The sequence below is a fragment of the Vigna angularis genome, chromosome 1 (assembly GCF_016808095.1).
Source record: "Vigna angularis cultivar LongXiaoDou No.4 chromosome 1, ASM1680809v1, whole genome shotgun sequence".
Taxonomy (NCBI): Eukaryota; Viridiplantae; Streptophyta; class Magnoliopsida; order Fabales; family Fabaceae; genus Vigna; species Vigna angularis.
The window spans coordinates 28,264,452-28,318,391 of record NC_068970.1 but is presented as its reverse complement, the minus strand read 5'-3'; the positions used below and the strand labels follow the sequence as shown (position 1 = coordinate 28,318,391).

General features: G+C 31.6%; 3 protein-coding genes across 3 annotated transcripts; all 3 read right to left on the bottom strand.

Annotated features, from left to right (window-relative positions):
- Nucleotides 1-2,471: 2,471 nt before the first annotated feature.
- On the bottom strand, nucleotides 2,472-5,930 carry LOC108343471 (U-box domain-containing protein 11). The gene is made up of 4 exons (XM_017581787.2): nucleotides 5,429-5,930; nucleotides 4,547-4,663; nucleotides 4,029-4,463; nucleotides 2,472-3,930 (listed from the first exon to the last, which is right to left on the bottom strand). The coding sequence occupies exons 1-4, from the start codon at nucleotides 5,759-5,761 to the stop codon at nucleotides 2,860-2,862; spliced, it is 1,956 nt and encodes a 651-aa protein (XP_017437276.1). The 5' UTR covers nucleotides 5,762-5,930; the 3' UTR covers nucleotides 2,472-2,859.
- A 26,931-nt stretch (nucleotides 5,931-32,861) lies between these two features.
- Nucleotides 32,862-38,714, bottom strand: LOC128194215 (uncharacterized). Its single transcript, XM_052869205.1, has 8 exons — nucleotides 38,690-38,714; nucleotides 38,335-38,610; nucleotides 37,673-37,954; nucleotides 35,009-35,076; nucleotides 34,340-34,445; nucleotides 34,146-34,254; nucleotides 33,250-33,357; nucleotides 32,862-33,129 (listed from the first exon to the last, which is right to left on the bottom strand). Exons 1-7 carry the CDS (start codon nucleotides 38,712-38,714, stop codon nucleotides 33,324-33,326), a joined length of 900 nt encoding a protein of 299 aa, XP_052725165.1. The 3' UTR covers nucleotides 32,862-33,129; nucleotides 33,250-33,323.
- A 6,980-nt stretch (nucleotides 38,715-45,694) lies between these two features.
- On the bottom strand, nucleotides 45,695-47,067 carry LOC108342349 (MYB-like transcription factor 4). Its single transcript, XM_017580108.2, has 3 exons — nucleotides 46,815-47,067; nucleotides 46,600-46,729; nucleotides 45,695-46,351 (listed from the first exon to the last, which is right to left on the bottom strand). Exons 1-3 carry the CDS (start codon nucleotides 46,942-46,944, stop codon nucleotides 45,922-45,924), a joined length of 690 nt encoding a protein of 229 aa, XP_017435597.1. The 5' UTR covers nucleotides 46,945-47,067; the 3' UTR covers nucleotides 45,695-45,921.
- Between the last annotated feature and the right edge of the window lie 6,873 nt (nucleotides 47,068-53,940).

Genomic DNA, 53,940 nt, shown 5'->3' with positions numbered 1-53,940 from the left:
GTTGTACAAGAATAAGAAAGGGTTAATGAAAGTACTAAAGATAAAGTCACGATTAATGCGGAGAAAGATGTTAGTGGAAGTGTTAATGAGCATGAATTTCCTACAACAGACAACTTTTGTTGTGGTGATGCTATGTCAATTGAACATCAGCACGACAACACATTGGTTGAAGAGGAGGTTCATATAGAGCAAAACAATATGTATATGCAAATGAAGATTGAACTATGAATACGGTTCAAGAGTTGTGATATTAGAACCCCATTTCCCAATTATGGGAGTAAAAGGAAATGAAATATAGACAAAAAGTTGATATCGTTGTACACTTTAGTAGAAGAACATTAATTTGTTAAATTTTTTTTTTACCCAATGTTGTAAAGTTTAGTGATAACATTTGTAACTATAAGTGATTTTGTAAAATTTGACAATACATTAATTGTAATTTGTTGTGCGAATTTCTTTATTTATCAATTGTATGAGTTTTAAATGAAAATTGGTTTGAAGATGTGCAAATCTTGTTCATCTATTCAAATTCTGTCATGTTAATGTAAGTGTGAAAAACATCCAACATAGATAGTCAATTTTTTGTACAATGCTCCCTACTTATCTTTGTTGTATGATTTCACAATTTGTGTCAATAAAATGAGGCTGCTAAGGCACTTTCTATTCAAATAAGCCAAATGGTATGTGTAGGAATCATTTGTTTTTCATTGATTATTTTTCATGAACAACATCCAAATGTTTTATTGAATTCTTTTGAAGCGGTACATAATTATGTAGGTTGCTACCCACTTATTTTGCTTATGGTGTCCACTTAGGTTGTAGTGCTGTTTTTAGTTTTTTTTTTTTTCCTTTAACCACGAAATTTGACCTCTTTGTGTTGGGGTGAGTTAGACCATGTATGTGGTAGATTAGAAACACATAACCTTGGTTGTATTCAATTGTTCAAGCGTGTATAAAATTTTGTCGATATCCCAAAGGAATAGGCAATCTCGATATATGCTACAAGGGAAGCGAAAACTTCAAGCTGAAAGATTACTGCGATGCTGATTATACTGAAGATAAAGTTAGACGTAAGAGTACAAGTAGAGACACACACCTACACCTACACCCACACCTATACGCATGCACTCACCTACACACTTCCATACACAACCACACACACAACCACACGATCACACACACATACCCATACACACATCCATGATCACACAAACATTAAATGTGGCAAATAACATCTCACTTGGACACCTAATATTAAAGTTGTACCATAGCTCAGGAAATGTTAATGTAGATGTTTCTTAAAATAATTAGATTTAGGTGCTTCAAGTTTTGTTTTTATCATTTTTCTGGAAATTTTACTTTTGCATATTAGGGGTCTATTGTTTTAATTAAAGCTATGTAATTATCCTTCACTTTTTAGCATTCTATTAATTGAAAATATGTTTAAAAATATTGAAAGTCATTTTACACCAAACATCAACAAGTTAGATTATTTTAAAGTAAAATCTCGGAATACTAATAGCTAATGTGGAAAAAGAAAGAACAAAGGTCAATGAAAGTGAAACATGTGGTATGATTATGCATATCTGAAGTAGCTAATAAAAGATATGAAAATATCATGCATCTCTGAAGTAGCTAATAAAAGATATGAAAAGAACCTTTTACGAAGAGGGGGAAAACAAGAAGCAGATTAAAAGGACTGGGACACCATAGAAGAGGGAAGGGATCCGATCTTGCAGCTTAACCACTTGTCGGCAAAATCAAGACAAATTGCCAATGAAATAGTGTAACAATTATTTTTTTCATCAATAACTCAAATAATACATCTTATCAATCTAAAAAAAAATTAACTATAGCTTTTTTAGTTCTTATAATAAAAGGATAAATTTAGTTATCACTTTTACAATTTTTGTTTTTTAATTTTTTCATGTATTTTTCTTCAAAAGTAAAGTAATATTATTTAAAACATAGTTAGATGTCAAAATAGGAAATTAAATCGAGTGATCCGTATTCAGATGAAATTTTAGGGAGTAATTTAAAAATTGATTTGAATACACGCGGAGGTGTCTGCATATCTTGGGTGATTTGCTATTTTGTGGACTTTTCCTTATAAATTGGATCCAGTTGCTTCCTTTCTGTTTGATTCAAAGATGACTTCTACTTGAAGTAAATGAGCCAGATATTCTAGGCCAGATCTCTCACATTGACCTCATCCTGAATCTAGTGTCCATTTATTCAAGGAAGATTCCTTTTCAATTCCTCAGCTAATCTCAATGATCCTGAGGGAGTTAACTCTGATTGCACAGAAAGAAGCATACTACAAATGTTGGTTCAGACTGAGCTCATGCCCTTCAAGGAAGGAACATATCCAAAAACAAATATTAGTCACAGATTCTCTGAATGAATATATTCGTATAAACTTCTCTTTTTCTTTCCATCTTCTACTTTTATGATTTGATTAGGAAAAACTGAAGAAAAAAGAAAAGACATGATGACTTTTCTATCTGAAAAAATTTGATGTTAAATCTGAGTACATTTATTGAGATTCAAAGAGTGCCTTGATTCTGGCACGGTCTAATTTAAGTTTGTAGTCGGTAGAACAGGGGCTACAGTTGACTATTTCAACAGGGCAACAAGCTAGAAAAGACGAAAACAGGGACTTGTGTAAACAATATATCAATTGATTTCTTTACACGCTCATACAGGGGTTAAAAAAGAAGAAACCAAGAAAAGAATAACTGAACCAAGGAGGCTGTCTTTCTTACTTCACCTCGTATGACCAGTTTGCAAACCGCAGTGTGGAAAATTATGTCAAATAATGAGAGAACAAACTTGAAGTTCTATGCAGAACTACACCATTTAAAGTTGCTGCAACTTACGAAGATGCTCCAGTAATGAAGTAGCCTTCCGTTTGGCCCTCTCTGTACCAGTTCGAGCAAGTTCAGAGAGAGGTATGACGGCACCAAGTCTACTTATACAAGCAAGATTGTCGGCATCCCTCTTGCACAAGGCGAGAAGAATAGCAGCTGCATTCTCTTTATTGCGAGGCAATCCGGTCCTCAAAAGATCGATCAAAACTGGTATAGTGCTGGCTTTTACTATAGCAATTTTTGCCTCTTGGTGGCTGGCAAGAACTGACATTATTGTTAGGGCTTCATCAACCATTGATTTGCTTGAATCTGTAAGCATTTTCAACAATGCTGTGATGATCCCTGCCCGAATGGCCCTGCCCTTGTTTCCTTGGTAAATGCATAAATTGAATAATGCTGTTGCAGCATCCTTCTTTCCTCTAGGACTCCCGTTTTGGAGCAATTCTACCAAAGCGGGTATGGCTCCTGAAGCGCCAATTATAATTTTGTTCTCATCTGCAAGTGACAAGCTGAAGAGGGTTGCTGCTGCATTTTCTCTTGCTTCCATGGTTCCAGCACGGAGGACTTGGACAATGGATGGAATGGCACCAGCAAGCATTATAAGTCCTTTGTTATTTTCATAAATGGAAAGGTTTAAAATTGAAGTAACAGCATTGTCTTGCGTCAATACATCTTCTGATGTTAGAAGGTTGACTAGAACTGGAATGGCTCCAGCTTCAGCAATTAGTATCCTATTGTCAGTACTTCGTTTGGATAGCGATCGAATTTCAGTAACAGCCGCTCTACGCTCCTCAACAGACCGGCTGGAGAGCTTCCGCATCAGAGCTTCAATTGCTGCTATGTCACCCGTAACGTCTCTGAATGACCCGTCACTCTTCTTTATTTTCCCATTAGTTAGTCCTGTTGGCTGCTCGATGTTGTGCTCTATACACCACTGAGAAATAAGGCTCCTTAAAACATAATTTGGTGTGAGTGTCAAATGTTGGAGCTTCTGCTGAGTTTTCGGACACGTTGTATTTCCACAATCTATCCATCTCTGTATATAAGATCTCTCATACGTCTGCAGAATAAAGGAAGCAGGAAATTTAGAAGACCAGAAAAATTTGCAGGAATATTTCTTTTGTTGATGCAACATCTGATCTCATGAGATGAATTTACCTGACCCGTCGCCACAATAACAGGATCCCTCATTAGTTCCAAGGATATAGGGCAAAGAAAATCTTCAGGAATCACAATTGCTTCAGGCCTTTTAACCTCAGGTAGACTTTTTGTCTCAGAAACTTCTTGACTTTCAGGATCAGATTCATTCAAAAAGAGAACTTCAGAAGATGCAGGGATGCTCCTTGCTCTTTCCAAGAGAGATCCAAGCCGATTTGTGCTGCAATTATTCTCTCCATTGCTTTTAGAAATGCTGTCTAGTTCTGATAAATTTTCAGGACAGCTATGTTGTTTGTATAATCCACCCACAGATTTGGAAAGAACCTGACTAATTTCTTCAGTCAGAGGCTTGGATAATTCATGAGATGGCATCTTTGAAATCATAAACCCATATTTTTCTGAGGCTCGTTTCAATTGCGTTCTTACCAAATCCACCTAGAAAAGCAGATAATATCAGCGATTTAACTCAAACAAACAGTATATCAAATTAAAACCCAACCCATTCATCCAAAGTCTACCTGTTCTTTGACTTCCTCTGAGATGTCCAAATTGTCATACGGCAAATCACTCAACAGTTTCTCCAATTTCCACGTCACACACTGAAATTGGAAGACAATGGTCTTTGCAGCTCCATCCTTAAATCAAGATACATCAAATTTCAGAGAAGTACACAGACATCATTATATACATAGACATGCCCACAGAAATCCAACCCCCATAAGATTCCGACTTAAACAATTGAACAAGTGCAAAATTATCTCTCTATGTAAAGAACACATCGTAAGGACACACGAATTTACCAAAGACAAGAAGAACAACACCCAGAATGCCAAAAAGAGGAACACTATCATTTAATGAAAACAACACAGTGGACAATTGTTTTTTTCTACAAATATCCTGTTTTAGACACAGTTTATCCCCAAATGCGAGTCTCTCTCGTAAAAGATTCAAACCTTGATTCCCCAAGCTGTGGGAGAATGGTCTCTTCTACAAAACCGACCCTCTTCGTAAATAACACAAAGAACATAAAGCCCTGAGTAACATACAGGGGAGGTATTTTACTTTCTCCACTGAAACATAACAATAGCTAACAGTTTGATTGCACGCATTACACCCACTCAACAAAAAAAAGTTGAAGTAACAATTTTCTGAAATATCTACTCTCACAAGTAATAATTGAACTTTATAACCAACACAAAATTAAAGAGAAATCTCCCTAAAAAAACTTTGTCCGATGCCCGTTACGGTCACTGAAAGGAATGCAAAAAAGAACTAAAAGTTTGGGAATTTTAGCCAGAGAGCTACAGATCTAAATTACTGAAAAACCGAAGAATACGAAGTAGGAGCTTAAGTTTCGAAATCCCCAACGCGTTAGCGTTGAAATAGATCAAGAAACTCACAGAGGAGCAATTGGAACGGAAGTTTCTGGCCACGGAAAGCAAACTTCTTGCAGACTGAAGAGCGAAGACAAGATCAGAGGACCAAGATGCGGCGGAAGAGGAGGAAGAAGACGAGGAAGCGGAAGCGACAACATTGTTGTTGTTGAGTTCTCTAATCTCCTCGAACAAGTGGGTGAGGAGGGAGATCCGGCGAACTAGATCGGTACAGTCCTTGCGGAACATGGCGTCGGTGGCAATGGGTGCGGCAGAGGAGGAGCCGACGCACATTCCGGCGATGTCGTGGACCAGACAGAGGAGCTCTGGCGTGTGGTCTCCGGCGAGTTCGCCGGCCATTGTCGCTGCAAAGGTTAAGGTTAAGGTTGTCTTGTGTGTTGAGGAAAGTGAGTCAGAGATAGTCTAATAAGGTGTGTGAGGAGACTTATCAAGTATGGACACGTAGAAACGCTGCAAAACGCTGTAATAATGTGTTTCATCGGGTTTTCTAAATTAATTAAATCATATAATATAATATATTTTTATTGCAGTTGCTGAGGAAAATGAAAAATGAAATAGTTAATTTAGTTTTTTGGTAGTTAATAAGAATTAAAAATTAATTGGTTGATTCATTCTGGAGAGGGTTAACGTGACGCCTTAACTGGGCAAAGCGAGAATCTCGGAGGAATTGAAATTGAGAAGAATGATAATGAAAGAGAGAGAAATGAACAAGAGGATACAGTTGGGTTTGGAATATTATGAATTGTAATGCAACTAACCACTATTTTTCCTAAAATATATATTATATTTAGATGTCAAGGGATTTCTAACCGGATTTTATATATGTGCTGTAATCTTACACCCGGTCTAATTTTAATTTTTAGTCTTTCACTATTTTAGATTATATTTTATTTTAATTAAATTTGGCACTGCAGGTCTAATTTTACCATAATTCAATTAAAATTAATTAGATTGGATTTAATTTACCTTTTATCTCATTGTTTCATAAATAAATATTGTCCATGTTTCAAAAAGTAGAACAAAAATATTGCCAATACTTATAACATTAATAAGAACAATAATCATCAATAATATAAAATGTCATAATTATATCATATTTATTCATATGTGTAATATATTATATTTGTCCCGATAAAAGTATATTCAGGGTGATTACAAATTTGGTTTTTACGATATAATTATTAGATTAACAATATATTTATTATATAATTAGATTAAATTGAGTTTATATTTTAAAACCTTTTTCTAATTGATATATTACAGAAATTCAACTTAAATTAATAATTCAGGGAAGTATAAATATTATTAAGTAAAATAAATTTACAAATTGTACCCATGAAATGTTCACGTTTGGCTTTGATTTGTTTATTTTAGTTCAATTTTTTAATTTAATATAAATTTTGAATCCAACAAATACTTTCCATCATGATTTGAATTGTTTTTTCATTTAATTAAGTTTTTAGTATTGCATCGTTATTTGAAGTGTTTTTTCATTTAATTAAGTTTTCAGTATTGCATCATTATTTGAATTGTTTTTTCATTTAATTAAGTTTTTAGCATTTGATAAGTGTGAAGTTGAATTGAGTTCCAATATCTAATTATTCAATAAAATTATATTTTTCAATTATATATTTATATTTAATTTTTTCTTGTAAATGTCATATGATTATTAATTGGAACAGAATAACCTTCAAATTATTTAATTAAAAAAATAAATTTAAAAATACTGTTTTAATTGAAAAATATAATTTTATTAATTACTGAATATAGTATAAAAATTCATTAGAGACATAATTAAAAAGTTGCAAATAATTAAAAGTTGTAAATAGACTCAAAACTTAACTAACTTTTATTCTTTTTATGATATTATTATTATAAAATTGTCATTTAAAAAAAATAGTTAATACTTTATAATGAAAAATCTATCAAATAAAATATATATTTTAGATTCTTTTTAAAAGTTTAAAATGTTCTCATTTTCCTAAATAGATTATACAATATCGTAATTAAAAATACAATATAAAATTACTATCATATTTTACTAAATGTAAATATAACAAAATCAAACTGTAAAACAACCTTCTATAACCAGCCCTTATACAGCTTATTAATTCTAAATATAACATTATATCAAGATATAACTTCCTTTTCAATCAAAAATGTAAATCAAACCATTTCATTAAAATAAAGTAAATTCAAAATAGTTGAAAAATATTTATTATAATAACTAATTTTTAATTTCTTTTTCCATTGGTTAGTATTAACCAAAAACATGACACAATCCCATTTGTTTGTTGAAATATAATGAAGGATTTTATTTAAAGTTTCGATATAAACGATTTTATTACATTATACTCAACTATATATTATTTATGCAATAAAAAAATGTTTATAATTATTGATTTAAAAGTTGTATATATAAGTGTTTTTGCTATATAACTTTTAAATAGGATTAAATAATTGTTGAATATAAAGATTAACCAAAGTAGCAATAGTCATAAATTATGAACGTAGGCAGCGGCGGAGCCGCGTGAGAGCAACGTGGAGCACAGGTCTGTCTGAATTTTTCTTCAAAGAAAAAACAAAGAAACTAAACATTTATTAATTATTAAAAAATAAACATTTATTATTTTTTAATATTATCTCATCTTTTGCTTTAAACGTCATAAACTAACCGTTTTTTTATTATTTGCTGAACCATCTAGCTTCTCTCTCTTAAGTTCTTTTTCCTTTGCATATAAAAAATCCACTACCGTTTATTTCTTTCCATTTTCTATAATAGCTACTCATTACTTTTTCTACCCGCACTCACTGTTATTAGGCCATAAAATATCTATATTTAACAAACGTAACAAGAGAGCCTTGTGATTTGTACTGTGTAAGTGTTTATAATTTTCTTTATTTTTTTCTTTTGCAGTTGAGCTTGTAATTATCAAATACTTAGCAAACTAATGAAGCAATATGATGGTTATTAATATTAACTGTGAAGGTATTTAAGAGTTTAAAGGAAAAATGAATTATGTTTTAATTAATTTACAAAAGAAGGGGTTTTAACTGTTAGCTAAGTTATCTGTTATGTTTTTGTTGTGATATTTTGCTGTATTAAGATGATTTTGGTTGCTAGCTGGAACAGAAGCATTAGAAATAATGCAGGAAAGAAAAAGGGTGAGGATGCAAGGTCTTTTGCCAACCTGTAAAGCCATCATATTGTCGTCTTACTAAGACAACTATCAACCATTTAGACGTTTTTATAATCGAATAATCCAAAAAAAATCGTGGGGTTAATAACAATTATACAATACCACTAATGAAAATACTTTATATATATTATTCATTCATAACTACATGGCTTTAAGTAACTCTTCAAATTCTATATTTAAGTTATGAATACACTTACTCATATTTCATATCAATTCTTAGTGATAAACACTTTAAAAGAAATATAATTAACTTAGCCTTTTTTTTAAACAATCAAACGATTGAACAACGTGTTGATAAAAAAGAGTTTACATCAATTTTTATCATTCAAGCATACTACAACATTGTTTAAAAAAATTCTCATATTAAATCATAGATTCCAAAAATGGCCTTAAGTTTCTAACTCTTCATTTGCTAAAAGATAAGAGTTTCAAAAGAAAGATAATTTCTTTGATATATCTCTTATTCAAATATTAAGTTTTGATTTGAGAGTATATGATTATCATTTGAGCAACTACTCTCACATCTCTTATACCCACAGAAGCATCACACTTTATTTTAAAAGATTTTTCAAAATTTAGTAAAGCTAACATGGCTACATGTAAGTTTATATTTGAGATTATCAAAACCTTCTTATTTTTTTTTTCATTTAAACCTTACATCTTTTTTAGCAATTTCATTTAAAAGGATTCAATAGTGCTAAAATCTTTGACAAATCTTGTATAAAAATTAGTTAAACCATGAAAATTTCTTACCTCACTTACCTTCTTATGAGAAGTAGTGATAGAAATAGTTCTTTCATTAAATTTGTCATTCTCCTCCCATGAAGTGGGCGATTACTTGTAAAAGATTCTTCTTTTGAATTATTATTCCTTTAGACCTTATTAAACTCTTATCATCCTCTCCTACTTGGAGAGAATTTGGCCATCAATTCTAAAAGATCCTACACATAGACACAAGCACAAATAAAAGACACAAATATAAAATAATCCAAAATAGAAATTCTACTAAAATGAGATTTTGATCCAAGAAGAGGCAAATCTCTTATTATCAAAGGGTTGAATGTAACACCCTAATTTTTGGAATGTCACGGTTACGAGCAAAAATTTAAAAATTTAAAAACATATTATCATTGCGGAAATCCAAATTCAATAAGTCTTTAAAATTAACCAAAACTAAACCATAATTCCAATTGATAACAAAATAAAATTGCCAATAAAACATTTTATTTAAAATCAAACCATAAATTTCCTAATTCGTTCGTCGTGTTATACCGCATCCGAATTATATGCATGATCATCTGCTCACAACCACAACCATAGAAGTGAGCTAACTAAGGATCAATCATAATAAAATAGTTATATAACTAACAAATGTTAAACATTCATCACAATAACACATCAACAACACACCAACAACTTAAATACGGTCACCTATCATCATCACAACTTAGTGGTTTATTTCCCCTACACTACCACACCACCTAATCATCATAACCAATTCATTATGAGTCACACGACACCCTCTTCCAGTATGACACGACCAAAGAGAACCTTTTTCTTGCATCACATGGCCAAAAGAGAACTTTTTCAAGCATCACACGACCAAAAGAGTCATCAGTACATGAATCATCCTCTTCTCGCATCACACGGCCGAAGAGAACTCCTTTCCCACATCGCAGGGCTGAAAAGACTTTCTTTCCCACATCGCACGGTCGAAAGAGTTATCCATACTCAAATCATATTGTCCAACAACCTTACTCACACATTAATTCTCCCATGATACACGAACCCATGCCCTCTCCACAATGAGTAACATTATACTTCAAAATCTCCAACCCTGCATTCAAGGACCAAAATAGTGAGTAACGACACGACAACATTCATGAATCATTCAAACATAATACCAAAAACAAGAGGAAGAAACGAAAATCAACACAACACCCCGGTTCATGAAATACAACAGTTAACTCACATGCTAACATGTACATGACCACCAACATTCAAATGAATTAAACAGTGATCATACAAAGTCAAAACAACAACCATTCATTAGAAAGAAATCCAAGCTAACTCCCCCTACCTGGTCTCGTACGATCTTTGTTTTCAAGATCACCAAGAAATTAAAACGTCACCCATGGTCCTTCCCCTTTCGATGCCCCATTCTTGGTTCTATTTTCTCTTAGAAAACGTTTTTTCTCTCCCTTATCTTTCTAATTTTCATTTTTTTATTTTAGGGAAACAAAATGCAAACCCCTTTTTACTCTTCTCCTTTTTATCTTCTTCTATTCTATCTCTATCTTTTTAGTTTTAATAAAATATCTCAGTTTATCTCTAAAACCACTAAGATTTTCTCTCTTATTCTCTTATAACTACTTTTTAAAATATCATCAACCACCAAATCTTTTAAAATATCTAACCATATCTAATAATGATTTTCTCTAATAATAATATCTCTTTTAATCTTTAAACCCACCAAGATTACATCTCCTATTTTCATTTAACTAATTTTTAAAATAACAACAACTAAATCTTCTAAAAGATTTATGTAATATCCTTTTATTAAATATCCAGATTATTTAATTTGCATGTTTTTCCTTTCTACACCCCCTTAATTAATTTTTACACTAATTAAATAAAGGTAAAAGACTCTTTTGCCCCTACACAAAAATATAAAAAAAAAAGAAATAACATAACGATTATGTTCTAACAAAAATATACACTCAAGAACACTAATTTCCAAACCAAAAGCCAAAAATTTCAAAACTACTTTATTTTTAAAACCCCTATTTTCTCGGATCTTACATTGAAGGTCTCCTTCCAAGGTCAAATACCCATCTACAACAAACATCAAACAATTTTAAAGTAAGGATGTTATACTCACAAAAATTCAAAAGAATATTGTCCAGACAAACAACCAAACTACAAGTATAACTTTGACTGCCCATAAGTTTGTTGGGGATTGAAAAACAAACTAACTCCTGTGCGTATATTTATAAGCTTTTGTCCTTACCCATAAGTTTGTTCGGGATGGATAATCAAAATAACTCATGTGCATATGTTTTCAAGCTTACATTGTCCTTCTCGGTCATACTTTTTTCTTTTCATTGTTGGTGTCATTAGTCCTTGATGAGTAAGTCTTCCCTAAGTAATATCATCCTTTTTTCTTCCCATTTTTTACGCCATTGCTCTTTGATAAACAAATATTCCCTAGGCAAAAAAACAAAACAAGTTGAGTTAGTATATTTCTTTCTCTTTTCTTCTTCTTCTTTCGCTTTTTTCCCTCTCTATTTCTTTTCTTCCTCTTTTCGCTCTTTTTTCTTTTCCTTTCTTCTTCCACTTTTGCTCTATTTTCTTTCTTCTTTCTTATCTCTTTCTTTCTTCTTCCTTTTTTTTGTAACTGATCGAGATCATACCCAAATCAAATTAATGTGCAATTAGAAATGTAGTGACTAAGGAGTGACTTCTAAGTCGTCTCTCAAGGACCAACTTTTGGTTTTGTCATAAGATCAAACATGCAGTGCGTGGTATGAGGTTTAGCAGAATGTGTGAACTAAAATTAATTAAACAATTAACACAAATTAAAAACAAGTTGGCCACTAGTTCAATTGCAATGCTTCCAATCCCGGATTAACAACAATTACGCACTACTCTCGCCCCTAATCCAACATGAATTAACCATATAAGCAAAGATTAATTAGGTTTTCATAAAAAAACGAATTAAGCAAACATAATGCATATATTTAATTAACTCTACACCGCACATATTAATCAACTAAGAGGAAATTAAACACCAATTCTTCACAAAAATTTTCAAACGATTAATTTTGAAATTCCCCTCCATGATCACTACGAATAGATTTAATTTTCAAATCCTTTTCATTTTGAACTTGTTTCGCAAACTTTTTGAAAACTTTGAAAGTTTCACTTTTTAAAGTAATAAAGAATGTCCATGTATATCTTGAATAGACATCAACAATAACTAAAGCATAATAATTTCCCTCAAAACTTTTTATCCTTGAAGGACCAAAAAATCCATGTGCAAGAGTTCTAAGGGTTTTTCACTTGAAACAATATTTTTCGAATTGAAAGATTATTTAATTTGTTTACCTTTTTGACATGTACCACATAGTTTGTCTTTAACAAAATTCAGTTTTGATAGACCAATTACTAAGTCTTTAGATATGAGTCTATTCAATTGTTACATATGAATATGAGCAGCTCTCTTATTCCATAACCATGGATTTTTTTCTTTTACTACTAAATATGAAATATTTTTATTTGAAACATTTTCCAAATCAATTAAATAAATATTAGCATGTGTAATACCTTTCAAAGCAATTTCAGAATAATCTTTTTCATGGATAGTGAAATAATTGGGTTTGAATGCTACCTTGAAACCTTTATCACATAATTGACTAATATTAAGAAGATTGTGCTTCAAACCTTCTACAAGCAGTACATCCTTTATCATCAATGTATTCCTATGTCTTCTACTCCAAGGATCTTTCACTTGTTATTGTCACCATATATGACATAGCCTTGTTATTTCTTTCGAAAGTTTGAAAATTTCTTCTTATTCCCTGTCAACAACAATTATCAAGGTATCACATGGACTTCCTAGATTTAGAACTTATCTGCAGAAGAGAACAAGTTATTTTAGGTACCCAACCATTGGGTCCTTTGGATTAGTTAGACAAATATTTGAATTATTTTATAACTTAAGTAAACTCTTCACAAGGAACACCATGATGTTTCATTTTACATTTATTTGATGTATGACCCTTTTTCATGCAATAAAAATATGTAGCAACATTTGGTTTCCTATAATTACTTCTTTGCTCTACCTAAATTTTACGGGTTCTTTTATATTTATTTTTATTTTTAATTCTATAATAATAATCATAATAATAATTTTTATTATAATTAGGAACATACTTGATTTTATTTTTATAATCATAATCATGATAAATTATAATTATATTTAGGAACATTTTTAATTTTGCTTTTATCAATCTCAGATTTGAACGTCATAGTCTTTTTCTTTCCTTTCTCTTCATCCTCGTTCAATCTCCTGAGATCCAATTCATGTTCTCTCAACTTACCAAACAATGTAGTTATTGACATGATGTTGAGATTTTGTGACTCACTAATGGCAGTCACCTTTGGTTGCTAAGTTCTGTCCAAATATTTTAGAATTTTTATATCTAATTCATCATCATCAAAGGACTTACCTAACCCAATGAGATGATTCACTATATGTGTGAAACACTTCTAAACATCTACAATAGTTTCTCCCTGCTTCATGTGGAATATCTCATACTCTTAGATTAGAGTATTTCTTCTGACTCTCCTAACATCATCAGTTCCTTCATGGGTGACTCTCAACATCTCCCACATATCTTGAGTAATCTTACAAGTTGAGATCGTGTAAAATTCATCAACAATTAAAGTAGGTGATATTATGTTACGAGCCCTTACGTCCTGTTGGGATCTTCTTCTATCATCAACATTTCATTGTTCTCGTGATTTGGATTCTTGCAAATTGTTAATAAATATAATAGGAACAAAAGGACCATTTGTGATAGTTTTCCAAATCTCACTATCAATAGATTTCATAAAAATTTGTATTCTCACTTTCCAAAAAGCATACTTTACTCCAATAATCAATGAAGGTCTATTGATAAAGTCATCCTCAGCAAAGGTTTGATGTTGGCCCATCATTTTGAATTACTATCAAAGCAAGCTCTGATACCAATTATCAAAGCGGTGCAACGGAATGATTACCGTGTACAACAAACCAAGAAGGGAGTGAATTGGTTTCTTATCGCAAATAATACCTTTAATAATTTTCTCATAAAATATAAATTCCTTACTAACAATTTAAACAAATAAAAGAGTAAGGAAGAGAGAAAATTGCACAGGTGATTTTTATACTGTTTCGGATCACACAGATTCTACGTCCACTTGCTAATCTCAAACGAGAATTAATGTTTCACTATCACAAACCAATAAATTGTTACAATCACAAAGAAAATTACATAATTTAAGGTTATAACACCTCTCTTGTTACCTCAAGAGATAAAACTAACTTCGCTTGAAACTCACAAGGGATGAACACCTCCTCCGAATGTTTCACGAAGGATGAGCACCTCCTTTGAATCTTCACAAAGGATGATAGGCTTTAACTCAGCAACATCAACAACACTCAATCACAACTCCCATGAAAGTTCTCGCTCTATGCCAACACCAAGTTCTCAAAGCCATAAGAACAAGGGTTACACAAACCCTAGAAAACTTATCACAACACACAACAGATAATAATTTTGAATACAATGTATTTCGTATTTTAAAATGAGAGTCCTAATCCAATTTATAGAGATCTCACTCAAGGATACCCCCAAAAATCCGTTGCCAACTAATTAATGTGTGATAATCGATTATCCACTTATGGTAATCGATTATGCATTTAATGAATGCACAATGGTCAAAAACTTGCTTAAAAATTCTCATAATTGCTCGTGACAATCAATTATGGCAAGTCATAATTGATTATTGATAATTGATTATTGATAATTGATTATTACAAGTTTATAATTGATTATCTTGAGTATAAAATGAGGTTTTCTGATTCAAAACAAACTTTAACGCAACCTAAGGCAAACAATACATAAAATCAAAGATAAACCACATCCTATATATAAATATATTAAATTACAAAATCTTTAACACAAGACAAGTCTTCATGAAAATCTTCTTGCAACAAGAGAACTTGAGACTTTACTTTGAGACATCATTAAAACTTCTTCTCTTCAACTTTATGTTAACAAAGTAGAGTTGTGACTTGTAAGGCTTATGGAAATAGGCAGGGTGATTGTAGCTTACGAGAGAATGACAAATTGTTTGGTATTACTTGGTGGTTATATGACTTGGTGTTTTGCATGAATACGGTTTAATTCATGGATTGCATGAATATTGTGTATTATTATGTATTTTTATTAGTTCACCCTTGCTTGTTTGTGTTTGAGAGATGATTGTATAACTCATTTTGTTATATGAGAGCAGATGTTGTTATAGATGATGTTGGAGATGTCTAGAGCAAAGAGATATGGTGGAAAGTCATTTGAGTTTTTGAATGTATTTAGAATATGTTGTTTTAAATTTTATTTTCAAGCAACATTTTAAGTTTTGGAATTGCAATAAAGTATTATTTTTGGATGGTTGTAACTTAGTTTATGATGAAGTTTGTTTAAGTTCACTATTTAGTAATGGTATCAAAGATTGTTTTTCTTAAAGTTATGGATGTTTTGTGAAATATAAGTGGCATCCTAAAAGAGGTTTTACATGGAGTAGTATTCTTCAGTCGTGTGATTCATCTTGTAGTAAAAAGTTCATTGTTTTCCATAGTTTTGGCCTATTCCTCTTCCTTGTCGTGTTTCACCATAGCCTTGGTCTTTGATTTTTTGTTGTTTAAAATTATTAAGATAAATATTTCATCACTTAAGTCCATAATGAGTGCCCAATATTAGTTAATTTCAATGTTGAATTGACATTTATCTTGTTATAAATCTATGTAAAATCCATGTTAATCACCCAAATTTTACTTGGTTTGCAAGTATAGAAGAAATTAAAGAGACAAAGTTGAATTCAGAAGAAAAACAAAGAAATTCAAGCAATTTTCAAGAAATCTGACCCAACACAGCTACAACATAAATAAGGCTCTAGCCATGGAAAATCTTTCATCATGAAGTAATCTCAAGAAGGCTCCAACCTAGGAGCACATAGCTTAAGCCTTGGAGAAAACCCACTCAGGAAGGAATCCTCATGGTTTGAGCCATGACCACTGCTTTGAGCCATGTTGCTAGTGTCTATAAAAAGTAGACTTTAAGATCAATTTTAAGGAGAACTTTTTGTGACTTTTTTAAGACCTTTAAAGAGACTTAGAGAGAGACTCTAGAGAGTCTCCCCACTTACTTCCTCTATACTTAATAAAACATCTTTAGAGGATTAGAAGATGATGTTTCTTCCTTATTGTAACTTTTTTCTATCATTTATGAAGAGTTAAATCTCCTATGTGTTGGAGTGAGATGTAACTGCTTTGAACTCTTGTATTTGGTACTATCTTTCATTTATGAATGTTTACTTTTGATTTAAAGTTTGTTAATTGATTTATACTTAATGTTGGATGAACTAATTACTCTTCTTACTTTATTGGCTTAAGATTCAGTGGTATCTTAAGTTGTGGTCCAATCAGTTATCCTGTGGGCTTCTAGATGCTAGGAGATCTAGGGTTGTAGTGGGAGGTAGAGTCTTGATCTTAATGCATGTAATTTGTTCAAGCAGTCACTGAGGGATCATACTAAAGGGTGGAGATCCTAAGTTGTAGGTGCTAGGAATGAACCTAGAGTTATACCTAAGCATACTCCTAGGACTTGATCATTTGCATTTCTATATCTAATGATATATCTGATGCAAGAGAGGGAAAAATGGCGAAATTGAACTCCAACACAGTTCAATCATCTAAAAGTCACTCATCTAGTAATCCAAATTGTTTTCAACAAATTTTATGATGTTTTCATACATACAAATATGTTTTCAAGACATCACAAACACGATTTCTGTTTTATAAAGATCAAGATAGTTAAAACATTGTATTTTTTGCCAAATCCCTATGGATACAACCCTTGTTGTGCTACAACAACCCATTATACTTGCTAGTGTAATTTAGGTGTTGCATAGACATAAACAACAATTCCATCCATTCATATGTTGTTCTTGTTGTAGAACCAAAGAAAACATGCGATTAATGTTGGGTAGAGGTTCCATAAGAAGGAATTGTGTTTTAATGACTAAGAAAATGTCGTCCAACCCATTCAAGAAAGACATAACATTATTAGAATTTCGATTTTCTGTGAAGATAGGTATAAGATTGTAGCTACACCTGGATTTGCATGTGCAAGATGGGATATGTCTTAATGACTCTAATTCTTCCCACATAGAATCTTCATATTGTTGTAAAAAGTTGACACTGCCCTTTCACCTTGCTTGATGGAATAGGTCTCTTATTAAAGATCCAATACCTTGAAATGATCACCTTTAGAGAAGCATTCCTTTAGATCTTCCCATAGGTCTCTACCATTGTCAATGTAATTTGTGTTTTGCGTTATTAGTGGAGAGGGAACACAAGTGATCCAAGAATTAACCATGACATTACAACACTCCCAAGCATCAAAGACATTATCATTTCTTGCAAGTTGCACAATTCCTCCACCAACTAACTTCTACTTGTTTTTGGACAGAAAGGCACACTTCATCTCTCTGTACTAAGAATGATAGTTTCCTCCATAAAGAAGAGTTAGGACCAAAACCATTTTGGGTTTCTCTTCTAGTGTAGTAGAACGAGCTCGACGGGTTTTGTGAGACATTAATAATGCCGACAACATTTGATGCCATGACAAAAAAAGGAAAGAAAACATAATAAAACAATAAACGAGAAAAAAGATAAAAGAAAACAAAATTAAAGTGCAATTGACGTAATAGAGTGAGATTGACCTACTTTGATACCATATTAAATTTTATGATATCCCATAAGTGGAAGAAAATTACAATAACTAGTGTGAGTACACACTTTTATTTTGTTTGCACAAGAAAAGGAAAGAAAAAGAAAGAATGTAAAATATTTGCATGAAATAGTGTTTTCTTATTACTCTTGCACGAAAAGGAGCAACGAAAGAATATATACAAACCTAAACAAAATGCCAAGGCCTAAAATAGAAAAAAAAAAACAGAAAAGAGATTATATAATATTTAACACGATTCCAATATTTTAATATCTTAAACAAACCATGCAACACTTGATATTATTCCAACTTATCTAAATTAACTTTATTAAAATAAAGGTAAATCATTAACTCATCTTATCTATAGGGAACTTCATAGTTAAGAAAAACTTAGTTTAGGAACTTTTGGACCAACTTCTAAACTTTAACATTGTAAAAAAAAATCTAGAATCTAAGTTTTACACCAATTTAATATAAGTGAAGTTTCTGTTCTTGAGAGTTGATTCCACCCTTAAAGCATGAATCTAATCGCATTCAATAGAAAAAGAAAAGAAAAAAAAAAGAAACTGAGCTATGAAATTAGAAAACTTAATCTATTCAAAGTTCTAATTGTTGTAATATCTTTCTCATTTATTTCTTAAATATGAGATCTAATCATAAAAAGAATACACAATCAACGCATAAACTTAATAAACATAGAGAAAATGTATAGTTTAAAGATATAAGATTTTATAATAAATGATGAATAAAAGATTATACATCTATGTATGATTTTTTTTAAAAGACGTATTATTATTCATTTAATTTAATTTTTATTATATAAACTTAAAAGAATAATCATATCCTACAAAAACTTGTAACCATTTTAACATAACGTGAATTATACATCTAACGAGATCATTTTTAATCATAAATTCATCTATCAAAAGGATATTTAAATTTTAGAGGTACAATTATTTTGAAGATTTAATATATTTGAAAATTTACGAGAAGTACCATAGTATCTTCTTTATAAATAGCATAAAAATTGATTATATGATTTAGTTTTTAAAATCCTGTTATGTTTTTTTAAGTAGCTGAATGATTTCTTAGTTATTCTTTTTTTATTTCATTTATATTTTTACCTTTTTATGTCTTATATTGGTTATGATCAGACAAGCCTTAACTTTGCTATTTTCAATATTATTAAAATTAAATCATAGTTACCTGGTACAATTTAAAAGAAAAAAAAATATTTTATTAATTAAAATAAAAAGTATGGATACTCTTTAATATTCAAGATACCACATAATTTGTATTTATTTCATTTTATATTGACAAATGTAGGTGTTTGCTATGGTGCAGGCGATGGGATACACTCGAGGTGAGATACGAGGACTTTGTGTTAGTTGAAAGCCATCATTTATTTATTTATAATTAAATGAGTTTTGAAATGATACTGCTTTGATTTTTTAACATGTGTCACCCATGTATTTGTCCTAAATATTTGTTTTTTTCTTTGTAAATAGTCACAAGTAATAATGTTGGTCCCTCTTTGTTTAAATAATAATTCCTTCATGAGTACCTATAAAAGAAAAGTAAATAAAAAATTTTCTTTCTCAAGATAATTTTAGTTTAAGAGAAAAATATATACTATTTTATTTTTTACATTTCTTTTGAATATTTATAACACTAGTAAAAATAACCTTCTAATGGGTATATTACGTTTCAGTTTTCATAAAACTGAAGTATAAAAAGACACAGTGATATTTTTACAATTTTCACAAATATATAGGTTTTGATTAAAAAAAACTAAAACCATATTATACCTTTAGCTTCGGTTGATCTTAGACCCACTATCATAGAGTTATGCAAAACTAACAATTTAAAACTTTTTAACTGATAAGCTTTGGACAGGATTTATAGCCTTGGTTCTCTACAGAATAAATGTCATAGGGACCTGACATTCCCATTGCAGGATGACTTTTCAATTAACAAGCTTTTTAGACAAGACCAATGACCTCGGTTCTCTGCAAAATCGTGCCATATGTGTTTTATGACTTCGCTTGGCCTCAAAACTGATGCCATAATATTTTTTTAAAATGACCACTTTATTTTATTTATCATCTTAACAGAGCATACAACATTGGTTTTTCTTGAAGTCACTGCCATTGACCTTTTATGTTTCGGTTATATTGGGAACTGATGCCTAAAGTTTGAAGCAAATTTCAAAATTGCCAATGAAAATATTATTTTTTTATTTTTTATAGGTGACTTTAGACAATGGTTCTTAGTAGAACTGAGACCATAACCCATTATTGCTTCAGTTTTCGAAAGAACTGAGATAGTATGTGTTCCCAGGGTTAGAAAAATGAAATGCAGAGCATTAAACAATTTTCTTCTTCGTTCCATTCGGCATTTTCATGAACCAACGTTGTTGCTCCTCCACTTCTCTGTCCAACACCATGATTACTTTCTCCATCACTGTCGTGAGTGCTCTGAACCCATTCTCACCAGTCTGAATCCGTCCCGAACCTCTTCCTTCATTCATCAGTTTAATTATTCGTCATTAGTGGTGAGTTTTTGTTGCTTCATTCATGACTTTTTATTAGTTAGAGTTTGTTTTGGTTCTTGAAACTAATATGTTGTTTGTATTTGTGTCCAGGTATTGTTTTTATGTGGTGGGATTTTCTACCGTTCCAAATGCATGTTGTTGCACCGTTCTCCATTGTTGTGTGCCTTTTATAGTCCCAGATTCTTATGATGTTTAAAATTTACTTTTTAATAGGAACATATAATTTTGTAGTAGGTTGTCATTTTTTGTATATTGGATATGTGATTACTTAAATGCTTAATTATATTTTTTGTATTGAATTAGCATTAGTTTCTTGTTTGAGATTCAATACAAAAATTATTTACTGTCTACATGTTTTTTGAAGAAATGTATATTTTTACAAATGAATAGAGGGGAGATGGTAATAATAATTTAGAAATATTGAATCTTCAATGACCAGTTGGACATTTTAAAAAGAGTAATAACTTTTTCATAAATCATTAATACACATAATTTTTAATATATATGCCTTAAATTTCATGAATATTTACAACTGTATTTTGTTTTAATTTTCGGATGCATATTTGGTTGTGGTTTATAATTACTTTCATTTCGTGTAACTTAAATACCAATGCGAAATGTTGGCAAAATTTCATGAAAGTTAAGATATGTTGTTTAAAATTTATATGTTCAATAAACTAAAAAAAGTGAATCTTCTTGAATGGGATAGGGTCAAACCTTAAATATAAAAGCGATGAAAGTGATCATTCAGGATTACTAAAATTGTGTAAACAATTTTAGTATAAATACGTATGGATCGAGACGGGATTAATTCACCACACATCAGTGCTTGGTACGAGAGAGGGGTAGAAGAATTTATACAATTTGCACAACATAATAAGGGTAGAAGTGATGATGAAGTGAAGTTTAGATGTCCTTGTGTCAACTGTTTGAATGAGAGAAAGTTGAATGTAACTGAAATTAGGGAACATCTTATATGTGATGGTTTCCTTCGAAGTTATACAACATGGATATGACTTGGTGAATTAATAGACTTTTTGAATGTCTCTCGAACTGAAAATATATTCGATTCCACCAGGGAAGATCGACGGGAAGAACACAAATTAGAGGACATGATCCATGATGTTGGCGTAGAAGCTTTTGCCCAAGCGCATGTGTATGAGACGATGTCCACTGATGTAGAGACTCCTTTGTATGTCGGTTCAATTAAGTTCACATGGTTGTCAATGGTGTTCAGGGTCATGAATTTGAAGGCAACCAATGGATGGACTGATAAAAGTTTCACAAAATTGTTGTCGTTGTTGAATGAAATGTTACTAGATGGAAATACACTACCCGTTCGTAATTACGATGCGAATAAAATTCTTTTTTCTGATGGGTATGAAGTATAAAAGGATATATGTTTTTCTGAATGATTGCATATTATACAGGAAAGAGTTTGAAGTTTTGAAAAAAAGTCCAAAATGTGGGTTATCACGATACAAGTCAGAAGACAACAATGAAGATAGTGGTCAGATAGAAAACAATGGTTTTGCTTTGAAAGTAGTTTGGTACCTCCCAATCAAAACTAGACTTAAGCATTTGTTCGTGAATCCAAAAGACCCTAAAACCCTAAGATGACATGCATATGAGAAAACAACTAATGGGTTGCTTCATTATCTAGTTAATTCAAAGTAATGAAAAAATATTGATCAATAATTCCCCCAATTCGGTCAAGAATGTAGAAATCTTATGCTTGGTTTAGTTACTGATGAAATGAACCCATTTGGTAATATAAGTACCAATCAAAATTGTTGGCCCATTATAGTGATAATTTATAACTTATCTCCTAGATTGTGCATGAAGAGAAAGTACATGATGTTGTCTATGATGATATTTGGTCCAAAGCAGCCTAGAAATGACATAAATGTTTATCTCAGCCCACTAGTTGAAGACTTGAAGTTGTTGTGGGTTGATGGGGTTGAACTATTTGATATCTTTGCTTATGAAACTTTCGTGATGCATGCAATGTTATTTTGCACCATTAATGACTTCCCAGCTTATAGTAATTTTTCAGGATATAATGTTGAGGGTCATAAAGCATGTCCTATATGTGAAGAAAACACTGTAACTCATCAATTGAAACAAGAAAGGAAGATAATGTATATGTGTCATCAGAGATTTTTATGATCTATTCATCCATATCGAAGGTTAAATAAAACATTCAATGGACATCAAGAGAATAATGATGCATTAATTCCACTTATTGGCCTTCAAATTCATGAAAAAGTTAATAAAGTTAAAGTTTGATTCATTTGAAGCGTGAAATTAAATGGTATGAGTTATAAAATAAGGCTAAAATTTATTCTGGAAAGAAATATACAAGGAGCTAAATGCCTCCTTAGTTTTCTTCTATACACGCTCCTTTCTGAAGTTGCGGAAAAACACTAAAAGGGGTGTTGAATCGTGTTTTCATAACTCTTTTTGCAGCTACGAGTCTTATCATGATGTACATTATGCTTGTGAGTTAGTTGTGCTTCCTTCATACACATTATTTTGTTGAGTTCGTTTATAGAACTAACTCAAACTCATTCCCAAGAGATTTGTAGGCAGTAACCCATTGAGGATAATGATGTTTGTTGAAGACTTGTTGTTGACTTAAGTGTCCAGAGATGACTTTTGTTAGGAATCAATCATTTACAAAATAAATTATGACACAAAATTTTTTTATATTGGTTCACTTGTTAGAGCTATGTCCAGTTCTCCACCAAGTTAACTTAGAGGGTTTCATTAAAATATTCAATGAAGTATATTTGAGTATTCTAACTACTCCTGGTATTCCTAATCAAATTGAGTAGGCTTAATACCCCTGATGGTCCCTATTTTCGTCAAGTGTATTTGATTTGGTCCTAGTTTTTTTTTTTCTGTTTAATGTTTTCCTAAAGAATGTAATTTATGTTTAATTTATTCCTTTTTGCAAACAGCGTTTAAATCGTTAACGACAGACAGTCCAGGTGTGCAAAAGAGTAATGAGATGGAATTTAACTGCAGACGTGGATTCCTTCGGACACAGTGAGGTGGATTTAAAAAGAAATGCCCTTTATTTAATGGCGTGGTGGACCACCACCTCGTCCTCGTCTCTATCGGTGAACATCGCCTTCGCGTGGTGGACCGCGAAGCTCAGGCAGATGACGTGGTTCGAGTGGCTTGAGTTCTTCCTCCCTTGCCTACGCTGGAGTCGCATCTATAAATGGCGCGAGTATTTCCAAGTCGATCTAATGGCCGGAATCACCGTCGGTGTCATGCTCGTTCCTCAGGTAGTCAATAGATGCTTGTTTTCTGTGTAATAAATTTTGAATTGCTAGCTCATTGTGTAGTTTTGAGATAATCGATGTTTGTTTTTGTTAATTGTTGATGCAGTCGATGTCGTATGCAAAATTGGCTGGACTTGAACCGATGTATGGACTCTGTAAGATTACTGAACTTCCGTGCGCTGGATATACATTCTTAACTTGGCTAGGAAACCTTGCATGAATTTTTCCTTCCTTGTTCTTACTCTTTCACGCATCTAAAACTCTAACTAGATATATAAGTCTATTTTATTTGGAGTGTTCATGCATCTAGACATATAAATGTGATTAAATGATTATTTGGTATGCCTATAGACATGCTTGCTTTAACGCCATGGTAAGTTACTAGCTGACTGCTTTATAACAAGAGGAGAGATTGGACTCCGGTAGCAGTTATATGATTTTGCAGGCTAAGCACTAGGCATCGGGTCTGACTTTTTATGAAAGGGATTTAAATCATAACATATATATACTTGTATTTTGGGTATTTCAGGCTTGGATGGCTTATTCGTTTCATTAGCCATTCAGTGATTTCTGGCTTTACAACTTCTTCAGCTATTGTCATTGGTTTATCTCAAGCTAAGTACTTCTTGGGGTATGATGTAGACAGAAGTAGCAAGATCATTCCAGCAGTTAAGAGTATAATAGATGGAGCAGATAAGGCGTGTATTTCATTTGAAATTTGAATTATTCAATGGAATATTTTACCCAGGTGTTTATGGTTTGCTTGCAATTTTTATGGTAAAAAGTTGTGCTTAACATACTGTTACAGTGAATTAATTCTTTTGCTTCTTTTTAATTTTTAACCTTGACTACATGAGTACATGTACTTATAGATGCTGCTGATAAGAGAGAACAAAATCATGTAGGAAACCAACAAAATTAGGATTAAATTTGACGAAAGTTAGCTTTGTAGAGAAAATGGATTGATTATAACTAAAATCGTGATTCTAGGGACAACTTTGCATCTGCTTGGGTATGGTGAATTGTCTAGTACTTGTTGAATTGAAATTCTGGGTTTGATGGGGTCTTGGAGTCTGCACAAGGAAGGATGATGATTTTTAAGAACTTAACTTTCCATTCTTTCCAAGTAAACTGGGTCTGTGAAGCCTAAAATAATTAAATAATTGAAAATTAATTTGAGAAGAGGAAAAAAATAACTTAAGCTTAACATTTGAGGTTCCTTTAGCATCAATGTCAACCTGGAACTTAGAGTTTAGCATTGCTACCTCTGAACACATAAACGAAAATAGGTACAAAACTAATTTCCAGTTACATCTAAACAATATAAACTACATTAAATTAATCAACACATCCCTTTAATTTCCTAGAGTTTAAAATCTTTAATTGGGATCCCATTTCTTTATGTCCTTATTTTTTTATGTTTAATCTCAATTCATCAAATTAGAATGCCCTTTTATGTCCATAACATGTCCTTTGTAATCAATATTCCATTTTGAACTTCAGCCTAACATCTAATCTATTAATACTTCCTTCATAATCACCATACGTTCTTCTGTTTACATTTTTTTCCCCAGTCATTATGTTGCTTTCGCTTATCAAGCCCCTTCTTTGACAGAGTTGTTGACCCAAATATCAAAACATTGAAAAAGTGTGCATTCGAAGGCTTTTAATCTCAGTTTTTGGGGTTCTGCAACCGAGGAGTTTGGCGGTGGAGAAATTTTTTGATGGGGTCAATGTTTGGGAAGAGACAGTGGGAGCAGATGTAGTGGGGAGTATAGGGAACCAGATGAGGCTACTTCCTGTGTCAAGAATGAAGGGGGAGGTTTGGGGTGGGGTTCCAAAGTTGAGATCTATGGAGTAGCCACCATAGCTTTTGGGGTAGACTTGGGTTGTGGCGACTGAGGGAGCATTTTGGCGGTGTTTGAGGTGGTGGGCTCGAGTTAGAGAAGCTGAAGCGGAAGAGACCAGAGGATTGGGGTTTGGTTAGTATAGGGGAGAGAAGGAGAGTGATGGGTTTCATTAAATATCAGAAATACACTTTCAAAAAACATAAAATCCACCTCACTACGCCTTAAAGTGTCCACGTCAGCAGTTATATGCCATCTCATTTGGGTTTTGCACACCTGGACAATCTGTCGTTAACGATTTAAACGCTGTTTGCAAAAAGGACTAAATTGAACATAAATTACATTCTTTAGGTCAACATTGAATAGAAAAAAAAAAACTAGGACCAAATCGAATACACCTGACGAAAATAGATTAGGGGTATTAAGCCAATTAAGTAACCACTATTACTCTGACTAGTTGAGTTTAACTCACTCCTGGTTGTGCAGTATTCTTCACCACTCCTAGTATCCAAAAAAGTTCCTAGTATCCTTCTGAGACACCATCTAGTTGAGTTTAACCCACTCTTGGTTGTCCCTGTCCAATAGTAACCACCCGTTATTGTGACCTCGACTGAGTTTCACCCACTCCTGGTTTGATATATTCTTCACCACTCCTAGTATCCCTAGATGCTCATGATATCCTTTCAATACACCGTCTAGTTGAGTTTAACCCACTCTTGGTTGTCCCTGTCTAATAGTAACCACTCATTATTGTGACCTCGATTGAGTTTCACCCACTCTTGGTTGTGCAGTATTCTTCACCACTCCTAGTATCCGTAGACGCTCTTGGTATCCTTTTGATACACCATCTAGTTGAGTTTAACTCGTTCCTAGTTGTCCCTGTCCAACAGTAACCACCCGTTACTGTGACCTCGATTGTGTTTCACCTACTCCTGGTATCCCTAGTCAATGAATAACCTTCAGTTACCCTAAACTAGTTTAGTATTTGCACCACTATCAGTATCTTTAGTCAGCGAATAACCTTCAATTACCTTATACTAGTTGAGTATTCACACCAATCCTAGTACTAGACAATCCTAGTATCCTCTGATACGTTGTCTAGATTTCCTTAACTCTCCTAAGTTAAGCAACAAATGTTTTAATTTTTTTTCAGAATTACAATCAATTGATTGCTTATAAGTCGTTTAGACTATTACTCTACGGAGAGGATATATGTTAAATACAATACAGTTTGTAGACTTGCTTATTGTTTCTCTCTATTCTCGTTTCTCTCCTCTTACAAAAGTAAGCAAATATTACAAGAAAGCTTGAGAGAAATTCTCAGTGTTTCACTCTATCACTCTCTCTTTTTTCTTCTTACAAAAGTAAGCCTATATTCTGATGAAGCTTGAGAGTATTTCTTTTCTTGAGCTCTTCTCTTTGTGTTTACTCTTGTGTAGAGGGATTTGACTCTAATAGCTCAAAAAGATTCTTTTGCTCAATTTTAATGATGTTATATCCTTATGTTCTTTTTCTTCTTCATCATCACCTTCTTCTTTTTTTATTCTTTTATTTATACACATTTGGTGATATAGCCGTTTAGACAATGTTTGTCTTGATAAGATGACCATTTGATGAAACTTGTCTTGATGTAGGTGTCTGTCATAAGATGAATTCTTTTTATCAGAGTAAACATGTTTTTCAAAACTTTATCAAAAGCCTATTTGACCTCTCATATGGCACAACTTTTGATGAACAAATCATTATTTTTTCTAACGTTCATTTTGAGTCTCATAAGATAGGGTAGATGAAAGCCTGTAGTAGTTATCTTGCACAAAGTAGAACAAATGTCTATACAACAAGTATGTCCTATTTTCTGTTTACCTTTACGTTTTTAACAAGGTTCTTATGTTTTCTACTGTTTTACCAAGAGTGTGTTTGATATCATTTACCTTGTAACAGGCTTTTTCGTAGTTAAAATTTTACTGTTTTTCAGTCACGATTCCAAAGGCGAGAACATTTCGTGAATGTCTTCTTTGTTACTAACGTCCACTTCTGATATATTTCAGATAGAGCAAGTGGATGCATGTAGTGTGTAGGATATATGATTTATCCCTTATTACTTTTCGTTGTCTTTTAACATTGAGCATTTAATGACATTTAATTCTTGTTCAAAACAACAAAGTGTTTTTTCATTTTCTACGTTTAGCGTTTATCATTTAAGCTTTTCCTTAGGATATCATTCGTTGAGTAAGAATTTCATCGTTGAACGAAGTAAAGATTTTAGCTCATAGTACCGTCTAGTCTGTTGTAAACGCTTTTTGGAATATTTCCTTTTTAGAACTTGAATGTTTAGCATCTTTCTTCTTTTATAAGTTTTTTTATCTTTGTTTAAGGACATTGTCTCGACACCTTTTTGTTTCTTGAGAGTTGTTAACTCATTAGCAAGCGTACCAAATCGTTCAAGATAAATTCACAAATAATTACAAGGTTGGACTTTGGTATTGAAGGCACTTAGAAATGGAAAAGACTAGAAATGGTATGAAATGACATTTCTAAGGTTATATGATTCACCTATTTCACTCTTATGCCTACCCAATTTCATCTCATCTCCATCAATTTACTAAAGTTAATCCACAAAAACACTCTAACCCTAATCCTTAGGTGAAAGAGCCTAGGTTTTCCCTATTAAACTCGAATCCCTTGGAAAATCTAACAAGAAAACTCGCATTAAAGAGCTAGGATCTTAAGACAACATGTGAATCATCTTCCATCCCTAGAATCAATGAAACACAAGGACTCTTGTTTCAGTTCTAGGTTCCATCTTACGTTCCCATAACCCATGAAACCCCAAAATCATGTCATGAACATTCCTATTACATGCAAGCTTTAAGATTGGAAACCAGAATACTAGCAATTGATAGGAAAGACATATATAAATACAAATCAATCATCCATTACACAAGAATTCATAGGCTACAACAATCCCTAACAAGATGAATCTGGTTTTCCACTTCCATGGAGAACCCTAAAGTTTACAAAAATGGTGCATGGAAGAAGGGGGAGACCCAAAGGAAGAGGAGGAGATGTTCCCACAAGCTCCTCGCGGCCTCCATGAGCTCTAGTAGTGAAATCACGCCTCCAAAGAACCAAAGACCCAAAGCTTTTTGTGTTTTTGAGTTAAATAGGGCAAATCTGCCATGTCAGCAAAGTAGTGCTCAAGCGTCCAGAAAGGAGGGGCGCTCGGGCGTGCGTACACTATAAATAAGCTTTTGTGCAGTTTGTGTGGGTGGCGCTCCAACGCCCTTGAGCCAGGGTGTTTGGGCTTGACATTGTTGCACTACTTCTTTTTCTCATTTTTGTGCAGATCTACTTGCTTCTATGGCTGATTCAGTTCTCTACATTGTTGGAGATTCTTCCAAGCACTATTTTAGCTACAAAATAATGGGATTAGTGATGAAATTACATCAATGTAGCCCAAAACATACTTATTCAGAAAACAAGACAAAAGAATAAGATTAAGCAAGTTACAAGCTAGAAAGGAGTTGATTTTGCTACTAAAATGATGCTTAGATAATGGTAAGAATTAGAATTATCAAGATTTCAACTGATTACCATTGGGTACAGTATAGCTTACGTGTTTAGCATAATTCTCTTAGACGCTTTGACTTGTAATTCGTTTAACATTGTGTTTTGAAGCTTTTAACCTAGTTGTTTTCCTAAGTATTTTCCTGAGATTTTTCTATGTTGATGAATGATTTAGGAGTCTTTTTTCTAGCACTTATGTTTCTTCCTATCATGTTCTTCTGGTTTACGTATTTTTGTCATATCTGAGTTGGACCTAACTGTGGTTTTCTATGGGTTAGTCTATAGACGCTTCTTTCTAGTTGGTTATTAGATATGTTAGACTTGTTGTGTGGACACCTTTTAATTCAAAGCTAGTGTTCCTAATTATCTTTTAGTGTTTTGACTATTTTCACTCTACGAGCATATTCAAGACTACTTCGTTTAATGTTGTTTGTTTAAACTTTAAAACCAAAAGTGCTATACATTAGTTTGTCTTGTCGTAACACTATTTCAGCATTGGGCCACAAAATTAGCACTAATTTTCCTATTCCATACCCCTCCTATCACTCACAAAATCAGACTGACTTAGATGCTACCACATGGAAATCCACCACTAATAAATCAAGCCACTTAGGTGATGTCACATGCTATGATCCTTGCACACTCACAAATAGACCAACCAGATTGAGCCATGTTAGCATTTTCTTCATCTCAACCTTTCTCTCACAGAAACCCTAGCACTACTATCACCTTGTCGTCAGCCACCGTCTGCAACCATGGGCTACCATCCACCACTTATCAACGAATGAGTAAATCGAAAAAACTAGAACCCAAATTGTACATAACTACTACAAACCATGTCGTCTTGTCTTCTCCATCGCTATTTAGAATAAAAGAAATCCTCTTTGGATATTTTAAACTTCATCTAAACCCATACCTCCTCCATGTGTGTCACACTAAAAACCTTGTTAGCATATGACTTTGTATTCTTAAATATTATATTATTCATTTGATTCCATATACATTATATCACTAGTCATACTCCCCTCCAAATCATATTACTCATAGAAGTTGAGGTTGGTTATAGTGCACTTTACAAACCCTTACCGAACTTTTACAAAACTCCAAGCTTGGGAGGCTAAGTTACTCATAAAGAACAAATATAGAATTATTTTGTCTATCTCCTTGCATATCACACATGTGTATGTCTTAGTGATACTTACCTATGTGCTAGATTTTGCTTTGCAACTACTTTATTTAACTCTTCATGCAAAACATTATGTTGTTGGAAGAACATACACACATGTACAATTTTATTTGTTGTATAACTGATTTTCTCATATTATATATATATATATATATATATATATATATATATATATATATATATTTATAACTGATTTTCTCATATATTAAAAACATTAAATGTATTAAACATGTTAAAAACTTCTATTAATGAACAAAATATTGTAAATTTACCAATTTATTTATTGATTAAATATTTAAGTGTATATATTGTTATCCCACTTTCATCACTTGCTATCGAAACAATACCAATGCGATATTAATAATCAAAAGTACCTGTTCAAAGTTTTTTTAATCTATTCACAAGATTATGATTCCTGATGTTATGATTATCATGCCCTTAACTGATTTTCACACATAATAATAATAATAATAATAATAATAATAATAAATCACAATTTTGTCAAACTTATTTTAAGGTTTGTTGGGATTAGTTTACCATAATCAATAAAAAAAACAATTAAAAGTTATTCCTTAACATTATTACAGTATTCTCCACTCGTCATATGTTATTTGACACTATCCATGTTCCCACTCATTGCAGTCAGGTGCTTAGTTTTAATAATAGGATTCAAGCTTTAATGTTGGGCTATCAAAACTACTCCATTTGTTAAGCAATAAATTAAAGTAAAAGATTGTTGAATAACTGTTCTTTTAAATAATTATAATTCTTCTTTTTAGAAAATGCAATTATAGTGTTTTCGTTCATGTGAATGCCAATATATCAAATAAAAAGTGAGGCATGATCTCCTTCTGTCTATTTTATTCCCAATATAGTAATTTTTATAGTAATTGATCGGTTATGAAAATTTAGTCAAGTCAAACTTCAATTATATCACAAAACTACAACTTTACACTTAAAAACAAAACCGCTTTTGGCAACTATTTTAACTGCCATTAGAATAAGGATTAATGAATGGGTGAATAAATAATTTGAAATTTTTAATTGAAAAATTAATCAATTAGATTAAACGTTATACTTTTCAATAAACGCTTTTTATATTTTAATTTTATAATTGTTGTACAAACTAATAATTTTATAAATAGGCAACAATTCTTTTTCAATAAGCTTCATTATTATAACCCTTTAAGTGATTTGCACTCTTGATAAATGCTCTTAGTGGACAAAGAAAAAGGTTCCAAGTGGGGAGATGCCACTTCTAAGAGAAGGGCCTTACAATATTATTTTAATGAGGAGTGTGGAGGATTTTAATTCATGATTAAAGAGTATGAAGGCATAAGCAATAAAAAAACTATAGTAAATTTATTATATGTGACTCAATAATTGGCTATGTATAGCATCAATCCAAAAATTACATTAGAATTCCTTTTCCAACCTTCTTAATCATTCTATAATAGAAATTCCAAGTAGAAATGTTGTAAAAGAAAATAAATTCTACAAGAAAAATTAGAGGCAACTATGTTATAGATTTTGTCAACTCAAAAGCAAAAAATAAAATGAAATTACACCTATGAAGAAATGAGTTACACAAATCTCATTAATCAATAGTATTGTCAACCATGTTGGGTCCAATTAATTATGGAAAACACTTTGTTGTATGTCATAGGAAGAATTATTTTAGCCTAATAATTATACTTTAAAACATCTCAAAATAATAATAATAATTATTATTATTATTATTATTTTATTATTATTATAATAAATAATAATAATAATAAAATAATAATAATAATAATAGTAATAATATTTTTTATACTTTAATAAATAGCAGAAAGACCCACACGCACTATAAAAATAAAAAATTTTATCAAGGATTTTTTTTGCATGCGGTTTTAATTCCCGGTCAATACATTTTCCATCGTTGATAAAATCACTAGAAAAATCACCATCATAAAAATTTCCGGCAGTTTTTTCATAACCACAGCTATTTGTAGGATTTTTCAGAAATCACCGTTATTTACGGAAGGTTTCACAGAAATTGTCCATACTTGCCGGAGTTCAGAAAAACCGTTAAGACTTGCATAGGTTAATATAAAACTACAGGTATTTTTTGATTTATGTAGTTGAGGTTTTAAAAACCGTCAATAATAAAAATAACTTAATTTTTTTTATTATTCAAATTATTTGATTAATGTGATTAATATAAAATATATTTAATATTAAACTAAAATAATATAAAACCAAAAGTAATTATTATTATATAAAATAAACTGTAAAATTTAAAATACAATTAATTTTTTAACTTAAAAGTTAATATATGTTCAATCCTAAAAATTAAAAATAAACATGTTCTTTTACGTAACAAATCAAGAAATGTTCTGAATAATAATTATCATTCTTGTTCTTCGTTTCATATCTTTCTTGTTCTTCATTTTCATTCATTTGATCATCATTCTTGTTCTTCATTTTCATCATTATTTGATATGCTTACTTGATCATATACCTACAATATAAAATAATAATTAATTAATAATTTTGAAAAATGAACTTGCTTCTTTAATCATCATATATATTCAACATCATTTCATCCTTGCATTTTATAGCAACTTAAACCATCACCTACCATTTTACCAAGTGGCATTCATTAGCAATAAATCATACACTTGCTATTTGGGAAGTGAAACTCTTGGTAGCCCATTACCACACGTTAGTACTACCAAATATGTTGTCCCTGCAATCACATTTGAACAGAGTTTCTGCTATAATATTACTAATTGTCATGCTTTTATCCATCCAATCAAAATGAAACTACCTAATCACATAATGAAAAAGGATAATTCATCATGAATAAATCAATGATTTTTTCAACCTACTACCGTTAAGGCTGGAAATATATAAATCACTTGAAAAGGTAGAACTATGCTAAATAATACAAATTATTGAATGTGTACCATATTTGAGAAAGCTAAGTTAGAAAATATAATTTTGTTTTCACAGAACAAAAAAATCTGCAAATGATTAATGTGAGTATTTAACATAATTTATTATATAAATATTTTATATTTTTCTTAAATAGGCTATGTATAACTATTTTTGCACATCTTTACAATATTATAGGAAAATTTTCACGCATAAAATTCATCTTTCTTTTATGTTTTTAACGTTAACAAGGCAACAACAGAATTTAACAGTAAACCTTGACAGAGGAGACTAAGATGCAACATGATCAAAGCACCTTCAAAACCAAAACATATATTAATATAAATAGAAGAAAAAACCAGTAATAAACATTTTTCAAACTTGGGGTTGAAGTGCTTCCTGCTCTTAGAATGATACCAAACCAGCACTAAAAAGCAACACGAGAATGAAGGAAAACAAAGTTGATGGAAACTGCAAATATAAAAATTGAAACTGAAATCAAAGAAAAAGAGCATTTCCCATGAGCTATTACCGTGAAAGCATTTTAGAATCCGAACAATCAATGCATAAACTGAGTTGAATCCAAATGAAATATCTTACAGATACGTAAGGCGTGGTATCGTGCTCAACCAGTTAATTTGGACCTTTATATAAATTTGGATATTCAACCAGTTAATCAACTTTCTAACTATCATGGTTTTGGTGGGATCTGCAAATGATATTCACAGTACACTTCATCAATTTTTTCAACTAGCAAACGAAGACAAAAAAGGTTGATCGACAAAATTCTGTACCAAAAAAAGGGCATGGATTAGCCTTGGGAATCCTTGCCATTTCCTTCTCCAACTCTTTGTGCAGAAGTTCCATGATCAGTATCTTCTCTTTCTCGGCACCTCTTTCCTGTAATGATTTGTAGATGTTCATAAGCATTTTACGCATATAGTGAATCCACTACAAGAAAAAATTGAATTACATACAGCCAAAATCCTATACAAGGCACAAAATCTTACATACGGAAATATCCATATATAAAATCCGTATATAATTAAAGATGTAATTACATACAGAAAAATCCATATGTAACTTTATGGTTTTATAAAAAAAAAAATAGATTATCCTAATTTTCTATTCCTTTTGCGGCCCATAAACTAACATGAACCAATAGCTTGCATATGTCAGATTCAGTCATTCCCCATCAATTTGATATAACCCAATACATAAGATAACATAAGTAACATCATACAAAAATCAAGAAGCACAACTGGGATTAAAACAGATGATACAACCATGAATAGCAAAACCCTATGAAAATAGTACACCTCATCATTATAAAACTATAGATATTTGTATGTTACTTACTCAGTCTATGTTAAACAAAACCAATACCGCATGTTAAACAATAACATAGCCTTAGGGAAACAATAGTTGTAAGTTTTCAGAAAAATAAAAGTTTAGTTTCATACCTCTTTTGCAGTTTTCCTTTCCTTCTCTCTGTTTCCTGCTTGCACCTTTCTCCGTGGTAGAGCAAGCTCTGGAGATATATCATACTTGTTACTCCTTGTATAATAAAAGTCCAACCAACAAATATTTACCAATACTTACTAAAGAAAGTATTCATATTTAGTTATTCAAACAAATATATATATATATATATATATATATATATATATATATAAATATCCAAGTTTAATCAATTCAAATAAGATATAAAATTTCAATAAGAACAATTAAATGAAAGAAGCCATCTCCTTCTATCACGTGAAAATATCAAATTTCCATCCATTCAATTACAAAACATTAAAACAACACCAACTCTGGAAAGTCTCACCAAACTTAATTTGTCTAAATTTTACATAATGCTATGCAATTCATCCACCATTATTATTATTATTATTATTATTGTAATTTTTATTTTTATTATTATTTTATTTTATTTTATTAATTTTTTTTAAAAACAAGATAAAAGATGTATCAATCAAAATTGTCTTTCACGTAAAACGATATAATAAGTTTTCACTACTTTAAAATATAACTTAAACATTGTATGTAGCCCAAAAGAAATTTTAATGAACTTAATTTCAATAATTTTGGTCTGCACTTATTTTGCTACCAAGGCCACTTCTGATTTCAGTCACCAACCACCAATTTAACACCTTAGATTTTAACTATCATGTTGGTCACTGTTCAAAAGTGGGTGTGATAATTCTTTATTTCTCAAAGTTAAACTCTAACCAACTCGTCATCACAGACATCTAATCTTCAATACTTAATACAGGATATTTGGTTAACCATGCTGCACTTAATAGCCACATCAAAGACTAACCAAGGAATCATTCCTTACGTCCTGCATCTTTGACTTAAAACAAAAACCACTCACTACATTTTAAATTCCAATCCAATTAAATACACTCACAGACATATTATAAACAAAGGTGCTTCTTCATTATACACAATTAACACTAAATTATATATATACTAACCTTATCTCATAAAATTTCTGCACAAACAAATTTCAGAAATAATTCATCACTACTCCAATACGTTTCAGCAGTTCCTTGACTACATTATAAGTTAGAACGTGTCTCTTCCCCAAACTCAATTCCCTAATCAATATTATCTTTCGACCATTGAAGCATAGATCCAGCCGAAAACAGAATCTGATTGCATACAAGCTACTGCCCTCACACGTCCATTAGAATTTCTTTCCTAAGTTAGTTTCCAAAACCAGAATAAGAAGCTATCAATACTACAATCAGATTTCAAATCAGATTAAGGAGTTATTATTCCAGGAGAGTTTGCTTTCTATATAGATCAAGTTTTGACACACATAAACGTGACTAGGAAGGGGGAGGACATGTTCCCCTCGGTTCGCTCCACCAACATAAACAAGGAGGAACTTATGAACTCAAAGGTTCACGTCTAAACATAACTAAGATCCAATCACGTTTCCAAGACTAATTTCAAGAGGTTTTCATCACATAATTCAGATTCCAAACTAGATTCAAAGTGTTATATAAGAGAGTAGCAATTCTACCTTATATCAACTAAACAAAGGTCTATCCATCAAAGGAAGAAATCTGAAATTTTGATCTAGAAAGGATGAAGAACCAAGGAGAATAAGGTTGTTCTGAATGGTAACCAAATTCCATCTAGCTAATGTAATAGTCAATGATTGAAAGGCCACGGTTTTATCACCGTGAGAGTTAATGAATGAGAATAAGAGAAGAGTTGTCCTACCAGCACAAAGCAACATATAAACAATCATTTTGGGAACAAAAACAACAACCTTAACGTGATAATTGAGAAGCCATACTTAAATCTAATTCATGTACATGTCCTATTCTTAATTTCTTATCTTCAACTATCTACCATTTACCACTGTGAAAGTCTGGTCCAACTTTATTTTATAACTTTAAGGAACCATTAGTACACCAAGAGGAAACGGACAGACTTAACGGACAGACTTGACAGCAAGGATGCGAGAAATTGACTTTGGTCCATGCTTTCAATGAATAATGAAAAGAAAAGACAACAAAAGGGGGAATGGCTAACTCTGGCCCCATTCGGTGGAATGAAAGAGTAACCCAATTATTTTATATTTCCAGTAGCATTTTAATAATTTCCTGGTTCATGAAGATGCACTGATGGGCACATCATGGTTCATGAGTCACACCAAAATCTGATCAAAGTTATGTAGCTGTTAGGGAAAAATTTACAACTGAAACTGCTTCCACCAATATAAGCAAGTCCAACACATTTGTTTAGAAAACTATTTTACCAAGAAGCATGGCTTACAGGATAATAAAATAAGATGGCTCAAAATAAATATGGTGAAATGGTTAATTTCAACAGAAAACATTTTAAAAATCTGCACTACAAGTTCCCACATTTTAAAACATTTTAAACGCGTATACGGCTAGTTCCCACATCCTTTCTTAACAACCGAAAACATTTCATTCATCCTCTTCAAACACCTATTATACAAAGGTTATGTTCCTTTTCAACCTATTAATACAAAACATTCAAACTCTAATTATCAGTAACTAGAATAAGTGCACAAAAAGACAAGTCCAAACAGTAATGAATAAAAGTTAATGAAACTTAGTAGCAAAATGGCTGAGGCATACCATACGCGCTTACTGTGTTGCCAATTCCAGATGGCTTTCCATGAATGATCTTCTCCCCTTCAAAGCCCCACTTATTTACGAACTCAAGATCCTTCTCTGTAAAGGAGAGCCATCCTTGATGACTCAAATCCAGAGAAACAGAATCAGTATAAGCCAACAAGGTCGACGCCAGAGCCACACAAAACGCAGCCGAGGAACCCAATCCTGAACCGAGAGGAAGTTCAGAAGTGACAACCACAGTAGCAGGCTTAAATCTACACAAAGTGCGAAACACAATCAAACCTACACAAATAAAACAAAAACACATTCACACACACAACAAGAATTTTAGAGTTGGTTCAGACCCTTGAATAAAAGAGTACAGCCAGAGAAACGTGGAAACTCGAGAGGCAATTCCACTTTTAGCCTCTGGAATGTCCAGCTCTTCAACGAGTGCCGCAATGATCTTGGCAACCTCAACGGAGCAGGAGGTAGGAGTATACTTAATACAACTTCCAACCTTCTTTAACCACAACACAATGCCTCAATCGAACTTTGGAAAGAATGAAACACAGCTTGCCGAAACACAAATGTCCCAATTAAAACCAAAACGCAGATTACGGTTCCTGTGGTTTACGATTTTAGGGATTACTAGAGAATGAAGGAAGAGAAGGATTACTTACCAAATGAAGGGACCGTTGAAGACGTCACCTTAAGCAACCACAACAACGAACTTCGTGAGCTCAATGCACAGAACCACACCAACGAGAAGGCTGAACGAGAAGGCAGAACGAGAAAACTAAAAGAGAAGGCCGAACACAAACACTTCGTCAACAAACACCAATGCTTCGTCAACAAATGATGAGAGGCCAAAAGAGAAGAAGGTTCTTCGTTGAGGGACAAGAAAAAAACGAAGTTAGTTGAGTGGGGGACGAGGGTTTCATAAGACCTAAATTTACCTTATTATATTTTTGCAATAAACTTTTCTCCAGATCCGTACGTAACTTTGGTAGGAATGATTCACTTTCAATTATATACGAATTATATACGTATTAGAGCCCATTACATATGATGCAGTCCTTAGAAAATATTCCCGCTGCAACGCGCCTTATTTATATACGGATATTATATATTAATTATTGGTAGGTACAAATTCGTATATAAAATTTGTATGTAATATATTTTTTTATATTTGTATATAAAATTTGTATGTAATATATTTTTTTATATTTGTATATAAAATTTGTATGTAATATTTACATTATATACGGATTAAAATCTGTATATAAATATCGATAGATAATTTCAATTTTTTCTATAATGATCATTTCATTGGGTTAAGTAAGTCATTTGATAATGATAAATTAAATATAAAAATTTTTAAATCTTTAAACAGGACTTGACAACTAAAGGTGATTGCATCAATGAGTTACAAAACCTCAACACCATGTCAATGGTTGCATTGTTTGGTAAGTTGAAAGAACATGAACTGGATCTCGAGAGATTGAACGAGGATGAAAAGAAAGGAAAGAAAAAGACTTGGACATTTAAATCTGAAATTAATAAAAGCAAACATCTTAATGAAGAAGAAAACTCTAAAGAAGATGAAGAAAATATGGGTCTCTTCATTAAGAAATTTAACAAGTTCATGAAGTCTAAGGATAAAAAAAGATTTAAAGATGGGAAGAAAGAAACAAGGAATCATCATGAAATAGTACAGAATACAAAAGACTTTAAATCAAAGTAAATCAAAGAGTTTTTATATCATCATTAAAAAGGAGGAGATTGTTAGCATAAAGCTGAAGAGAATAAGTTTTGATGATGTCTCAAAGTCAAGTCTCAAGTGTTCTTGTTGCAAAAAGATCTTGATGAAGACTTGTCTTGTGTTAAAGCTTTTGTAATTTAGTAGATTTATGTATAGGATGTGGTTTATATTTGATTCTATGTATTGTTTGCCTTAAGTTGCGTTAAAATTTGTTTTGAATAAGAAAACCTCATTTTATACTCAAGATAATCGATTATAAACTTCTAATAATCGATTATTATTAATCAACTATAACTTTCCATAATCGATTATCACGAGCAATTATGAGAATTTTTAAGCAAGTTTTTTACCATTGTGCATTCATTAAATGCATATCGATTACCATAAGTGTGGATAATCGATTATCACACGTTAATTAGCTCACAACTGATTTTTGGAGGTATTCTTGAGTGAGATTTCTATAAATTGGATTGAGACTCTCATTCTAAGATACGAACTACGTTGTATTCGAAATTCTTATCTGTTGTGTGTTGTGATAAGTGTTATAGGGTTTGTGTAACCCTTGTGCTTGTGGCTTTGAGAACTTGGTGTTGGGATAGAGGGAGAACTTTCACGGGAATTGTGATTGAGTGTTGTTGTTGTTGTTGAGTTAAATTTTGTCATCTTTTGTGAAGATTTAAAGGAGGTATTCATCCTTTGTGAAGCATTCAGAGGAGGTGTTCATCTCTTGTGGGTTTCAAGGAAAATGAGTTTCATCTCTTGTGGTAATAAGAAAGGTATTCTAACCTTAAACTGTGTTATTTTATTTGTATTTGTAAAATTTTGTTGGTTTGTGATAGTGAAGTATTAATTCTCGTTAGAGATTAACAATTGGACGTAGAATTTGTCTGATTTGAACCCATATAAAAATTATTTGTGCAATTTTCGCTCTTTCTTACTTTTTTATTTGCTTAAATTGTTATTAAGGAATTTATATTTTACGAAAAAATTATTAAAAGTATTATTTGCAATAAGAAATCAATGCACCACTTCTTGTTTATTATACATGTTAACCATTCCGCTACAACGTTAATGAAGATTATAACATTTTAAGTAACACTGCGTACAAGATAATGATAACTTCAGTGAAGATTATAGCATTTTGAGCTACCGCTTCAGTTGATTTTTCTTACTAGTTCTCCTTGGTACTTTATTTTCTTGCATTTAGATTTCTAGTTCGTTTATTTCCTCGACAAATTTACCTTTTAGTTTTCAAACACACACTACTTTATTCCACCTTCATCTTCAACAGTTTCATTTACGTTATTAAAAACAAGTTCTGATTTTAAGTATTGCAATTTCCATATTAATTAAGACATTCTAAAACTCTAATTATCAAAAAGAAATGCATGAGTTCTTAATTATATTCACGTAAGATAATTTATCAATTAGATATATTTGTAAAATTATTCAAGATATAAATGGTTTATAAATAAACTGTGTTAATTATTGAATTTTGAATTAAAATAAATTAGATGGAAAAACAATTTGTATATTAGTCCTATTATAAAAATCCAGATTGAGTTTTTGTTTGGTTCAGTAAACATTGAATAAGCATTGAACCAAATTTTCTTAGAAGATTTTTTTTTATATTTAATCTAATCATCTTTGTTCAAGATATCGTCTTCTAATATGTCAATGTTCCTTATCATGGTTCACTTTTGGAATAGGGATCTCCCATCATCAAGCTCCCATCCGGACTACTTACTCCAACTCTCCTTCATGTGGCAACTATTACTAGCTTGAATTGAGTAAATAAATGTCAATGAGTTTGTAGCATATCTTTTACATAATTAAGATACTCCTTGAATATGTTTGACTAAGTTATTTAGCCCAAATATATTTTATGTTCAATGAAGTTGTTAATACTATACTCGTTGAGACTTAACGACAATCTTTCAGGTTCGATATGGTTATTCAATTATTTCTTTCTTCTATATATTTTCAAAAGGAGAATGCCAAAATGGAAGGAAATAACCTCAAAGGAACTCTTAAACGAAAAATTGATAGAAGCAATGCTCAAAGAAACATTATATTGTTTTTTCCTTAGATGCAAAACCCAAACCCTTAACAGTTCCATACACAGAAATGCATCAAAATAAATAAATGTCTAACAAGTTTACATGTGCAATTTTGAAAATCTCACCTTTAATCGTTTGTTCACTTTAATAGATTTGGAGGAGAGTAATTGAATGAATTTGAAGGTAAATTTTTGAAATAAGTTTTAGAAATAAATTATTTTAATTTGTCGCATCAATTAAATTCTACACTAATTCTTACCAATTTACTTCCAAATCTACTCTCACTTACTTCCAAAATCCACTCAAATAAACAAACAAAAAATTTAACTTCAAATTCTTTCAAATTCATTCAACCATTATCTCTCAAATTCATTTAAATGAACAGGACTAAGAGAGCCCAACATCGTCTTTGACCTCCATAGGAGAAGCCTTAATACCACTACCACCACGTCTTCGACCTCCTCACCAGTTGGTTTCAACTTCTGAAATTTCCAAGGAATGCGGGCTGCACCTCCTTATACCAGTGGGTTTAAGCTTATGAAACTTCCAGTTGAAGATTCCAGCTTCACGCACCAATGCAATTCGGGTTTGCGAGAAGGCTTCTTGCTCACCAACGCTACTCGGGTTTGGAACCTTTCCTGACGTTTCCGAGAGCACTAATCACCAATTCCACTCAGCTTAATAAATAAGGGTGCAACTAATATAATTTAACTTTTTATTTATTTTTCCTCCTTAGCCATTGACACTTTCATTAATAGTTTTATTTTTTATTTACTTCTCTATTTAGCATGGATTAGATTGATCCTTATATTAATAAAAAATTATTTCGTATTGTCTGTTTAACCTCTGTAATATTTAATGTTATTATTTTTTATATATCGATTAATTAATTTGTGTAAGTTTAGAGTTAATTTGACTCATTGTATTTTTTTATTTTATTTTTGTGTCTTGTTAAAATTGGTTTGAAATTAATAAAAATATCTTTAGAAAATATATTTTTTAAAACATATTCGTTTGAAAAGCTACATGATTTCCCCTTTTTCAACTTAACTGGTTTTGACTTATACATAAAGAAAAATTGTCATTTGGCGTCTAACTTTTTTTCTTACTTTCACTTTATAACTCTTAAATAATAAAATTTTATATTTAATTAATAAATTATATATAAATAAATTTTTAAAATAAAATAATAATATTCATAATTGTAAATGATAGTATAAAACAATGATAGTGTAAAACTATCGTAAGTTAGGAATCCGAATATAAATTAAGAATTACATGAGAAAATTAAATAATATGTAAAAAATTCATAAACATTAAATTTTAAAATTTTATGTGTAAGAAATTAGAAAATAGAGTATTAGAGTAGATAGGTGTATTAAAATAATGAGACGAGCAAGTTACTTTAAAATAATCTTATAATATAAATAGAACTTTATAAAGATCGGGTCATTATCTAAAACACTTCTATCTCTCTAGAACACTATTCACCTAGAGTTCTCTGCCTTCTCTCATTTGAGTTATCTGTTTGATGATGGAAGTGCCTAAAGGATCCTGGTGTCGAGGGCTACAATCTTGACCGATCAGTTTCTTGTTTTCAGCCGGTAAGTCATTTCTCCTATTTTCCCGTATGTCTTTAACCTTGATCATGCAAACTTTTCTGTTTGCATGTATTGGGTTGCTTTCCTCTTCAATTTATAGTTTCATCTAGGTTTTAAGAGTTGTTTCCTATCACCAATTGGTGAGTTGTAGGTTTCTGTCAAGTTTCCTTGTGGTGCAAGCTTCAATCGGGATTCTATGAGCTGTGTTGACTTTGAGTGAGGTAAGGGAAGCTGGATTTTATCGCTGTTTATTGAATGATTTTATGCATTTGTGAATAGTTTGTTAGTATTAGATATCGAAAGCTGAAATGTTAAGTTAAATGTCAAAATGAATGTGCGTAATGTGGCTATTGTAAATGTGCATGGATGAACTTTGATTTTTATCTAAATTGAATGATGATTGTGGTGTATTGGATTGATTAAATTTGTATGTGGTATGATTAGACTGTATAAATCTGCTGTGGAGATGTACCTTGGTAAATTGAAGATTTTTTTTTATTGATTTTATAGTTGATTTGGAGGAAGGGAGGTAGTGAAAATGAGAATTAGGAGTCAGAGGCTAATTTGGTCTGTGGGGACAGTTTAGGTAAGTCAAATGTGACTTGTTTGAGTCATTCAAATGGTTAAAAACAGGTTCTAAGTGGTAAATTGTGATTTTGGTCCTTAAGTTGATAAATTTGGTATTTTAGAGTATGAATTGAGTTTTAAACACTATGGATTGATGTTAGGAAGGTTTAGAATCACTTAGATAAGTCTAACTAGGTATAAAACACAATCTAGGGGTGTTAGAAGTTGGGGAAATTAGTTGTAATTGGTATTTTGTGATTTAGTTGCATAAATCTGCAGAATTTCGTTCTGCAGATTATGCAGACTCGCTGTGCGAATAGTTTCGCATAGCGAGTCGCTATGGGGAGGTGCTCTCTGCCAAGGGCATTCGCACAGCGAGTTGGTGCGTTGTGCGAATGACTTGAGAGGTTGCTCTGTGTTTGTATATTCGCACAGCGAGTTTAGGCGTTGTGCGAATGGTTGAGGTGAGTTGCTCTTTGTCTAATGATTCGCATGGCGAATCAAGGCGCGGTGCGCCTGGTTGGGGTTTGGAGTTACTTCTAATTTTATTCGAATAGTGAAAATGGTAGCATAGCGAGTGGTTTGGGAAGGTTGGTCTCTGTCTGGGTTCTCGCATAGTGACTTGGGGCGCTATGCAAGAGGTTGAGGTCTGGTACCTCTGCAAGTTAATTCGCATGGCGAGATGAGTCGCTGTGCGAGGGACTCTTGGTTTCATTTTGCGAGTTGGGTGCGCGAAGCGAAAGGTCTGAAACAATTTACTCTTTATTACTTTGTATTGAGTTTGATTAAATTACTTGTGGTATGTATTGTGAATTATGTTTGAAGGTGGATGTTTGTATATAATTGAGAATTATTATGAGTTCAATTATAAATAAAAGTATGTGATTCAAAGGGGTGAATGTAAGTTCGGTGTAGAATCTCTTGGTGAGATTCTAGGTTGTTTAGAATGATTGCAGGAAGCTCAGTCTTGGGGGTTTTCCTGAAACTCCAATGGTCTTTCATTCTCAAGTAGAGAGGATTGAACCATGTGGTGAGGAGTAGCAGGAGGTCTTAGTCTTGGGGGCTTCCAGTATGCCTCAAGGTCCGGAACAGACTAACCTCGTGAGAGTGGTAGGGTGAAACCCATTGAAAATGGCTTTGCAAAGCAGTAGAGGCCACCACGAGTGCATAACCCGCCATAGCTTGGCAATCATTCTAAGTCCGGACGGTAAAGTCTAGGTCATAACATGTTAGGATGTCTGAACTAGTTTATCTTGTTTAAATAATTATGTGAATGTGTTATGTGATACAATTGTATGAATTCTTTTATATCTAGCTTACCCTTACTTTTCTGTTATCTGTCCTTGTATGTTTTTTCTTTTGCGATGATCACCTGATTGGTTTGAGTTTAGGGAGATATTTGTTTTAGTTACTTCAGCGTTAGGTGATTGAAAGGATTTAATAAAGAAGTCGGACAAATCTACAGGTGTAGATATTGTTTTTCGTAGATTTATTTCTTATATTAATTAATTTATAGTATATATAATATTCATTTTAGTAATATTTTACTATTTTTAATAGGATGTTATATTGTGTGTGCAATTAACTTTTATCAGTAAAACAAACATCAACGTCCATATACTTAAACCTGAAAGAAAAACCTACATTGTTATTTGATATTATAATTACCAGGTTCTGAACGGAATTGTCATTCCGAATAAACAATTTTCAATGCATTCCCAAACTAACGTTTCCGTCAGAAAGATAGATACCTATTGAATATTTCCATTGTTTATAACGCCACAATTATAGCCTCCAAATCTGTGGCAAGTGAATGAACCTCACTTTTTCAGGACCAACAAGGAAATATTACTACAAGTACGTTCCAGAGGATTCAATCTATTTGTTAATAATTGGATTTACGATTGAGATATACAATCTTTTCATTTTCATAGAAGAATTTTTTTAGTATTCTTATATATAACATAAATACATACATACATGTATATATATATATATATATATATATATATATATATATATATATATATATATAAAATATTTATGAACGTATATAGCAGCAATTAATGGCTTCCATTGGGTATAGAAATATTGGTTTGCTTTTATGCCATTGGAAAGTTTGCAATAAAGCATTAACCAACATTCTTTCTAGTTGAGAGTGTTATCCTTCATGAACAACACAAGCTCTCTCATTTTCCCTGTTCGTAAGATCTCAATATATAATCACAAGTTGTGGTTCGACGAGTAGATCGGATCCTATTGAAGCCATGATGTTTATTACTGAAACAGAAGAAGTGTAGAAGGAGAATCATAAGGCAGTTTCCTGGATGAATAAGATTGACGAAAGGGTTTTAGATTGTTTTGAGAAATAGTGTGTGATTCTGAAGGAATGGCGATAGAGAGATCAAGGTTTAAATCCGGAAGGGCATATGATGACTGAGCCTCGCCACTTGCATCGTCTGAGACATCACCATAAACATGACGAGGTGATTTACATGGCTTGTTCTTTTCAACGACTTTCGTGCCAAAAGGTTCTGAGGCATCTTCAGACATGGGTGGATTCTGAAGGAAAGGGACTTTATGATCTAATCGATGATTATTTGGATCAATGCCTTTGCTAATTAGCTTTCTTTTTATATGAGAATTCCAATAGTTCTTCACTTCGTTATCTGTACGACCAGGCAATCTCCCTGCTATAAGTGACCACCTGTATGAGTCAATATTAAAAGATTAATTATTTTTCTTACTTTATAAGTCCAACTAATAGAAAACCTTTTCAGCAATACGTTGGAAAAAGTTGGCTTTAATTTCCATTTATATTCCTCAATGATGATTACTCAATGATGATATAATGTTGCTCAGTACACATATATGATCAAATTTTTTTCATTCTTATACACTCACAAACACATTTAAAAAAGTGGGTTCATGGTGTTTTCAGAACTAAATTCGCACCGGTTGCCAAGTAGCGCATGAAGCTTAATGATGAGATCTTCTTCATCTTCAGCAAAGTTGCCTCTTTTAAGGTCTGGCCTTAGATAGTTTATCCATCTCAGTCTACAACTTTTGCCACACCGAAGTAAACCTATCATCATGAAAAAAAGTGCATGAGGTGAAATGTATATTATATATAATTTGTTACAGTTTGGATATATTAATTTATTCCATACCAGCAGCCTGAGGGAGTGTACGCCAACAAACCTCACCGTGTTTGTTGATATAATCTATGAGTTTTTGGTCTTCTTGTTTGGACCAAGCTCCTTTGTTCAAGTCTTTGATATCAGAAGCAGGTTTCCTCATTGTTTCTACGTTTACTCGGGTTTACCTGAAAGAGAAAAGGAAGCTACAAAGGGAAGAACCGAGGTGGGATAAGGTAAAGAAAGAGAAAGAGAAAGAGAAAGAGAAATATGCATTTGCAGGAGAGAGGAGAGGAATGGAAGGAGTGAGGAGATGAAAGGTGGGAATATATAGTATGGGTTGGTTGGTTGGTTGGTTGGAATTAAGGAAGTGTATGTAGTTGACTTGGACCGGTGGTTTTGCTCATACATGACTGCGTGGTTCATGCGTGATTCACAACACACCTTCAGACATAGAGAGAGCAATGACACCACTGTTTGGGAAAAGTGGAGAATCAATTGGTGGTGTTCTTTATCCTTTCTTCCCAAATTTAGAGGATATGACATACGGTTGGTCTTAATGTGATTGCCGGTGAGGTTGATTTATTGCATCTAACTTACTGTCAGATATTTGGTCCACAGCAACTAGATTAGGGCTCAGTTGTTCGGAGAAGAGATGGTGGAGTAAATATTATACACTTCCTACAGTACCAACTTGGTTTTACACTCAATAATTGAATCACTTTCACTTCAACACTTACTACTACATCTAATTCTGAGAAACAAACAAAGAATGGTTATAATATATCAGTTAGAAGCTATATTTATTTATATTTTGAAAATCTGTTCTGAGATTATTTAACTGATATATCTTGAATGGTTTGTTTAGCATATAGTAGAGAAAGGGAAAGTCAATGTTTTGTCATTTAGGTGTTTTGGATTAAAAAAATTGTAGAAGCAGGTGGTACAATAAAAGTAGTGTATGGAAAAGGTACAAGAGTAGAAAGGAGAAAGGGGTAAGTTGGCGGTGTGTGTCACACCTTACAGTGTTGACTGTTAGATTTCTCTTGCTCATTTGTTGTTCTGCTTTGACGAAACAGGATTAAAAGGTGGGTGTGGATGTTCGATGGCACAAGCTAGATTTTCTCTTCTTTTATGTTTCTATGCCAAAATTCGATTATTACTCCCTTCTCAAAAAGTTTAGTGGGTGATCTTCCCTAACAGACACATTTATAGCTCCTCGTGTCTGTGGCAAATGCTTCACATTTTCTCCTTTTGCCACACACATAGCTCTTTACTATATCCATCTCTTTCTCTATACCTAAAACTCTCATTCATTTATCAGTTGATTCGTGTAAGTAATAACTTAAACATGATAATGGCAGGTTATGGAAAACGGTTTAATCACAAAATAAACAAAGTTTCAAAGCCTCGTAGGTGTTAATTCTCACTATAAAATGAGCTTTTACTGAGAACTTATTTTATCATAAAAGATTAAAATTATAAAGTAGACAATAAAAATTATTATTATTATTATTATTATTATTATTATTATTATTATATATATATATATATATAATCAAATTATATATGCTGGTATAATTTGTTTAAGCATTATACTTTTAATAATTTTCTATAAAAAAGTTAACTTTCTTGATCCCATCATTATGTTGTAATTTTATATTAAGATTTTTCATGTCAAATTCTATTAAAATTAAATAAAAATAATAAATTAATCATATTTTAATATATTTATATTACATTAATTTTTTTTATATAAATAAGAAAGGAAAGTGTAATATTAATGATAAATCATTTTATGAAAAGTATTATAGGATTAATAAAATTTAATATATTTAATTAATTAATGTGAATTTAGTTTTCCTTGTAAATAAGAACGGAAACAGTAATATTAATAGTGAGAGAACTCTTTTATAACAAGATGTATTTTAATATAAAAAATTTATTGGTTAGTATATATCTTGGAAGAAGAAATCAAGCTGTCTTTACTATTTTATTTTTATCATATATTTAATGTAAGAGTTATACCATGAAAGTATAATTTCATTTTATATAAGATTACTACACTATTTTCAAGATTTTTTCCTTTTCAAATTTTACATAAGAGTTTTATATTAACGTATATATGTTACACTTTTATAATTTTATAATCTATACTTCAATTTAAGCATGGCTTTGCAAGTATCAAAATATTGTTTTTATTTTTATATTTCTAAATTTTATTTAAAACCTCTCGTGTCACATATCACTAGGGTTTTGTTACATTATTAGGGTATTGTTTTTATAGAATGGAATGTTGTCACAGTAATATCCAAAAGAAGAAGAGGCTGGTGGCTAGGGCAGGCAACAATGGTTGGTGAGAGGCAAGGTGCAGTGCAATGGTGGTAGCATTTTTGGTGTATTACTTTTTGTGTATCTCTTTTTCTAAGGAGAGGACATTTAACTTTCTTCTTTTTTTTCTCAACAATACCTTTTTTCATAATAAGAGTTTCTCTTCTTAATTGCTTTAAACTTTATTTTTCTAGAAAAAATTTTAAACTAAATATATATATATATATATATATAAATCTAGTTTAGAAAATTTAATCGAATTAAATTTAGAAAATGAATTGAACAAAGCTGGAAGTCTCGTCCATAAATACGACACGTGACATCATTTGTGCATTATTACTGACACCCATGCATGGTCATTTGTAATTGTCAGACATTCTCGTACATGAAATAAAATTATATTTAATCTTGTTATCATGCCTATATTCTTTAATAATATTAATAATCCAGTTTATAAAATTGTAGAGATGACTTGGCAATCAATAGTAGTGCTTGTATAAAGAAAAAGATGAAGATCTAATATATTTTAATCTCTTAGATTGTGAGAAATTATTGAATTGATGCGAATATTATTATACACCAAAGTTTTATTTGATGGAAAAGAATGACGTGCCACTGAACCGTTGGTAGTTGTCATTTTCTTAAATAGCAATGGCCATCAGAAAAATCAAAATCGTTGAGACAACTTTATATCAGTTTGAAATAGAATATCAGTGACAACTTATTTTCTCACAGTAAAGACAAAATAGTCAACGTTGGTTATCTCAGATTTGCAGTTGGTGATGATGAGCAGTGTTTTCATGGGATTTTATAAGAAAAGTTTTGTGGCTTGGATTAACCACACTTTTCTTATCTTTTCTCTTTTATAAGAAAAGTTTTCTACTAATATCTCATATTTCGTTATAATAATTTTTTCTTTATTTTTCTTAACTATAAAATCACTACAACCGAACTGTATCTTTGTTGTCGCAATGCTGCATTATTTCAAGGTTACTTCAATCAATTTTTAAGTTAGTATATTTACCAGCATCTGATTATCTTTATAAGTGTATGCTGAGGCATACCTTCCAAGAATAATTGACGGGCAAATACTCTGATTCCAGTTAATGCAGATAGAGTTACTTGACTTTAATTTGAATTTAAATAAAAATATTATAAAATAAAATACATTAAAGTTACAAATGATTAGACTCGCATTAATTTATTTATTTTTATTATTTATATTTATTTAAATGATTATTACTAGTGAAATCGCGTGCATTAACTGAGTTATTTTTTTATAACAAAAAATAATAAAATTATAATTATAAAAGTAAATAGTAATTTTTATGATATAATTATAAATAGCTTTTATTTATTTTATACATGAATTTTATTTATTTAATTAAAAATAATTAAATTTAAAAAATGGTTAAATTTAAAAATTAATTCAATTTAAATAAAACCTTTTCTTGAAAGATAAAAGTTAAAAAAAATTGAAGCAAAATAGGAAATTCCTTTTTATATACAGGTATAAATTATTAGATAGATTAATTTTCTTTATCATAATTTCTTTTATTTGGGTGAGTTTGATTTGTACTAACTAAAATTTATATAATTTCCTTTAGCTTTTCTTTTATATATATAATTTACTCAAATGTTCTCGTCACTCTTTCCCTTTTTCAACACAAAAGAAACTTCTCTTCTACAAATAAAGTCTTTCTTCCATAAAAAAATATTTTTGATCTTTATTTCAATCAGATTTTCTTTTTCTTTTATGGGCAAGGAATAATATATATATATATATATATATATATATATATATATATATATATATATATATGTAAAATATATATAATATAGAAAAACTTTAGAAAGAGAAGGTTTGAATAGAGTTTTAAAATTTTTCGTAAAATAGTGTTTAATTTCAAATTAGACGTGTGCAACAGTAGTTAAACACTTGAATTTATAAAACAATGTTTAGAAAAAACCTTTGAAAAACAAAAAGCAATAAAACATGCTAGATTTTATTGGTTCACTCCAAATTGAGCTATGTCAAATTCTCCCTTAAAGGGGTTTCATTAATCATAACAGATTACAACAAGTTTAACCACTTCTGGTTTACAACTAACTCACTAATTAGAACAATGTATAACAACTTCTGGTATCAACTAGTCTAATTGACTAAATAGTCTAACTCTACTAAGTTAACCTTACAAGTGTTTTATTTCACTTTTGAACAAGAAAACTGCAAAGTGTTTTACAAAATTAATTACAAGAACAAAATGCATGACTCTCTTAGAGAAGATTTGAAATAAGTACGATATGATTATGAAAACGTGAAAATAACTTTATTTTTCAAAGAACAAGTCTAAGAGATAGAGCTTAAAGCCAAAGGCAGCATGAGCGTATTCAAACATAATTCTTTGTTGTCTCCTCTTCATGTAGTCTTTTTTATATAAACTTCTTCAAAAATGATGTGTTACTCAAAGCTTTGACTATCTTCTAGGTGTGTAGTTTTCATTGCACTAAGTCCGAAGCTATGTTGTGTCTTGGTAGAGCAACTGTGTGGTGTGTACAAAAAGAATAGACATAAAGCATGAAGGAAACATTCCTTGAATATCTTTCTATCTCTTAACGTCATTCTGATCTTGAGCATGCTTTTAAATAAAGGTAGAAATCTGCACAAATAAAGAGAATACAACACAACAAACAAAGAAGTACTAGAAATTACATGCTTTAAAGCATTAGACGATCCTAAGCGTTTAAGCATAATATGTGTACTATCGTTTAGGCGTTGTCTGTTTGAGTAACTTACAACGTTTAGGGTAATTTTTGTTGGGTTATTGGGCTCCCTTCCTATGTGGAAAATATGCCCAAATAATGTGAACCTTTAGGTCCCACTAGGTCAAATTGAGATGGGTCAGATTAGTAGAGCACATTAGAGTCATTTGAAGAGAGACAAAAGCCAAGTGAGAGAAAAAGAAAGAGAGAAAGTCATTCCCGCATAACCCTAAACCTGCACTGGTGTTTTATTCGCTGTGAACTCGTTCACCGTTGGATCGAGCTGATTTTTGGAAAGTAGGTTCCAGACATATGGTTCTTCATTATGATTGTTCGGATCGTCAATCGGAGGTCTAGATTGGGAGAAATCGGTCCCGCACCAGCAGTCCTGTTTTGTGAAATTTTTCATCTTCTTGGTTCTCATTTGTAAGCATTTGTGCTTATTTAAATTGGCTTATTGAACACATCATTTGGTGTTATTATTGGAGACTCTTTTGTACCCTATTATTGATCATAGTGGATTTTTCTTTGGTCTGGACGACTCATGGTTTTTACCCTTGCATTGAGGAGTTTTCCACGCTAAAAATTGTTGGTGTCTCTTTGTGTTTTGGATTCTATTTTTGTTCTATTTGTTTGGTGCTCCTCACAGATTCTCGCAAGAAGGGAGATTGAATTTCCGCTGCGTTATTACTGTTTGATAAGTTGTTATATTTTTTGGCCATTTCCCCATCAATTTTCATATGTAGCGTTTAGCGCTTTTTACTTTTATCTTAGACAATTTAAACTTTTTTTGACGCTATTGTTATTAGGTGCTCTGTTACAGTTCTTTATAGCATTTAGGACATCAAAGATATAACATTTAGTGTATTTTATCCTATTCGATTCAAACAATTAGACATTATTTCGTTTAGACATTCTATTAAATTTCGAAACAAGGTTTTCTTAAACGGTCTTGTCTTAACAATCTTCCTGTTTTTATATTTAACAAATACATATGATAACACGAAATAGGTATAAGAGAAATTGTAATCAAGGATTTACTAAACGTGATAGAGTTGAGGGTTGTGGATATTATTTGGGAAGATGGATGAGGTACAAGGCTTAGTGGTTTGGTAGGGCTGGGTTATAACATCCCAACTCTAGTAGTCACTTAAGAGCATCAAAGATTACAAATTTTCGTAAATGAAATAAAAATTTCAAAAGAAACTAGCTTATTAAAAATTGAAATTATTAATATCCATAATCCAAACAAAACATAAATTGTCTAATGAAAATTAATTAATCCATTTTCAAGAAAATAGTAAACTAATTAAACTTTAAAAACTCCCATTAGTAGTCCCATTTCTCGTCATCTACTCAACTCTAGCAACATCTGCATTCACATATACTCCAGTATAACATAAATGTTATACGATCATCACCCATGTCATTTATATTTATGTATCAGCAACTGATAACGTTGTCATTGACGCAATAAAAATAATACTACTAAACTATAGCAACTTCAGTATTGTTAAGATAGTAACCAAAAAAATAGAAAGAGTAAATTCAACCCTAAGTCTTCTTCCAACGAACACGAAATTGATTCTTAAAAAATTAATTCTTATAAAACTATACAGTAGGGTTAGTAAAACAAAAACAATAAAGAAGACAAGGATCAATAAAAGATTAAAAAACAAAATAACAAAAGATAGAAAGAGAAATTTATAAAAAGATTCAAGAAGAGATTTGACGCTTAAGCTCGAGAGTATCTCTTTCTCTTTCTCTTCTCTTCTCTTTTCTTCAACTCATATATAATCTTTTCTTTGAGTTCTTTTTGTCTTTTCTTTTCTGTAGGATGGATATGGAGTTGTAAGAATTAATCCTCTATTTTATCCTCTTGACTTTCTGCATGAGAGATATTCTATTCATAGGCTTGATGAATATTTGTTCGTTAAACAATGTTTGTAGTTTGTAGCCTTGATGCTTGTATTTTCTCTTTCTTCTTTTCACAATAGTCCTTGTGTAAGTCAACTTTGTCAGAGCATACGTGCTTTTCTAGTCCTTTGCTTGAAGTAGGTTGTAC

Coding starts and splice junctions, on each gene's coding strand:
- LOC108342349 (XM_017580108.2), bottom strand. CDS start 46,944: ATGAGGAAACCTGCTTCTGATATCAAAGACTTGAACAAAGGAGCTTGG. Junction 46,730..46,814: donor TACACTCCCTCAGGCTGCTG/GTATGGAATAAA, acceptor TCATGATGATAG/GTTTACTTCGGTGTGGCAAA. Junction 46,352..46,599: donor CATGCGCTACTTGGCAACCG/GTGCGAATTTAG, acceptor TGACTCATACAG/GTGGTCACTTATAGCAGGGA.
- LOC108343471 (XM_017581787.2), bottom strand. CDS start 5,761: ATGGCCGGCGAACTCGCCGGAGACCACACGCCAGAGCTCCTCTGTCTG. Junction 4,664..5,428: donor TCCGTTCCAATTGCTCCTCT/GTGAGTTTCTTG, acceptor TCTTGATTTAAG/GATGGAGCTGCAAAGACCAT. Junction 4,464..4,546: donor CAGAGGAAGTCAAAGAACAG/GTAGACTTTGGA, acceptor CTGCTTTTCTAG/GTGGATTTGGTAAGAACGCA.
- LOC128194215 (XM_052869205.1), bottom strand. CDS start 38,714: ATGGGCTCTAATACGTATATAATTC. Junction 37,955..38,334: donor TTCAACGGTCCCTTCATTTG/GTAAGTAATCCT, acceptor TTATTTGTGTAG/GTTTGATTGTGTTTCGCACT. Junction 34,446..35,008: donor AAAGGAAAACTGCAAAAGAG/GTATGAAACTAA, acceptor AAATCATTACAG/GAAAGAGGTGCCGAGAAAGA.